The 60,948-nt window shown below is 48.2% G+C and overlaps 2 protein-coding genes across 3 annotated transcripts; one reads left to right on the forward strand and one right to left on the reverse strand.

The window, feature by feature from the left end:
- Positions 1-14,055: 14,055 nt before the first annotated feature.
- Positions 14,056-46,189, reverse strand: LOC140417989 (uncharacterized). The gene is made up of 4 exons (XM_072501419.1): positions 44,264-46,189; positions 40,805-41,699; positions 28,266-28,880; positions 14,056-18,410 (listed from the first exon to the last, which is right to left on the reverse strand). Exons 2-4 carry the CDS (start codon positions 41,333-41,335, stop codon positions 16,965-16,967), a joined length of 2,592 nt encoding a protein of 863 aa, XP_072357520.1. The 5' UTR covers positions 41,336-41,699; positions 44,264-46,189; the 3' UTR covers positions 14,056-16,964.
- A 450-nt stretch (positions 46,190-46,639) lies between these two features.
- LOC140420200 (uncharacterized) lies at positions 46,640-53,101 on the forward strand. 2 transcript variants are annotated; one of them, XM_072504227.1, is made up of 3 exons: positions 46,640-47,010; positions 49,912-50,335; positions 51,522-53,101. In XM_072504227.1, the coding sequence occupies exon 3, from the start codon at positions 51,569-51,571 to the stop codon at positions 52,841-52,843; it is 1,275 nt and encodes a 424-aa protein (XP_072360328.1). In that variant the 5' UTR covers positions 46,640-47,010; positions 49,912-50,335; positions 51,522-51,568; the 3' UTR covers positions 52,844-53,101. The 2 variants fall into 2 exon arrangements, with proteins under 2 accessions (XP_072360328.1, XP_072360327.1); XM_072504226.1 differs by having other exon boundaries at positions 46,641-47,010; positions 49,912-50,456.
- The last annotated feature ends 7,847 nt before the right edge of the window (positions 53,102-60,948 follow it).

Here is a 60,948-nt window from a genome sequence, read left to right on the forward strand (position 1 = left end):
GGAAAGCTGATAATGGGGGGAGACTTTAACACGGTGTTGGAACCAAGGCTGGATAGGTCGAAGTCCAGGACTGGTAGGAGGCCGGCAGCAGCCAAGGTGCTTAAGGATTTTATGGAGCAGATGGGAGGGGTGGACCCGTGGAGATTCAGTAGACCTAGGAGTAAGGAGTTCTCGTTTTTCTCCTATGTCCATAAAGTCTATTCACGCATAGACTTTTTTATGTTGGGTAGGGCATTGATCCCGAGGGTGAGGGGAACGGAATATACGGCTATAGCCATTTCGGATCATGCCCCACACTGGGTAGACTTGGAGATAGGGGAGGAAACAAGAGGGCGTCCACCCTGGAGAATGGACATGGGACTAATGGCGGATGAGGGGGTGCGCTTAAGGGTGAGGGGATGCATTGAAAAGTGCTTGGAACTCAATGACAATGGGGAGGTTCAGGTGGGAGTGGTCTGGGAGGCGTTGAAGGCGGTGGTTAGGGGGGAGCTGATATCAATAAGGACACATAAAGGGAAGCAGGAGAGTAAGGAACGGGAGCGGTTGTTGCAAGAACTTTTGAGGGTGGACAGACAGTATGCGGAAGCACCGGAGGAGGGACTGTAGAGGGAAAGGCAAAGGCTGCATGTGGAATTTGACTTGCTGACCACAGGCACTGCAGAGGCACAATGGAGGAAGGCGCAGGGTGTACAGTATGAATATGGAGAGAAGGCGAGCAGATTGCTGGCACACCAATTGAGGAAAAGGGGAGCAGCGAGGGAAATAGGGGGGGTGAGAGACGAAGATGGAGAGACGGAGCGGGGAGCGGAGAGAGTGAATGAAGTGTTTAAGACATTTTATAAAAAATTGTATGAAGCTCAACCCCCGGATGGGAGGGAGAGAATGATGGAGTTTTTGGATCAGCTGGAAATTCCCAAGGTGGAAGAGCAGGAAAGGATGGGATTGGGAGCACAGATCACGGTAGAAGAAGTGGTGAAAGGAATTAGGAACATGCAGACGGGAAAGGCTCCGGGACCGGACGGATTCCCAGTTGAATTTTACAGAAAATATTTGGACTTGCTCGCCCCGCTACTGACGAGGACCTTTAACGAGGCAAAGGAAAGGGGACAACTGCCCCCGACTATGTCAGAAGCAACGATATCGCTTCTTTTAAAGAAGGAAAAGGATCCGCTACAATGCGGGTCCTACAGACCAATCTCCCTCCTCAATGTAGATGCCAAGGTCTTGGCCAAGGTAATGGCAATGAGAATAGAGGAATGTGTCCCGGGGGTGGTTCATGAGGACCAAACTGGGTTTGTGAAGGGGAGACAGCTGAACACGAACATACGGAGGTTGTTAGGGGTAATGATGATGGCCCCACCAGAGGGTGAAACGGAGATAGTAGTGGCGATGGATGCCGAGAAAGCATTTGATAGAGTGGAGTGGGATTATCTGTGGGAGGTGTTGAGGAGATTTGGGTTCGGAGAGGGGTATGTTAGATGGGTGCAGCTGTTGTATAGGGCCCCAGTGGCGAGTGTGGTCACGAATGGACGGGGATCGGCATATTTTCGGCTCCATAGAGGGACAAGGCAGGGATGTCCTCTGTCCCCATTACTGTTTGCACTGGCGATTGAGCCCCTGGCGATAGCGCTGAGAGGTTCCAAGGGATGGAGGGGAATACTTAGGGGAGGAGAAGAACACCGGGTATCTTTACATGCGGATGATCTGCTACTATATGTGGCGGATCCAGCGGAGGGGATGCCAGAAATAATGCGGATACTTGGGGAGTTTGGGGATTTTTCAGGGTATAAATTGAACACGGGGAAGGGTGAGCTGTTTGTGGTGCATCCAGGGGAGCAGAGTAGGGAAATAGAAGACCTACCGTTGAGGAAGGTAACAAGAGACTTTCGTTACCTGGGGATCCAGATAGCTAAGAATTGGGGCACATTGCACAGGCTAAATTTGACGCGGTTGGTGGAACAGATGGAGGAAGATTTCAAGAGATGGGATATGGTAGCATTGTCAATGGCAGGGAGGGTGCAGGCGGTTAAGATGGTGGTCCTCCCGAGATTCCTCTTTGTGTTTCAGTGTCTCCCGGTGGTGATCACGAAGGCTTTTTTCAAAAGGATAGAAAAGAGTATCATGGGTTTTGTTTGGGCCGGGAAGACTCCGAGAGTGAGGAAGGGATTCTTACAGCGTAGTAGGGATAGGGGGGGGCTGGCACTACCGAGCCTAAGTGAGTATTATTGGGCCGCTAATATTTCAATGGTGAGTAAGTGGATGGGAGAGGAGGAAGGAGCGGCGTGGAAGAGATTAGAGAGGGCGTCCTGTAGGGGGACCAGCCTGCAGGCTATGGTGACAGCCCCATTGCCGTTCTCACCAAGGAACTATACCACGAGTCCGGTGGTGGTAGCTACATTGAAGATTTGGGGACAGTGGAGACGACATAGGGGAAAGACCGGAGCACTGGGGGGGTCCCCGATAAGAAACAACCATAGGTTTGCCCCGGGGGGAATGGATGGGGGATATGGAATGTGGCAAAGAGAAGGTACAACGCAATTGAAAGATCTATTTGTGGATGGGAAGTTTGCGAGTCTGGGAGCGCTGACCGAGAAATATGGGTTGCCCCAAGGGAATGCATTCAGGTACATGCAATTGAGGGCTTTTGCGAGGCAACAGGTGAGGGAATTCCCGCAGCTCCCGACACAAGAGGTGCAGGACAGAGTCATCTCAAAGAAATGGGTGGGGGACGGTAAGGTGTCGGATATATATAGGGAAATGAGAGACGAAGGGGAGACTATGATGGACGAACTAAAAGGGAAATGGGAAGAAGAGCTAGGGGAGGAGATTGAGGAGGGGATGTGGGCAGATGCCCTAAACAGGGTAAACTCGTCGTCCTCGTGCGCCAGGCTAAGCCTGATTCAGTTCAAGGTATTACACAGGGCACATATGACTGGAACACGGCTCAGTAAATTTTTTGGGGTGGAGGATAGGTGTGCGAGGTGCTCGAGAAGCCCAGCGAATCATACCCATATGTTTTGGTCATGCCCGGCACTACAGGGGTTTTGGATGGGGGTGACAAAGGTGCTTTCGAAAGTAGTAGGAGTCCGGGTCGAACCAAGCTGGGGGTTGGCTATATTTGGGGTTGTACAAGAGCCGGGAGTGCAGGAGGCGAAAGAGGCCGATGTTTTGGCCTTTGCGTCCCTAGTAGCCCGGCGCAGAATATTGCTAATGTGGAAAGAAGCCAAGCCCCCGGGGGTGGAGACCTGGATAAATGATATGGCGGGGTTCATAAAGTTGGAGCGGATTAAGTTCGTCCTAAGGGGGTCGGCTCAAGGGTTTACTAGGCGGTGGCAACCGTTCGTCGAATATCTTGCGGAAAGATAGATAGGGGAGAACAAAGAAGGCAGCAGCAGCGGCCCAGGACTTGGGGGGGGGGGGGGGGGGATGGGGGGGGTGTGGCCTGAGACAAGGCAGTTGCCAATTAGGGCTAGCTTTTCTTTTTTTTTTTTGTTATTTAATATTTATTTATTTGTTGTTGTTTTTGTTTAAATTTAAAAAGGTCATTATTATCTGTATTGTTACAATGTTGTGTAAAGGATGCACAATGTACTGTGTTGGTTGACCAAAAATTTTCAATAAAATATTATTTAAAAAAAAAAAAAAATGTTGGATTCTGGGAAATGAACTGAAAAATGAAGCTCCATCTACAACTGAGCCAGAAGAAGAGAGTTTAAATGTGGGATTGACCGGGACATTCCCTTTGGATTGACACAATGGGGAAACTACACACATGGAAGAAAAAGTTCAAAAGGTGAACTCTGAACAGACTTTTCAAAACTGAACTTGAAAGCTCACATCTGAGCAGCAACGAGGACTCTCCTCTCGCAGAAGGAACTTTGGACGATAATTATTGGAAGAAAACTTTCAGAAAACACAGCAAGAAGTAATGTTTCCATCTTCAGTGGACTGTGATTCCTGGACATGGAATTCAGCAGTGTGCTGTCAGCAAGATAGACTGGTGAATGTGAAGGGGACAATGGAGGGATTATTCTGTCTATTGCAGGTTATCAGATATTTAAACACAGGAACAGTTGCAGTGTTTAAATTAGCAGGAGTCGGCCATTTGGCCCTTTGAGCCTGCTCCACCATTCAATAAGAGCATGGCTGTTGTGAATATATACAGCACGTTGTAAGGTGGAATATTCTAAATAGGGTATTACGAGGGTGATACATTTTCATTTTTGCTGGGAAAATGTTGCAAATACCTTGTTTCATAATTCATGTTTCAGAAATATAACTTTTAGCTTGGGAATTAGATTTTTTTTAAAGGGAAGATAAATGGAAAATCTGGGTTGAGAATCTTGCAGAAACACTCTCGGGGAATTCACAATCTCAAAGTGTGGCCGATGTTGACTTGAAGTCAAAGCTGGAAGGGTAAGATCTGTAAAAGGGCAGCTGGGCTCTTTTAGCTGGAGACATCAGGTCTGACAATTACTGTCCTGTCTTTGTTCCAGAGGTGAATCCTTCATGCAGACCTCAGGGTCAGAAGGTTTGGTTTTGAAGCTGAAAGTCCATTAATTTCAGCATCTGTTGGACATAGAATCATAGAATTTAGAGTGCAGAAGGAGGCCATTCGGCCCATTGAGTCTGCACCGGCTCTTGGAAAGAGCACCCTATCCAAGCCCACACCTCCACCCGATCCCAGTAACCCCACTAAGGGCAATTTTGGACACTAAGGGCAATTTATCATGGCCAATCCACCTAACCTGCACATCCTTGGACTGTGGGAGGAAACCGGAGCACCCGGAGGAAACCCACGCACACACGGGGAGAACGTGCAGACTCCACACAGACAGTGACCCAAGCCGGGAATCAAACCTGGGACCCTGGAGCTGTGAAGCAATTGTGCTAACCACTATGCTACTGTGCTGTGTTACCATGGGGATAAGTGATTCAGGGTGGGGCCTTGGTTGGAATTCTGGGTGTTTCTCACAGAGTCTGCAGTTAACTTGGAAGCAGGCAGCTGTGGGAGCAGGAGCTGTGAACCAGCTGTGGGAGCAGGAGCTGTGAACCAGCTGTGGGAGCAGGAGCTGTGAACCAGCTGTGGGACGAGAAGCCGAGAGGAACCAGGGGTGTTTCTAATGTTTAAATCCCTCAGCAAGAAGGCAGTGAAGCTCACGCTTGGGACTAAGGAGTCCACAGTTTTGAGGTCTTGAAGGAAAGTTGGAGGGTTGTTCAGCCGAAAGCTAATGGAAGGATCCCCATCAATTCTTGGAGCTTGGGGAATAGCTGGAATACTGAGGAGAATTAAAGTGAATCCTGTGAAACTGAGGTTACAGCAGGAGTCTTTATAAACTACAGTGTGAAGGTCACAGTGCTGGTTTTTAATTTTTTTGTTTTGTATATGCTTTGAAGTTTATTTTTGTTTAAAAATATGAAATCCCGCGATGTAATTCTATCACTGGGAATTTGAAATTCTTGGAGATGTTACTGATTTTTACAGAGATCTTAACAGTTGTTTAGGACACCGGTTTCAGCTTCCTATTTCAGCCCTGTTTTTCTGTCTCTCTGTTTGCTCGTGTCAGTGACAGCCAGGCGACGGAGCTGGGGGCCTGTGCCCAAGTTGGAAAACTGCCATGTGCGTCCCACTAGAGACAGGAAGGTGCTGGAGGAGTGAATGGGAAATGAGCCGCCAACCAATCGGGGCCCAGGAGGAGAGACACCGGCGCTGATGGTGACATGACCCCCGGGGCTCAGTTTCCCTGTGTCCAAAGCGGGGAGGCACGGGAGCAGGGTGCAGAGGAGCAGCAGAGAAACCATTTCTGTCCAGAATATTGTGAACATCCTTTGACTCTGGTTGTCTTTGATTATCAAGTTATTTTCTGGTTTTTTAAAAACCATGTTGTTTCATAATAACATTTTATCAGTAAAAGTATTAGATTTTTCATGACTGATTAAAATTTTTTTTTTTTTTTTTCAAGAGTACCCAATTCTTTTTCCAATGAAGGGGCAATTTAGCGTGGCCAATTCACCTAATCTGTACACCTTTGGGTTGCGGGGGCGAGATCCATGCAGACATGGGGAGAATGTGCAAACTCCACACGGACGGTGACCCAGGGCCATGATTGAACCCTGGCCCTCAGTACCGTAGTCCCAGTGCTAACCACTGTGCGACCTTTTCATGTTACATTGATATACTTTAGGGAAAGTGGGGGAGGGGTGTTGACAGGCTCTTTAACAGAAAGTGAGTCCCTCTAAATTAATTGGCAAAGGAGCCAGAGGGGAGATGAGATTTTATTTTATTTCGCACAGCGAATTGTTCTGATCTGCTTGAAAGCAGATTCAATCGTATCTTTCCAAAGGAGAAATACTTGAATGGGAAGAATTTGCAGAGTTCTGGGGAAAGATCAGAGCAGTTGGATGAATGGGAGAGTCCTCTCAAAGAGATAGCAGGGGCACAATGGGCCAAATGGTCTCCTCCTGCAACCTGTGAATCTGAGCCTCCTGCTTTTGTGCAGGTTAAAAGGGACAGATTTCATTGCAGCCTCTTCCCTATATATATATATTTAAAGAGGCGGTTTCTCTTTAGCTCTGAGTGACCGATTGTTGAGAATCTTTAATTTGAAAGGATCTTAACCTGCCGAACTACGCCAAGTTGGGGGAAGCTTAGTTGATGAATCAAAGTCCTGGTGCACTACGACAAGTTGAAAGATCTAATAATATTTTTGGACTATGCCAAGTTGTTGGATTCCTAGTATTATTCGACTGTTGAAGGAATTTATATTATTTCTACTATTCGGTTACCAGTAGCACTTTGCGATTACTGGGACTCAGCAGAAATTTGCAGTTAAAACTTCTCAGGTGCCAAAAAGAATTGTTTTATTTGTAGTTGCTTGATTACAATTTGAAAGTCATTTAAAAGGCAATTCGTAGACAATTCGAAGCTTTCAGAGAATTTCAGACATTATCTTTTTGCTTAGGCAGACAGCTCGAAAGTAACTTTTAAAAGGTCAAAGTCTGGAAATGAAACATGAAGAGAGAGAGAGAGAGCTAATCTTCAGCTAAACTCAAACTCAAAGTCAAAAATACACTACATCACGACAAAGACAGACTGACTAAAACAGACTGACAAGACTCAGAGAATCAAAGACAGAACCCCCAAAAGAAAGACAGACTAACAAACTAACAGACAGACTAACAGAAAGACTGAAAAACTAACAGAAAGACTAAAATGGCAGGGAGAAACCTTTCAGTTATACACTTTCATATCTGTCTTAAGTCATCTAATCACACCCCAATATAATCCTAATTGGTTTGGGTTAGACTCAAACACATTTGATTTGATGGCAAGCCGTCCACCTTCAATGTGCAACATTAGCTTTTAATTGTTTCATGTCTGCATGTTATGGAATGTGATATTCTGCTAATCGTTACCAACAAAACTGGTCTTCTGCTGACTTAGCTGTTATCTGCATTGTGAACAATGGTGCCTTCATGTTGCTATGGTGCCTGCTTCGTCCTTGATCTGATTACTGGTACAGCTTGTGTTTTAATGTCACACTGACTTTGAAAATATGCATTTGCCAGAACAATGGACCTCAGTAAAAATGAATTATGCTGTATAAATGGGTATTTAAAACTGGGGCTTAATATTTATGCTTAAACAGCTATCTTTTACCTATATTATTTGTATTAGAAATACCTGGCTTCTACAGTCGGCCCTTTGATAAATCGAAAGATTATGTGAAATATATCACCATAAGATAAAATACATCATTAATGCGATAGGATAGGTAAAAGCGCAAAGAATAACTCATTCATATTGTCCTTGCAGTTTTAAAAAATAGAATGGACACTTAGCATTGCAACAGGCATTTTCAAAATAATAATTATAATTAATAAATTAATCAAATTTGATCCTACTGATTCAGTATTAATAAATTATACAATATGTTAATAATACAGTCAAATCGTTGATTGATCAGTAACATTTCAATAATAGTATTTCAGCTCAAGTTCATCAATTGGGGGTACAGTTGGGTTAGTTTGAATCATTCTGATAGTTGGTCCCCTGCTTTTAGCGAATTGTTTTTTAATGCACTTGGCACATTGGTATGTTATGTAAATGATGAATACAGCTACACAGGAGAATAGGATTATTCTTATTGTGGACATTCCAGTGTGTCCAAGCCACCCGCAAATTTTATCCCAGAGAGAGATAAATTGGGGTGGATCAAGTTTTTTGATTTCTTTTTGGATATGTAATGCCAAATCTTTAACTTCTTTAAAGTTATCGGGAATGAAAGTGCAACATTCTGCACCAATCGGTGCAGGTGCCACCTTTTTCAGCTAGCACATAGTCAAGTGCCATTCGATTTTGTACACAAAAGCTTGTTGAAAGGGTTAATTTTCTTGCAGAGACAAAAAAGGGGCGTATAGCTTGGAATGATGCCATTCGCATCTCTAAACATTTTTTTATTTATTTGTCACTCAAATGGACTGGGAGTAAAAATCGGATTGCTGCCAAATTCCCGTTATCAAATGTCTTTGAACGATCTGTTCTTTTGGAATATAGATTTGGTTTTGTTTTTTTAAAAACCAGCTTCCACATTGTTTGAAGTTTTAATATCCAGGCTAATTTTAAACATTTATTTTAAAATATCAAATACAATAACTTATTAAATATATAACTGAACCAATCTTGTGCTGTATCTTGATTTTCTGTAGATGAATTTGTCGATTCTGTTAAAGGAAACACAGCTAACAAGATATGTTAATTTCTTTAAATTAATAAAGCAACATTCAGAATAATGACAGTTTTCTTAAGTTGACAGTTCTTGGCAACTTTTTAGCGATACGTTCCGGTTTCTTTAGCTGCTTTGATGGCAGCTGTTCTGTTCTGAGAAAGTTCCCTTTTTCGCTTGGAAATTTTCTGTCCCAAGTAAACATCTTCTTTCTGGGCAATTTGTGCTTTGTGAAAGCTAGCTTTGTGACTATTAGTACTGAGGTGGTTCAAGACCACCCGTAAGTCTTTGTCATGATCATCTTTATTGATGGAGGTTATCAGAACATCATCTTCATATTGGATAATGGTGGAAGGCCGAACAGGCAGTTGCCTGTTGCTTAGTTGCTTAGCCAGCGGTACTGACCAGAAGCCATACTGGGTGTGTCTTGTTGGTACGTGTTACATGGTTGACCACGAGGTGGAAATGTATTGTAGTGAACATTGTCTACTTCATTATCATCTCTCGAATCCATCCGTTGTTTATGATCGCATTTTGCCATCCAGTGTCCTACTCTACCACAGAAAAGACATTGTGGTATTTTCTTACATGATTTTAATGGAGCAACGGTACATGTTTGCCCTGGCGCTGAAATTGTAGTTACTGCTGATATTCCTGCAGGTGCTGCAACAGCCGCCACTGGAGCAGCAGGTAACATAGGCTGGATTTGAGCAATAGGCTGCATTTGAGCAGCTGCAGTGTTAAAAGTTGCCTGATTGTGCAAACCACGATCTATCTGAATGCATCGGTCAACTATGTCTCAGTATGTGCCAGCTGTGGCCCAAGCTGGTAAAACCAAATTCAAGGCAGCAGAAACTTCAGGTTTAACACCGGCTATAAAAGCCGTTTTTAATGGACTTAAAGTGCTTGCATCCCATGTGTCATTTTCCTGGTCGAGTGTCATCCCTGAATATTCCATCCAAGTATGTAAAAATCTTTCCTCAAAATCCTGAATATCTTCATTATTTTTTTGAATGCAAGATGTGATCTTAGACCAATTGGTCCTCGGGGAGCAAAATTTTAATAGCCAACTCTTGACTGCTAGCCAACCAGCTTCTAAATTTTGCAAATCGTCTCCAAGGGCAATTTCTACTTAATTTCTAAGGGTTGAAATTACACGAGTACCAAGCATGATAGTCAGAATTTGTACTCCATCAAATGGGTGGAGACTGTAAATGGCTTGTAATCTGTGAATTCCATCCCATGTGGTCATACCACCTTTTTTAGGGTGTGGAAGATCTTTGGACCATTCATCGATTTTTGAAGGATCTATTTGTTCATTAATCCATTGGTGGTCAAATATGTTTCGAGTGATAGTTTCACCATCTTCTATTTTTTTGCTTCCAACTCTAACCCGTTTGCGTTTTAAAGGGGCTAGTCGAATTACTTTAGTATTTTGCATTGTAGGAACACTATCTTCGTCTGATTCATCTGACAAAGGAATTGATTTATTCTTGACAATTGATCTCTGCTGTACAATTGCCGATTGTGCCACTAGGTGGGGTGCTTGGGCTGCTTTCTAAGTTTGTGCTGTTTGTTCAAATTTCTGCACAGAAAGACTCAAAAATTTGCAGTGTTCAGTAACGTTGTTTATATCTCTTTCTAAAACATATCTTTCCTCGATTAACTTGCAAGTTCAATTTGCTCAGTTTTTAATTGCAACTGTCGGTATTTTGACTCCACTTCAAAAACTTGATTTTGGAATTCTACTTTTTGAAAAGATAACTGCTGGAGTTCAGAGGTTTTATTTTGCTAATCTGTTTTAATAATTTCATCATAATGCTCAAGTTTGGATTTTGCATCTCACAATTCTTCAACAACTGCAATTAGTTGGTCTTTAGTGGACCTATACTCATGATCAAATTTAGTTTTTGCAATTGCCTCTTGATGTTTTTGGAGCTGTGTCATTACTGCAAAAAACCATTTCATACGTCTTCCACCGTTTAACCGTGTGGTCTTACCCCATGCCTTCTTGAAGGGACCACTGTCCTTTGGGGATATCACATTTTGATTCAATTTTTGTGGCAACTTCAGACAGTCCAAATTGTCTACGAATTAAAGATCTAAAATCCCCCAACGTATCTTCAACAGAAACATCTGGTATTCCAGCACCCCCCTTGGATGTAGTGGGGAGTAATTTTCTGCCTGCTAAAGGCTCTGAATCTACACTTTGATTTGGATCAGCCATAAATTTTCCTTGATCGCTGACTGCCGTGACTATTTTTTCAGTCCCGTTTTATTTTAGTTTCAACGACCGGCACCTGATTGATTTAACACAGTCCATAAAAATGTTCTTTTCAAGGGTCAAAGTACTGATTGATGCGGCTTTAAGACTTTTAATGGGTGAAAAAGATATTTCTTATCCTCGTCTCGCCATGGATTCTGGCTGTCTTCTGGGCCTCCTCCGATTATCTCCGAAGCTTCCTGAAGCTTCCCGACCTCCTCCGATTATCTTTGAAGCTTTCTGTCGTCACCTGGGCCTCCTCCGAAGGTCGTTCTCAGTACTCCCCCCAGCTGCCGACTACGCCAAGTGTAGAGAATCTTTAATTTGATAGGATCTAAACTTGCCGAACTACGCCCCTGTAACCAGCCTCGCCACCCCCACCAGCCCCCGCCGAAGCCTCCTATGGCAGCAGAACAGCTCCCCCTCCCCCCCGTGACTGGCAGCGCTGGACTCAGTCCACCGCTGCCACACGAGGTCCCCTAACGGTGTGAGCACAGGCGAGCGACGCCATCGGGGGATCGGCCCATCAGGGGCGGAGTATCTGGGGAGGGTCTCAGGTGACCTCTTCGAGTTCGCCGTTTTTGAGTGGGCGGAGAATGGCAAAAATGCCGCCGCCCCCGATTCTGCCGTAAAAGTGGATTCTCCGGCCAATCGCCAAACGCGGCGATCGGAGAATCCAGCCCATTGACTTTTACAACTTCATGCGGGTGATCTTCTGTAGAAGCGTAACCCTCTCTGGCTCCTTCTTTGACAGTAATTCTTGTGGAATTCAGCCTCGGGAGTCTGGCTCCTTCGTTCACAGTAATTTCCTTGGAACTCAGCCTCGGGAGTCTTCAGTACTTGGCCAGCAAGGAAGACCTTCGGGACTTCCACTTTTATCCCCAAATTGACCGATACCTCACGTCAGAGTTGGGCCTGTTGTAACATGATAATTGGTCAATTTGGTCATTGGATTAATTTAATTTGATCCCCAATTACTGACACTACCTTCTCTCACTATCTTAGACAGGAATACAATAGAACTGTTTCATACTATCCCTTTATCTGATTCTATACAATCCCTTATTCAGACAGTTTCAAATTTTGAGGCGAATCAGAACTTGAAAGTCTCTCTTGCCAGTACATTTATCCTCATTGCACATTCTTTCCATACACAGCAATTAAGCTTTTACATTTTTACAGCAAATAAAACTCAAGCCGTGATCTAATGGCCATATTCAGCCAGGCGAGCCGGTTAGGCCGCTGGAGAGTCCAGAATTGGGATACACGCCAAGCGCTAATCGGTTTCCAACTTAACCGGCCCATTCCCGTTGGCGAGGTCGAGCTCCAATAAAGGCCAATCTCCATCCCATTAACGGAAGGTCCCTCTAATAGCCCCCGGTGATCTAACTAGCTCCCCAGCAAGCGGTCACGCGGGCGCCGAGTGTTACTGGTCCACACAGACATGGACCAGGCATCACGGCACCCGAGGGGCCTCCCGGGCCATTGGAGGCCCTTGAATGGTCAGGGTGGACCCTTGGCCTTCCCTGGAAACATGGGTACCTTGGCACTGAAAACATTGGTATATCACACTCTGCCCATTCATGAAGATTGAACGAGCTGTTGGGATTCACTGCCTGACAAAGGTGCAGGAAGGAAATTCAACTGTAACTTTCAAAAGAGAACTGCAGAGATTCTGTGGGAAAAGAAACTCGCCGGGCTATGGCCCGAATTAGATAGTTCACTTAAAGAGCTAACATGGGAACGATGGCCTCTTTGTGCTCACTGAGACTCGTTTGCATTTGAAGAAAGTGGGAAATACCTGGAAGTCACTTCCTACGATGCGGGTAGAAGCAGAGATGTTGGAATGTTTCCAAAGGGAAATTGGATGGGCATTTGAGGGAAATAAACTGACAGGGATACGGGGATAGAACAGGGCAATGGTTTGATCTACCGAGATCCACAAGTTGTGAATCTTTGGAATTCTCTACCCCAGAGGGCTGTGGGAGCTCAGTCATTGAGAGTGTTTAAAGCAGAGACTGACAGATTTCTAAATCCCAATAACGCAAAGGGATATGGGGATAGTGTGGGGAAAAAGGCATTGAAGTGGATGATCAGCCATGATCGTATTGAATGGTGGAGCAGGCTCGACGGGCTGAATGGCCAACTCCTGCTCCTATGTTCCAATGATACAAAGATAAGCAGGGAAGTAAGTTGTGAAGAGGACATAAGCAGCTTAAAAATATGAACATCAGGCACCTGCTGAACGTGATCATGACTCCATCCGTGGAGAGAAAACCTGAGGTGATCTTCTCCCTGGACAGAGAAAAGACCTTTGACAGAGTTGAGTGGAAGTACCTCATAGAGGTACTGGAGCGGTTCGGGCTTGGAACAGGGTTCACTGCCTGGATGAAACCCCTGTATAACACCCCCACCAGCTCTAAATACTTCCAGCCGCACAGAGGCACAAGGCAGGGATGACCGTTATCCCTGCTGCTGTTCACCCTGGCGATCAAACCACTCGAGATCGCGCTTAGAATGGCAAAGAACTGGAAAGATATCCGGAGCGGGGAGACCGAGCTTTGCTCTATACAGATTACCTCCTCTACATCTCGGACCTGCAAACCACATGGAAGGAATTAAGGGGCTTTTGAAAGAGTTTGGAACCTTTTTGGGCTACAAACTAAACCCGAGCAAAAGCGGGATCTTCCCGGTGAACCTGCAAGGGGGAGGAGCAGAGCTGGAGTGGCTGCCGATTAAACAGGCCCGGTACAAATTCCACTAGCTGGGGATCCAAATCGCTCATCACTGGACTGGGATGCACAAGTGGAATCTGACCAGCCTGGTGGAGGAAGTATAAAAGGACCTGCAGAAATGGGACACACTCCCACTCACCCTGGGGGGAGGGTGCAGATGATCAAAATGAATGTATTGCCCAGGTTCTTCTTCCTTTTTTTTTAATGAAAACATTTTATTGAAGCATTTGTAATTTTCAGTTTAACATTCTAAACAACCGAGTGGACGGACTCACGCAACAACATCACCATAAAATACCCAACTACCCCCCCCCCCCCCCCCGAGCTCCTAACTACCCATATATTAGATTCCCCGTCCTTATTTTACACTGCCAGGCCTCCCATTCCCCCCCCCCCCTCCTCCGTCTCTTACTGCTGACGGTCAGTTTTCCTTGAAGAAATCGATGAACAGTTGCCACCTCCGAGCGAACCCCTGAATTGAACCTCTCAAGGCGAACTTAATCTTTTCCAGCCTGAGAAACCGTGCCATGTCACTGATCCACACTCCTGACTTTGGAGGCTCCGAGTCCTTCCATCCCAACAAAACCTGACTCTGGGCCACCAGGGAGGCAAAGGCCAAAACGTCGGCTTCTCTTCCCCCCCCACCCCCCAGATCTTCCGATAGCCCAAATATTGCCATTTCTGGACTCGGAGTCACCCTCCCTTCCAGGACCTCTGACATGACGTCCACAAATCCCTGCCAGAATCCTCTCAACTTCGGACATGCCCAGAACATGTGTACGTGGTTCGCCGGGTTACCCCCAAACCGCCTTCACCTATCCTCCACTTCCTCAAAAAACCTACTCATCCGGGCCACAGTCATATGAGCCCCAGGAACCACCTTGAACTGGATCAGGCTAAGCCTGGCACACAACGAGGATGAATTGACTCTCATCAAGGCCCTTTCCCATAGTCCGACTTCCAACACACCTCCCAACTTTTCCTCCCACTTCCTCTTTACCTCCCCGTTTGGGACCCCTTCCCACTCCATCAATTCCTTGTATATTTCCGAGACCCTCCCCTCTCTAACCCCTGTTTTTGACATCACCATATCCTGTCATCCCCTTCGGGGGAGGCGGAGAAAACTTGGGACCTGTCTCTGGAGAAAGTCCCGTACCTGCAGGGAGCGAAACCCGTTCCCACCCGGCAACTAACTCCTCCTCCTCATGTCTCCAGGCTCGGGAAACCCTCCTCAATGAAGAGATCCCCAAATCCCTCGATCCCTGCCCGCTGCCATCTCCTAAAGCCCCCGACCAATCCTCCCAGAATAAAACGGTGATTGTCACAGATCGGTGACCACACCGACACCCCCTCCAGTCTCATGTGCTGCCTCCATTGCCCCCACACTCTCAGGGCTGCCACTACCACTGGGCTTGTGGAGTACCGCGCCGGCGAGAATGGCAGAGGCGCCGTTAGTAAAGCCTCCAAACTCGTACCCTTACAAGATGCTGCCTCCACTCGTTCCCACACCGACCCCCTCCCCCACTACCCACTTCCTAACTGTTATCGGGAGAGAATCTCAAAGAAATCACTCAACGCCCAGGGTTACTGGTTCTCGCACCAAACGGTTCATTTCGCCGGCGGGGAGATGGCGTCTGTTACAGTCCCAGACCACCTCTCCACTGAACAAAGGAAAACATCCATTCTTATATTTTTCAAAACAGCCGCACAGCCCATTCCAGCCGGACCTTGTCCAATAATACTGATTATAGATTACATACATTAGATATATATCCAATTAAATTTGACATTACGCAAAGTGGGTTGGTGTCTTACCAGCCCCTAACTTCATGAAGAAGTCACTCAAAACCAACTTAAAGTTCTGTCTCCTGCCTGCACCTGGAGACCTTGAGCTGGTGAGGATACATTCTGCTCTTTGTCCTGTGGAGCTGTTATCAGTGCTGGTAAAATCCTCCCTAAAAACTCCCATGTATGTTTCACATTCAATTCCTTGATATTAATCATTCCTGCCTCCCTGACTAACTCTGCTGTCTGTAATTAAATGATGTTTGCAAGTAACCCAGCTAATGGTTGTTCAGCAATGTGCCTAGCTCAGCTAACAGCCATTTTGTGTCCTTTCTGATATTAGTAATTCTTAGTGTATAAAATCACAAGCATTTTATCCACTATCTATTCCTACAAATTGCCTCTTGTACAGGCATCTAAGCCAGGGTACCTTTATCTAAAATCTTCTTTCTAAATCGGACTAACCATCGATATGTTGGCCGCCCAGTAATAGTTAATAAAATTCGGAAGGGTCAAGCAAAAGTTTTCCGAGGTCGGAAGGGGAATTCCACAAAACGTGGGAGCCATTCACTTGGTTGTTCCGAGATCTGTTTATAGCCAACAGCTTAGAAGACAAAGAACATTGAAGGCAGTCATGACACAGTAAGGAAGGGGGGGGGGGGGGGAATGAGAGAGGGGCAGGAAGACATGGAACCCAACCATGCCCAACAAAAGAAGCATGGGAAACAAGGGGGGGGGGGGCGCAAGAAAAGAGAAAAAGGGAGGGTGGGCCGGGGCAACAGCCGGAACAAAAATAAACAGTGGGGAACGAAAAACAGGAAACCACAACCACCACTGTGAATAATGCGAGAGAAAAAACAACCATGTCTGTACGTACACACTGATCCTTCTTCTGTATACCACAAAAATCTCAATAGAGAGAGAGCCCCTGGTAAATATGTAATCATTCCTTAAATATTAGCTATTCTACGTCTCCCATCAGTTTCCCAGTCCACCTCCGACAACTTGCCCCTCATACCCTGATGGCGTTCTTCTGTGAGCAGCACCCAGATAAATTAACCGAAAAAAAAACCCATGTAACCATCACGGCCCATCTTCATGGCAATGTGGCATGATTTTGGGGGATCCAAACAGAAATGCAAGCTGAATAACTTCTCTCTTGCGAAACATCCTTTTACTCTGTGATCCTTGTGAAATTTGAAACCAGGTATTCGCAACAAGACAAAGAGCATCAGCCCACTGGAGGCAAAGTCGTGAGACCAGCCAGTCCAGCAGAAAGAAACCCTCCGACCCTCCCCATTGACCAACTGACAGAATGAACAAAATGCTGTTCTGGGTGTAATTGAGAGTAGCAACAATAACAGCAGAATCCAACTCCTGTAATCACTGGTCAACTTATTGGTGTCTCAGCAGATGCAATGAATCATGCTTTCCCTTCCCACAGGTGAATGGCCTCTACCCAATGTGAACTCGCTGGTGACTCTGCAGGTTGGACGACTGAGTGAATCCCTTCCCACACCGAGAGCAGGTGAATGGCCTCTCCCCAGTGTGAATTCGCTGGTGTGTCTGCAGGTTGGATGAATCACTGAATCCCTTCCCACACTGAGAGCAGGTGAACGGCTTCTCCCCAGTGTGAACCCGCTGGTGTCTCTTCAGAATAGATAAGCGAGTGAATCCTTTCTCACACACAGAGCAGGTGAATGGTCTCTCCCCAGTGTGATCTCGCTGGTGTGTCTTAAGACTAGATAAGCGAGTGAATCGCATCCCACACTGAGAGCAGGTGAATGGCTTCTCCCCAGTATGAACCCGCTGGTGTGTCTTCAGGTCAGATAACCGAGTGAATCCTTTCCCACACACAGAGCAGATGAATGGCCTCTCCACTGTGTGATCGTGCTGGTGCGTCTTCAGACTAGATAAGTGAGTGAATCGCGTCCCACACTGAGAGCAGGTGAACGGCTTCTCCCCAGTGTGAACTCGCTGATGTGTCTTCAGGTTAGATAACCGAGTGAATCCTTTCTCACACACAGAGCAGGTGAATGGCCTCTCCCCAGTGTGAACCCGCTGGTGTGTCTTCAGGTTAGATAACCGAGTGAATCCTTTCTCACACACAGAGCAAGTGAATGGCCTCTCCCCAGTGTGATCTCGCTGGTGTGTCTTCAGACTAGATAAGTGAATGAATCGCATCCCACACTGCGAACAGGTGAACGGCCTCTCCCCAGTGTGAACTTGCTGGTGTGTCCGTAGGTGGGTTAACCGATTGAATCCTTTCCCACACTGAGAGCATGTGAATAGCTTCTCCCCAGTGTGAACTCGCTGGTGTTTCCGCAGGTTGGATGAATATCTGAATCCCTTCCCACACTGAGAGCAGGTGAACGGCCTCTCCCCAGTGTGAACTCGCTGGTGTTTCTTCAGGCTGGATAAATGTTTAAATCTTTTCCCACACTGAGAGCAGGTGAATGGCCTCTCCCCAGTGTGAACTCGCTGATGTATCCGCAGCGTGGACAACTGACTGAATCCCTTCCCACACTGAGAGCAGGTGAATGGCCTCTCCCCAGTGTGAACTCGCTGGTGTAACTTCAGGCTGGATAACTGTCTAAATCTCTTCCCACACTGTAAGCAGATGAACAGCTTCTTCCCAGTGTGAACTCGCTGGTGTATCCGCAGGGTGGATAACAGACTGAATCCCTTCCCATACTGAGGGCCGTTCAACGGCCTCTCCCCAGTGTGAACTCGCTGGTGTGACTGCTGGTGGGATAACTGACTGAATCCCTTCCCACACACAGAGCAGGTGAAGGGCCTCTGCCCAGTGTGACTGCGTCGATGAGTTTCCAGTGCAGATGGGACTCTGAATCCCTTCCCACAGTCTCCACATTTCCACGGTTTCTCCATGTTTTGGGTCTCCTAGTGTTTCTCCAGGTCGGACAACCAGTTGAAGCCTCGTCCACACACAGAACACGTGTACGGTCTCTCCCCACTGTGAATGGTGTGTTTTTTTTCTGGCTGTGTAACTGGTTAAAGCTCTTTCCACAGTCAGTGCTCTGGAACACTCTCACTCGGGTCTCTGTGTCTCGGTGCTTTTCCAGCCACACTGATGGTTTAAATGTTTTGATGCCGACAGATTGGGTATACATTAATTCTTCTGGATTCAAAGGCCGATGATATTCAGATGCTAACGAATCAAGTGGCTCTTTCAGATCGAGACGTGACGTTTGAGTCTTCTGTGTGTAATTCCTCCTCTTGTAATATCCTGCAGGAGGAGTTTACAAAGTCAACTCAGTATCGGATAACAATTCAGAATAAACAATTCTAGTTTCTGCATAACATTCTTTCCTCTCTCATTCCCCCATACCTAGTCTCCAGGAAGGAATGGAGTATTGGAGCAGTAAGTATAACAACCGTACCTTGGGATTCACAGCCTAGTCTCCAGGGACGGGACTCGGAGGGGCAGAGAATCTGAGCTAAGAGTATAAAAACCTTTGCACATTCTCCCCCTGTCTGTCTGGGTCTCACCCCCACAACCTAAAAAGATGTGCAGGGTAGGTCAATTGGCCACGCTAAATTGCCCCTTAATTGGGGAAAAAAGAATTGGGTTACTCTAAATATATTTGAAAAAAGATTTAATTATGAGTAATAACCTTAATTTAGTTGGTAGCCTAACTGCGCAAACATTTATCAAATAGTGATCACAACATGATTGAATTCACTGTAGTGTTTGAAAGTGAAAAGCACGTTACAGACAGTAGAATTTTAGAATTGGGTAAGGCTGACTTTAACGGGATGAGACAGAGACTGTCCACGGTAAACTGGGGAGATCGGTTACTGGGTCAAACAACTGAAGATCAGTGGAGAATATTTAAAGAAACATTTAACGAGATAGAGAGCAAGTATATCCCCGAGAGGAAAAGGCTCCGCTTCACAAATAAAAACAGCCACGGACGAATAAGAGGTTAGGGACAGCTTAAAACTAAAAGAAAGGGCGCACAAAAATACAAGACACAGGACAGATCCATTTCAAGTTGACTATGTTGTTAGTCAGTTCCCCAATACTTTGGGGTGTGTGAGCTGCATTGTTATCCTCCTGTTTTTATAGAATCTAACCCTCTTTCCCCACTCACTATGTGAACATGTTGACTGGTTGTTGAATTGCTGACATTTGATCTGGAGGCTGTGCTCCCTCAGATATCCTGTTCCGAATGAATTCTCGATGTCTGGTTGTATTTCTGCGGCAATATCTCTTGTTCTCTGGGCCCATTTCCCGCCAGTTTTTCTGCTGCTTTCATTGTTTGAAAAATGGTGAAAAGAAAAGTAATAAAAATATTTACATTTGCGGGTGTCTGGCGGGAGGTGCGCGGCTTCCCTTCCGACAGGGAGTCAGGGAGCCGCTTCAGCTCTTTCCGTGCAGCCTGGTCAAGCTGCCGAGAGCCTCGGGACTCACTGCTCGGTGTCGCCGGTCGGTGCTGCGGGTCTGACGCGGGGACAACCCAATCAGTGACCTTCCCCTCCCCCGGCCCGGGACTGCGCATGTGCGGGGAAGAAGGGAAGCCGCGTCCGTGGGGCGGAGCGGCCACCCCTGACCTTACTGGTGACATTTGGACCAATAGGAAGTATTGGAGGACCGGAAGGACTCTGGTCCCCCAGCCAATCAGAGCTCCGCTTTGTGTGAACGAAGTTTGAGCTTCACACAGACGGAAACCTCCTCCTGTCTCCAACATCTGGGAGTAAAACACTTTCTTTTCTCCCCCTTTCCATTTCTTTTCTCATTCTGACTTTCAATTGGTCACTTGCAGCAACTGAAGGGAAAGGAAGTGAATACAGGGAGGGTGCAGACTCTGGAAAGCTTGGCCCAGATCTTTCTCTCTCTCTCTGAAAGACATTGACATCCTTTGCTCCCTCAGCTTGACACGGGGAGAACGTGCAGACGCCGCACAGACGGTGGGACCAGGTTTTTGGACTGAACCCCTGGGTGGTTCCGATGTGCTTGGCCCGGCGGTCGCCTGAAGGGTCTCCTGTCCACGACCCACACTTGGGCTGAAGTGTTTTTGTCACAAAGGCCCCTGGGTGAAGGGTGTAGCTCTGCCCGCCTCATCCAGGTAGGTGGTACTCGGGTGAGGCCTAAGGGAATCTGAGGTTGCAGATTCCTTGGTCTCCTGTAGGGTTGCAACACAGGGAAAATGGTGCTGAGGTAGAGGGGCCAATTATCTATCGAATGGTTGAGCAGGCTTGATGGGCCAAATGCAGCTCCTATTTATTCTGTGTTGAAACGCATGATAGCACAGTGATTAGCACTATTGCTTCACAGCTCCAGGGTCCCAGGTTTGATTCCCGGCTTGGGTCACCGTCTGTGCAGAGTCTGCACGTTCTCCCCGTGTCTGCGTTGGTTTCCTCCGGGTGCTCCGGTTTCCTCCCACAAGTCTCCAAAGACTTGCTGTTCGGTGAAATGAAAAATGAAATGAAAATCACTTATTGTCACAAGTAGGCTTCAAATGAAGTTACTGTGAAAAGCCCCTAGTCGCCACATTCCAGCACCTGTTCGGAGAGGCTGGTACAGGAATTGAACCCGTACTGCTGGCCTTGTTGTTTTACAAGCCAGCTTTTTAGCCCTGTGCTAAACCAGTCCCTCAGTGATTTGGACATTCTGAATTTTCCCTCTGTGTACACGAACAGGCGACGGAATGTGGCGATGCGGGGTTTTTCACAGTAACTTCACTGCAATGTTAATGTAAGCCTACTTGTGACAATAAAGATTATTATTATAAAGCAGTGAGCATGGATCTGTCAAACAGCCTGAATCAGCACCTTCAGGAAAATTGAGAGGTTGATATTAAAAACAGCAGAATGAGAATGGAGGGAGAGTGTGTGGGATGGAGATTTACAACTTTTCGGAACATAGGAACTGGAGCAGGCCATTCAGCCCCTGGAGCCTGTCCCGCTATTCAATGAGATTATGGCTTATCTGTGACCTAACTCCATATACCTGCATTTGGCCCATATCCCTTAACCTCTTTGATTTACAAAAATCTATCTATTTCATTTAAAATAAACAATTGATCTAACTTCAACTGCAGTTTGTGGGAGAGAGTTCCAAACTTCTACAACTCTTTGAGTGAAGAAGTTCTTCCTAACATCTCTCTTGAACGGTCCAGCCCTAATTTTATTTTTTAATAAACATTTTATTGAGGTATTTTGGATTGGATTGGATTTGTTTATTGTCACATGTACCGAGGTACAGTGAAAAGTATTTTTCTGCGAGCAGCTCAACAGATCATTAAATACATGGGAAGAAAAGGGAATAAAAGAAAATACATAACAGGGCAACACAACATACACAATGTAACTACATAAGCACTGGCATCGGATGAAGCATACAGGGTGTAGTGTTAATGAGGTCAGTCCATAAGAGGGTCATTTAGGAGTCTGGTGACAGTGGGGAAGAAGCTGTTTTTGAGTCTGTTCGTGCGCATGTAGAAACAATAACAAAATAGAAAAGATACATGAAACCATAAACATCGTGCAAAAACCGTTTACCTTTGGTACAGGTCTCACCCTTATTGACCCCCGACTCTAACCTAACCTACTCTCCCCCCCCCCCCACCCCACCCCCGTCTGCTGACAATTAATTTTCCGCATGGGAGTCGCCGAACGGTTGCCACCTCCGGGTGAACCCGAATAGTGAACCTCTCAAGGCAAACTAAATTTTCTCCATACAGAGAAAGCTAGCCACGTCTGATAACCAGGTCTCCGACTTCGGGGACTCTGGGTCCCCCCATGCCAAAAGTATCCGTCTCCGGGCTACCAGGGAAGCAAAGGTCAGAACATCCGCCTCTCTCTCCTCCTGGATTCCCAGAACTTCCGCCACCCTGAGAATCACCACCTCTGGACCTAGCGCCACCCTTGTTTTTAACACCGTGGACATGATGTACACAAACCCCTGCCAGAATCCCCGAAGCTTTGAACATGTCTAAAACATGTGGACATGGTGCACCTGTCCTCCACCTAAAAGAATCTGATCATCCGGGCCACTGTCATGTGAGCCCGGTGCACAACCTTAAATTGTATCAGGCTGAGCCTGGCACACGTTGCAGACGTGTTGACTCTAAACGCGTCTGCCCATAAACCATCCTCTATCTCACCTCGCAGCTCCTCCTCCCACTTACGCTTCAGCTCGTCGGTCTGCATCTCCTCCGACCCCATAAGCTCCTTATAGATGTCTGAGACGCTCCCCTCCCCTACCCACCCTGGAAATTACCCTGTCCTGAATCCCCCTCAGCGGTAGGAGCGGGTAGGTTGACGCCTGTTTACGAAGGAAGTCCCACACCTGCAGATACCTGAATTTGTTTCCCCTCGCCAGCCCAAACTTTTCCTCCAGCACCCTCATACTCGGGAAACTCCCCTCTATGAACCCATCCCCCATCCTCTCAATCCCCGCTCTCCGCCATACCCGGAACACCCCATCCATACTCACCGGGGCAAACCGGTGGTTAGCACAAATTGGGGCCCAGACCGATGCTCCCATTGCTCCCACATGCCACGTCCACTGGCCCCAAACTCTCAGGGCCGCCACCACCACTGGACTGGAAGAGTACCGTGCCAGCGGGAATGGGAGAGATGCAGTTACCAACGCCCCAGACTGGTGCCCTTACAAGAAGTCGCCTCCTTACGCACCCACGCTGACCCCTCCCCCACCACCCACTTCCTGATCATGGCTATGTTAGCTGCCCAGTAATAATTGCTAAAATTTGGCAGCGCCAGCCCGCCCTCTCCCTGGGTCCGCTCGAGCGTTACCTTCCTTAGCCGTGGGGTCTTGCCCGCCCAGACGAAGCCCGTGATCACCGTGTTGACCCACTTAAAAAAGGAACGCGGAATAAAAATGGGGAGACATTGAAATACAAATAGGAACCTCGGGAGGACCGTCATTTTCACCTATTGCACCCTCCTGGCCAGAGACAACGGGAGCGCGTCCCATCTCCGAAAATCGTCATTCATTTGGTCCACTAGCCGGGCCAGATTCAAGTTATGCAGCCGGTCCCATTCCCGTGCCACTTGGATGCCAGGTACCTAAAACGACTCCCTACCGACCTGATCGGCAGCTCCCCAGTCGCCCCTCCTGTCCCCTCGCCTGAACCACAAACATCTCACTCTTATCCATGTTTAGCTTATACCCCGAAAACCGGCCGAATTCCCCAAAAATCTTCATGATTTCCTCCATCCCCTCTACTGGGTCCGAAACGTTCAGAAGCAGATCATCCGCATAGAGCAAAACCCTGTGCTCCACCCCACCCCCAACCAGTCCAGCTCCTTGAAGCTCTCAGAGCAATTGCCAGTGGCTCTATAGCCAGCAAAAACAGCAGTGGGGAGAGGGGGCATCCCTGTCTCGTCCCCCGGTGCAGTCCAAAATAGTCCGAAGTTGTCTATTCGTCCACACACTTGCCACAGGAGCCTGATACAGTAACCTGACTCAGTCAATAAAGCCCCGCCCAAATCCAAACTGTCCCAGTACCTCCCACAGATAATCCCATTCTACCCCATCAAAAGCCTTTTCTGCATTCATTGCGATCACTACCTCAATCTCCCTACCTTCCGGGGACATCATGATCACATTTAGCAGCCTTCTTACATTGGCCATCAACTGCCTATCCTTAACAAACCCCTTCTGGTCCTCCCCAATAACGTCCGGAACACAATCCTCAATCCTGGAGAACAAGATTTTGGCCAGCAACTTGGCATCCACATTCAGCAGGGAGATCAGCCTGTAGGACCCACACAACTCCGGGTTCTTGTCCCGCTTGAGAATCAGCGAAATCATTACCTGTGACATCGTCGGGCGCAGCACCCCTCTCTCCCTTGCCTCATTGAACATCCGCAACAACACTGGCCCCAATATCCCCGAGAACTTTTTATAGAACTTTACTGGGTACCGGTCCGGACCCGGGACCGTACCCGCCTGCATGGCCTTCAAGCCGTCCACTATCTCTTCCAGCCCAATTGGGGCCCCCAGCCCTTCTACCCGCTCCACGTCCACCATTGGGAAATTCAGCCCCTCCAAGAAGTGCCTCATCCCCTCCGGCCCCGCAGGGGTTTCCGACCTGTACAGCCTGCTGTAAAAATCTCTGAACACCTTATTCACCCCTACCGAATCACCAACCAGGTTCCTATCTCAGTCCTTTACTTTCCCTATCTCCCTAGCTGCCTCCCTCTTCCTAAGCCGCTGTGCGAGCATTCTACTGGCCTTCTCCCCATGTTCATAAATCGCCCCCTTCACCTTTCTCAGCTGCTCCACCTGTGGTCAGCAAACTAAACCCCGCCTGCAACCTCCGTCGTTCCCTTAATAGCCCTGCCTCTGGGGGTCTCCGCATACCTCCTATCAATCTGTAGTATCTCCTTTACCAGTCTGTCCGTCTCTGCCCTGTCAACCTTCTCCCCATGAGCCCGGATCGAGATCGGCTCCCCCCTTACCACCGCCTTCAGTGCTTCCCAAACCACTGCTGCCGAAGTTTCCCCCGTGTCATTGACCTGCAGGTAGTTCTGAATGCATTTCCTCAGCCACTCGCTCACCCCTTCATCTGCCAAAAGTCCCACCTCCAGTGCGGGCGCTGGTTACTGTCTTTGCTAACCTGCAGGTCATCCCAGTGTGGAGCATGGTCTGAGATTGTAGTCGCCGAATACCCCGTGTCCACTACCCCAGTCAGAAAGACCCTGCTCAAAATAAAGAAACCAATCCGGGAATACACTTTATGCACGTGAGAGAAGGAGAACTCCTTCACCCTCGGTTGCCTAAATATCCATGGATCCACCCCGCCCATCAGCTCCATGAACCCTCTTAGTTCCTTTGCCATTGCTGGAACCCTGCCCGTTTTTGAGCTTGACCGGTCTAAGCCAGGGTCCATAACTGTATTGAAGTCCCCTCCCATGACCAACCTGTGCGAGTCCAGGTCCGGTATCTTTCCCAGCATCCTCCTAATAAACTCCACATTGTCCCAATTTGGCGCATATACATTTACTAATACCACCTGCACCCCCTCCAGTTTCCCACTGACCATAATGTACCGACCTCCCACGTCCGAGACTGTTCTACCCGCCTCAAACACCACCTGTTTATTGATCAGGATCGTGACCCCTCTAGTCTTTCAATCTAGTCCCGAGTGAAACACCTGGCTGACCCAGCCATTCCCCAATCTAACCTGGTCCGTTATCTTAAGGTGCGTCTCCTGCAACATTATCACGTCCACCTTCAATCTCCTAAGTTGCGCGAGCACACGTGCCCTTTTAACCGGTCCATTTAACCCTCGAACATTACAGGTGATCAGCCTAGTTGGGGGGCTCATTGCCCCCCACCCTCCGCTGCTCAGCCACCCCCTTTTTTAGGCCCACCTCCAGCCCGTGTTCCGCGCCTCCACCGGTCCGCCCACAGGCAGCCCCCGACCTCCTCTCTGTCCCTCAGCCCAAGTCCCTCCCTTGTCAGCAGAACATTCACCCCCCCCCCAGCAACAACACCCTGTAACCCAACCCCTTTCCTAAACCAAACATATGCACCCCCCCCCACTGCACTTCCGAGAGCTAGCTCACCGAGCTAGCTTGGCGGCCCCCATCCCCGGCGGCAGATAGTCTTCCACCTATTGTTCTCTCCCCGCCCTCCCCTGCACCCCCCCCCCCCTCCTCCCCACTCATACAAACAAACTCCAGCATCAAACAATCCCCACACAATTGCCCAACAGAAAAAACACCAAGATCAAAACGAGCACACCTCCATCCCCCAACAGTGCAAATGAAAACCTTAACTCACTCAGCTCTACTCCTGGTTCCAAATCAATGCAAACGGCACCTCAAACCCATCTTCCATAAAACGCAGAACGAGAAACTTTTTACAAAAACAGAGGAACAAAACAGAGAAACAAAAACATGAACATTGCAGCCAAGTTCAAAAGTTCTCAGTCCTTCGCCAGCCCTTTCTTTCTTGCAAAGTCCAACGTGTCCTCAGGCGACTCGAAGTAAAAGTGTTGATCCTCATGCGTGACCCAGAGACGGGCTGGGTATAACAGTCCAAACTTCACCTTTTTCTTGAAAAGGATCGTCCTGATCTGATTGAAGCCTGCCCTCCTCCTGGCCACCTCCACACTCAGGTCTTGGTAAACCCGCAGGATGCTATTGTCCCATTTATAGCTCCGTGTCTGCTTGGCTCACTGCAGAATATACTCCTTATCCGAGAACCTGTGGAATCTCACCACCATAGCCCTCAGGAGGCCTCCCATCCGCGGCTTCCTCGCGAGTGCTCTGTGAGTCCTAACCACCTCCAAGGGCCGGGAGAATGCCCCATCCCCCAGCAGCTTCTCAAACATGCCTGCGACGTATGTCCCAGCGCCGTTCCTTCAGACCCCTCCGGGAGCCCGACAATTCTTAGGTTCTATTCTCTAGGTCCTCCACCTTCTCTAGAAGCGTCTTATGCTGGTCCCTCAGCATCCCCACCTCCAGCTCCACCGCAGTCTGATGCTCCTCCTGCTCAGCCAGCGCCTTCTCCACCTTCTGGATCGCCCGATCCTGGGCGTCCAATCTGAGCTCCAACCACTCAATCGATGCTTTTATTGGGTCCAAGCAGTCCCGTTTCTGTGTCGCAAAGCCCTCCTGAATGACTTGCCTCAGCTGCTCCATAGACTGCTGGGTCGACAAGCCAGAGGTTCGCCTCTCCGCCATGTTGTCTCCTGTTGCAACTACAGCCCAAGTCTTTTCTGTCTTTTTGTTTCTGCCCTTACGAACACTTCTAGTCCTTTTCTCCATGCACCGAAATGGGAATTCAGTAGAGAATTGCCACAAACATCCGTTCTACAATTCAACTCCGTTAAAAAATAGTGGGAAAAGGTCCAAAAGTCCGACCAGAGCGGGAGCCACCAAATGTGCGACTTACTCCTTCATAGCCGCCACCGGAAGTCCTCCGGGGCGAGAACTGGCCACACACCAGGCCGGGGGTTGCAATATAACTTGGGGGCTCAGGTCCCTGATCTTTGGAATGGCAGACGGCGATGATTGGGTTACAGTATAAATTAAAAAGACACACCAGGTTTGTAGTGGTATAAGGACGGCTCTGGAGGCTGCTGAGAGTTTTTTCAGGCGGATGACCTGTCTTTGGTTTCTTGAAAAGGGTTTCAAAACGGCAAACTGGTGAATTGGCAGGTGAATGAAATTAGAGGTGCCAGCTAAAGCTAGGAAGGCAGAGATATGTGATGTATTGGTTGAATATGTGGGTCTGTTAGAAACACAGGAGAGCCCACATGGTTCTGAGACTCAGAGGGATCTGGGTGTCCAAGAGCATGAATCACAAATGGCGAGTATACAGGTGCAGCAAGTAATTAGGAAAGCTAATAGAATGTTATTGTTTATTGTGAGGGGAATTGAATACAAAAGTAGGGAGGTTATGCTTCAATTATACAGTGATGTGGAGGTGCTGGCGTTGGACTGGGGTGAGCACAGTAAGAAGTCTGTAAGAATGTCAATTATACAGGACATTGGTGAGACCACATCTGGAGCACTGTGTACAGTATTGCTCATTTACCATCAGACCAGCAGAACAAAACCCTCCGACCCTCCCCATTGATGAACTGTCAGAATGAACAAAATGCCATCCTGGATGTAATTGAAGCAGAAACAATAACAGCAAAATCCAACCCCTTGTAATCACTTGTGAACTTGGTGTCTCAGCAGGCGCCATGAATCATGGATTCCCTTCCCAGACTGGGAGCAGGTGAAGGTCCTCTACTCAGTGTGAACTCGCTGGTGTGACTGCAGGCTGGATAACTGAGCGAATTCCTTCTCACACTGAGAGCAGCTGAACGGCCTCTCCCCAGTGTGAACTCGCTGATGTTTCCGCAGGTTGGATAACTGAGTGAATCCTTTCCCACACTGAGAGCAGGTGAACGGCCTTGCCCCAGTGTGAACTCGCTGATGTTTCCGCAGGTTAGATAACTGAGCAAATTCCTTCTCACACTGAGAGCAGCTGAACGGCCTCTCCCCAGTGTGAACTCGCTGGTGACTTCGCAGGATGGATAAATTAGTGAATCCCTTATCACACTGAGAGCAGATGAATGGCCTCTCCCCAGTGTGAACACGCTGGTGTGTCTGCAGGGTGCATAACACAGTGAATCCCTTCCCACACACAGAGCAGGTGAATGGCCTCTCCCCAGTGTGAACTCGCTGGTGTGTCTGCAGGGTGTATAATTGAGTGAATCCCTTCCCACACACAGAGCAGGTGAATGGCCTCTCCCCAGTGTGACTGCGTCGATGAACGTCCAGCTGAGATGGGACTCTGAATCCCTTCCCACAGTCCCCACATTTCCATGGTTTCTCCATGTTTTGGGTCTCCTCGTGTCTCTCCAGGTTTGACGATCAGTTGAAGCCTCGTCCACACACAGAACACGTGTACGGACTCTCCCCGCTGTGAATGGAGTGATGTTTTTTCAGGCTGTGTAACTGGTTAAAGCTCTTTCCACAGTCAGTGCTCTGGAACACTCTCACTCGGGTGTGTGTGTCTCGGTGCTTTTCCAGTCACACTGATGTTTAAAATGTTTTAACGCTGACAGAACAGACAAACATTTCTCCTTCTAGATTCAAAGTCCGGTGATATTCAGTTCCAAGGAATTGAAAGACTCAGTCAGATTGAGACGTGACGTTTGAGATTTCTGTCTGTAATTCCTCCTCATCTAATATCCTGTAAAAACAATTTACAAAATACATCACTGTCAGTACAGGATAGAAATTCAGAACAGACAATTCTAGTTCCTCTGGAACATTCTTTCCACTCATTCCCCAAATGCTGTAAATCTCCATCCCACTCTCCCTCCATTCTCACTCTGCTGTATTTAATATTCACCCTCACAATTCTCCTGAAGGTGCTGATTCAGACTGATTGGCAGATCCATGCTAACTGCTTCCTGTCCTGGAAACAGAGACCATTACAAATAGGAGCTGCAGTTGGCCATTCGGCCCATCGAGCCTGCTCGTCTATTCTGTGGGATCATTGGTCGATCTATGTCAGCGACATTCTCCGTGTTATTGACCAGAGGCTGAGTGAGCTGACTCAATATCTGTGAGCTCATGAGGCCGAGCTGTAAAACACCATGAAGAGGCTCAATGATCCGGAGGAGAGAATCCTGAACGTTGAGCCTCGGCGGAGGCAAGAATTCAATCCTTGGAAAACTGTCTGAGTGGTGTGGTGGACTCCTGGAGAACTTGGAGAACCGAGGGTCAGAGAAAGAACATCCGAGTCGTCAGCCTGCCAGAAGGTGTGGAGGGTAAGGCCCCCATTAGGTTCTTCGAGGACCGGCTGCCACGTTTTCTCAAGCGGGATGTGAAGCCTTGGCGTTTCAAATTAGAAAGGGCATCGGATCCTGTCTTTGAGGCCGAGGGATAGTTTTCATCCCAGGCCCGTAATCATTCCCTTCCACAACTTGAAAGATCACCAGAGGGTCCTGGAGACGGGTAAGGTGAGGTGGGACCTGGCTCCCATCTCACCTTACAGTGAATTATGTCACTTTATCCTGTGACCCTGAAAATTGTATCCGACAACTCCGTCAAGTCTTTCAATAATCCTAATACTGCCTTGGTCTTCGCTAAATCCTTGAAGGGCAAGGATTGGAGCGCTGATTTGCAGCTCAGACTAACTCAGGCTCTAATCTGAACTCTTTCCCTATCATGGATTTGTTGTCTGAATTTGTTATCTTTTATCCTGTTGAAGGGAGTTGTTATTCTTCTCCTCGAGTGTTCCAGGGACTCGTGTTACCTTATCTCAGTTATGGTAGATGTGCCGTGTGCTTATTATCCATCGTCTTTCTTCTATTATCCAAGTGTTAATCATGGCAGAACTGAGTGCTGCCATTGCTGAAGGGTGGTTCCACTGTGCTAAAGTGGATTGGTCACACTAAATTGCCCCTTAGTGTCCAAGATGTTCAGGTTAGGTGGCTTGACCATGATCAATGCACCGGGTTAAGAGAATAGGATGCGGAGTGGGCTTCAGTGAACTGTTCTTTCCAAGACTCACGGCAGACTTGAGAGGTGAATGGCCATCTGCATTCTTGCAGTTCTCTGTCATTCATTTTGTGTTATTCACTTTCATTTATATATCCGGTTAGTCTGTTTTGTCATATTTTACAAACTGAATTGTTATCCTCTGTTTTTAGAAACTCTTACCCTCTTTCCCCACTCACCATTTTAACCTGTTAACTGGTTGTTCAATTGATCTGGCATTTCATCTCGAGGCTCTGGTCCCTCAAATATCCTGCTCCAAATTAATTCTGCAATGTGTTGCTTGGATTTATGTTAGCAATATCTCTTGTTCCGCTTTGTGCCCATTTTCCACCATTTTTTCTGTTACGCTGTTGCACTCATTGTTTAAAAAATGATTTTAAAAAATAACAATTTATTAAAAATCTGTCCACCTCATCCGTGAATATATTCAATGACCCCCACACCCCACTGGTCCCTGTGGAAGGGGCTGGTTTAGCACACTGGGCTAAATCGCTGGCTTTTAAAGCAGACCAAGGCAGGCCAGCAGCACGGTTCAATTCCCATACCAGCCTCCCCGAACAGGCGCTGGAATGTGGCGACTAGGGGCTTTTCACAGAAACTTCATTTGAAGCCTACTTGTGACAATAAGCGATTTTCATTTCATTCATTTTCATTTTATTTTCAAGAGAAATCCAGAGACTAATAACCCTCTTGAGGGAAGAGATGACTGGAAATATATAACGTAGCTACAGCACAATATTACACAACTGGAAATAATAATCAATGAACTTTATAACAGAACCATAAATAATATATCTAATCTGTACCATATAACAACACAAGACATATCTCTGTCCGATATTAATTTACTGTCCCCTTAAATGTCAGCCATCTCCTGGGGAAAGCAGCCCTTTAATTGTGAACATTGGGAAAGAGATCATCCTTTTAGCCAAACAAATAAATGTGTCAAGCTGAGGGAGCAAAGGATGTCAATGTGTTTAAGAGAGAGAGACCTGGGCCAAGCTTTCCAGCGTCTGCACCCTCCCTCGATTCACATCCTTTCCCTCCAGAATGAGAAAATAAGGTGTTTTACTCACAGATGTTTGAGAAAGGAGGGAGGTTTCAGTCTGTGTGAGGCCCCAGTTTTGCTCATTGTCCAGCTTCCGCATTCAGACAACGGGGGAGCTGATTGGATGGTGGAAGACAGTCCTTCCGGTTCACCAACTCTTCCCATTGGTCAACAACCTGCCGGTGCATGCAGAGGAATGCACGGTGACGTCTCAGGGTTCCAGTGCGCATGATCGGCGCACAGACACAGCAGCTCCGCCCCACTCATTGTTCCCCCTCCTCGAGACAAGGTTTCCAGGCAACTGGCTGACAGCTCTTGCCAGAGCGAGAAGCCTCTCGGTGATTTTCCCTCCCCGGCCCGGGACTGCGCATGTGCAAGAGAGAGGAGAGGCTGCGCATGTGCGAGGGAAAACCCACTCCCTGACCGTCATGGTGAGGTATCGACCAATGGGAATCGTTAGGACCGGAAGGACTCTAGTCCTCCATCCATTCAGCGCGGGCTTTCTGCGAATTGAGATTGAGCTTCACATCGACTGAAACTTCCTCCTGTCTCCAACATCTGGGAGTAAAACACTTTCTTTTCTCCCCCTTTCCATTTCTTTTCTCATTCTGACCTTCAATTGGTCACTTACAGCAACTGAAGGGAAAGGAAGTGAACCCAGGGAGGGTGGAGACTCTGGAAAGGTTGGCCCAGATCTCTCTCTGTAACATAAGAATTAGGAACAGGAGTAGGCCATCTGGCCCCTCGAGCCTGCTCCGCCATTCAATGAGATCATGGCTGATCCTTGGACTCAGCTCCACTCTCCGGCCCGTACACCATATCCCCAAATCCCTTTATTCTTTAGAAAGGCATCTTATCTTTTTCTTAAAAACCTTTAAATAAGGAGCCTCAACTGCTTCACTGGGCAAGGAATTCCAGAGATTCACAACCCTTTGGGTGAAGAAGTTCCTCCTACACTCCATCCTAAATCTACCTCCCCTTATTTTGAGGCTATGCCCCCTAGTTCTGCTTTCCCCGACCAGTGGAAACAACCTGCCCGCATCTATCCTATCTATTCCCTTCATAATTTTATATGTCTCATAAGATCCCCCCGCATCCTTCTAAACTCCAATGAGTACAGTCCCAGTCTACTCAACCTCTCGTCATAATCTAATCCCCTCAACTCTGGGATCAACCTAGTGAATCTCCTCTGCACTCCCTCCAGTGCCAATATGTCCTTTCTCAGGTAAGGAGACCAAAACTGAACACAATACTCCAGATGCGGCCTCACCAACACCCTTTACAATTGCAGCATAACCTCACTAGTCTTGAACTCCATCCCTCTAGCAATGAAAGACAAAACTCAATTAGCCTTCTTAATCACCTGTTGCACCTGCACACCAACTTTTTGCGACTCATGCACCAGCACACCCAGGTCCCTCTGCACAGCAGCATGTTTTAACATCTTACCGTTTAAATAATAATCCATTCTGCTGTTATTCCTTCCAAAATGGATAGCCTCACACTTGGCAACATTGAATTCCATCTGCCAGACCCTAGCCCATTCACCTAACCTATCCAAATCCTTCTGCAGACTTCCGGTATCCTCTGCACTTTTTGCTTTACCACTCATCTTAGTGTCGTCTGCAAACTTTGACACATTGCACTTGATCCCCAACTCCAAATTGTCTATGTAAATTGTGAACAACTGCGGGCCCAACACTGATCCTTGAGGGACCCCACTAGTTACAGGTTGCCAACCAGAGAAACACCCATTTATCCCCACTCTCTGCTTTCTGTTAGTTAACCAATCCTCTACCCATGCTACCACTTTACCCTCAATGCCATGCATCTTTAGTTTATGCAGCAACCTTTTGTGTGGCACCTTGTCAAAAGCTTTCTGGAAATCCAGATATACCACATCTATTGGCTCCCCGTTATGTACTGCACTGGTAACGGCTTCAAAAAATTCTACCAAATTAGTCAGACACGACCTACCCTTTGTGAACCCATGCTGCGTCTGCCCAATGGGACAATTTCCCTCCAGGTGCCCCGCTATTTCCTCCTTAATGATAGATTCCAGCATTTTCCCTACAACCGAAGTTAAGCTTACCGGCCTATAATTACCCGCTTTCTGCCGACCTCCTTTTTTAAACAGTGGTGTCACGTTTGCTACTTTCCAATCCTCTGGGACCACCCCAGAGTCTAGTGAATTTTGATAAATTATCACTAGTGCGTTTACAATTTCCCTAGCCATCTCTTTTAACACTCTGGGATGCATCCCATCAGGGCCAGGAGACTTGTCTACCTTTAGCCCCATTAGCTTGCCCAATACTGCCTCCTTAGTGATTACAATCATCTCAAGGTCCTCACCTATCATATCCTTATTTCCATCAGTCACTGGCATGTTATTTGTGTCCTCCACTGTGAAGACTGACCCAAAAAACCTGTTCAGCTCCTCAGCCATTTCCCCGTCTCCTATTATTAAATCTCCCTTCTCATCTTCCAAAGGACCAATATTTACCTTAGCCACTCTTTTTTGTCTTATATATTTGTAGAAGCTTTTACTATCTGCTTTTATGTTCTGAGCCAGTTTACTTTCATAGTCTACCTTACTCTTCTTTATGGCTTTTTTAGTAGCTTTCTGTTGTCCCCTAAAGACTGCCCAGTCCTCTAGTCTCCCACTAATTTTTGCCACTTTGTATGTTTTTTCCCTCAATTTGATACTCTCCCTCACCTCCTTAGACATCCATGGTCGATTTTTCCCCTTTCTACCGTCTTTCTTTTTTGTCGGTATGAACCTTTTCTGAACACTGTGAAAGATCGCTCGGAAGGTTCTCCACTGTTCCTCAACTGCTTCACCATGAAGTCTTTGCTCCCAGTCTACCTTAGCTAGTTCTTCTCTCATCCCATTGTAATCGCCTTTGTTTAAGCACAAAACACTAGCGTTTGATTTTACCTTGTCATCCTCCAACTGTATTTTAAATTCCACCATATTGTGGTCACTCCTTCCAAGAGGATCCCGAACTATGAGATCATTAATCAATCCTGCCTCATTACACAGGACCAGATCTAGGACCGCTTGTTCCCTTGTAGGTTCCATTACATACTGTTCCAGGAAATTATCCCGGGCACATTCTATAAACACCTCCTCAAGGCTGCCTTTACCAACCTGGTTAAACCAATCGATATGCAGATTAAAATGTCCCATGATAACCGCTGTACCATTTCTACATGCATCCGTTATTTCTTTGCTTATTGCCTGCCCTACCATCCTCTTACTATTTGGTGGCCTATAGACTACTCCTATCAGTTACCTTTTCGCCTTACTATTCCTAACACATTGACACCCTTTGCTCCATCAGCTTGTCACATTTATTTGTCTGGCTAAAAGAATGGTCTCTTTTATAATGTCCACTATCCCCTGACGTTCTCAGTCCATCGCCAACGGTTCTTTTGCCAGGACAAACAGCAGCAGGAGAGTGAGCCCCGCCTCCTCCCCCAGTGCAGCCTGAAATAATCTGAACTCACCGGTTCGTCCGTAAAATGCCACCGCTGCCTAGTATAACAACCAGACCGAGTCCACAAAACCTGCCCAAATCCAAACCGCCCCAGGACCTCCGACAAATAGTCCCACTCCACTCGATCAAAGGTTTTCTCTGCATCCATTGCGACCACCACCTCTACCTCTCGTCCCTCTGGAGGTATCATGATCACTAGCCTCCTGATGTGGACCGCCAGATGTCTTCCCTTCACAAACCTGTCTCGTCCTCCCCTATCACCCCGGGACACAATCCTCTATTCTCGAGGCCAAGATTTTAGCCAACATTTAGCAGGGAGATCGGTCTATGTTCCAGGGACAGGATCTCTAAAGGGACAGGATCTCTGTTCTGTTCCAGGGACAGGGTCTCTCTGATTAAAGGGACAGGATCTCTGTTCTGTTCCAGGGACTGGGTCTCTCTCTGATTAAAGGGACAGGATCTCTGTTCTGTTCCAGCAACAGGGTCTCGCTCTGATTAAAGGGACAGGATCTCTGTTCTGGTGATGGTATGGCCAGGGGGGGCTACAGACCCGGCTATGTATTTCGTGGAGGCCGGGAGCTTTTTGTGGCGTGGCTGCCAACCCCTCACCGGTCGCAGCATCGGTGAGGGGGCTGCACCGATTGTTTCCATGTAAAATGCCACAGATCCTCCGCACTTAGCCTCGAAATTGGAGAATTTGGCCCAGGATCTCTCACTGATTAAAGAGACAGGGGCCGGGATTCTCTGCTTGCCGACAGCGATTTTGTAATCAGCGATCAGGCAGAGAATTCCTTTTTCCGACTGAATCGGGGGTGGCGGCGGTTTTTGGACGCTCCGCCCCCTCCAAAACGGCAACATCGAGGAGTAGCCGCATGCCATTGGGACGGCCTCAGGATGTTAGCTGAAGGCCCTCCCCTGATGCTCCGCCCCCGATGGGCCGAGTGCCCGACCACGCAGTTGACGTGTGGGCCCAGCCGTGCGACAACCTGCGTGGCGGCTGCGCACTGTGTCCAGCAGCTCCACAGTCAGCAGGGGTGGGGGGGTGGGGGCTTGCTGCTGGCCGGGGGGAGGGGGGGGGCGCTTTGGCGAGGGGAGGTCCAGGGGGGCACTATCTGGCAGATCAGGTCCACGCGTAGCCGACATGTTGTACAGCGCGACTGCTGCAGGTCGTCGCCATGCGCATGTGCGGCCACGAACCCGGCAATTCATTTTGTGGAGGCCGTGCGTTTTACGTGGCGCGGCTGCGAGCCCCTCACCGGTCAGAGGATCGGTGCTGGGACCTCGCCCATTTTCCAACGTAAAACGCCAGATTCTCCAGACAGGCCCAAAATCGGAGTATGTTTCAATTCTCTGAATAACTTGCACAGAAAAAGGTAAGATGAAATAAAGAGGTTGGTTTATTTTTACACACACGGGGGTGAGAGGGGTTTCCCAACACCCACCCACTTTTGCATTCGTACAATAAATGGGGGATATGGAAAAAGGAAGAGGGTTCCGGGAATGACCACAATAAAATCCAAGTCATGGTTTTCCATGTGTCCAGAATCCGAAGTCTAATGGAAAGTTCCTTCAGAGGGAGGTTTACTGTTACGGGAGATCCGTCTTTCCAGCAGTGAGACTTCCACGATGGGGGAAGACACGGAGAGTGAGTCGGTCTGGGAGGAACAAGAGCCAATGTTTCTGCCATTTGCAGGTTTTTTAATTTATATTTTTATTGATGTTTTTCCCTTTTAACAAATATCCAACAAAAGCTCAGGATTGGTGCAGCACAGCAGAAATGTCTCAGCAATACAGAAGTACAGGAGAGGACAGGAGGACGACAATACAGATGGATCAGTATAATCATTAAGCTTGGTGCATCCGTGTGTACCAATGGATATCCTGGAGAACAAGGGAGAAGAAGAAAAAGCCATGAAAACATGGTGAAACGGTGCACACCTTCTCACGTAGCGAGTGCTCGCATCGCCCACCAGAATCCAGGATAAGATCACCGTGCCAGGTTCAGGCGGGTGTCAGAACACATCTCCCCCAGCTCCAGTCACACCAGAGGCATCAATAACACATCCTTATGTCCCCTTCTCGGGTACAAGACCTGTCTATACCTTTGCAGGAACCAGTCAACGATTTTTTTTGTACCCCAAAATAACAGACATAAATTTCAGGAAAAAATCAACAAGGACACTCAGACCCACAGAACAATCATCATTCAACACAATTACACAGAGAAGACCAGCAAATATTCATACAATTGGTTGAAATTCTAATTGATGCAGCTTCCAAGAGACTAACAATAACAGGATTAAAAAAAGTACTACCAAAAGCAGAGGATCTCAGGATAACAGGGACCAAGATACAGCCCTGAGCACACGGTCCCCTGACGTACGCCCCTCACCACAAGCCTCATTCGAAACCTCACTCAGCTTCTCAGGACACCCCAGCCAAGAAGGAACCTCCCAAGCAAAAGGGGGCAACAGGAAAGTGACCACAGTACAAGACCTGGCCCGGCCCTGTACACCCTCGTACACAGGAGTCAGGCAAGCAAGGATGGTCACACTGTGCCAGGACTCACTACACACCCAACCTCACTCCTCTCTCACCACATCCGAGGGCAGCGCACACAAGAAGATTCACATCGTCCTCCACCAAGGAGGTTCCACCCACAAGGAGAGGAAAATTCGTCAAGACCATTATTTTCAACTGTATTAATCTTAGACATTTTAGTAATTCAGTAGTGTAGTGTTAGTAATAAATAACTATGTTTATGAAACAAAGTCTAATGTTCTTTATTCACACTACAATATCAAGATTCAACATCAGCCCAATGAAAGAACATTGCACCGTCACAAAAAGGATACTCGGGGCAGAGCTGCGTAGCCTCATTGGCGTCAAAACACTGCCTCCCCACGGGAGACCCTGCTTCAACAAGGAGGGCATTCAGGAAGTCACTATATAATCCCATTTGGAGCAGGGTGCCTACCTCCCCTCAGCCTCATCCTCAGACCCAATGAGGGCTCAAACATCAATGATCCACAACACTCAAACTCTCACTCAAACCCTCCAACCCACAGGTTACTACCTCCCCAGTGGAACCTATCCCGAGAGGATTGATTGATGATTTGATTGATTTGTTTTATTGTTACGTGCACTGAGGTACAGGGACAAGTATTGTTCTGTGTACAGTTCATACAAATCGTTCCATACATGAAAAACAAAACATAGGACATAGATAAATACACAATGTAAATACATAGACACAGGCATCGGGTGAAGCATACGGAGCGCAGTACTACTCAGTGGAGAAGGTGTGTGAAGAGATCAGTTCAGTCCAGAAGAGAGTTATTCAGGAGTCTGGTGACAGCGGGGAAGAAGCTGTTTTTGATCTGTTAGTGCGTGTTCTCAGACTTTTGTATCTCACTGCCCAATAGAAGAGGTTGGAAAAGAGAATAACCCGGGTGGGAGAGGTCTTTGATTATGCTGCCCGCTTTCCCAAGGCAGCGGGAGGTGTAGACAGAGTCAATGGATGGGAGGCGGGTTCGCGTGATGGACTGGGGTGTGTTCACGACTCTCTCTAGTTTCTAATGGTCTTACCCCGAGCAGTTGCCATACCAGGCTGTGGAGGAGCAGCAGAGGAGGAGCAGACCAGGGGCCTCCAAAGGGGACAATTCAGGAAGGGAAACTCACTCCACCACCCAACAGACCCTCTGCCCAAGCCAATAAACAGAGTTACTCCTGCCCTGCCCGATCAAGTGACCACCGCCACTCCCAGGCAGCCAAGAGAGTATTGAAGAAGACAAGTGGAACAAGGATTAACTGACCACACCCAGTTCTTCGTGCTCACTAGTCCCCTTGGTTCTCTCGTGTTTTTGGGACGATTTCTGTATCTTCCTCCGTGAAGACAGATACACATGGTTTAGTTTCTCTGACATTTCCTTACTCCCCATTATAAACACTCCTGTCTCTGCCTGGAATGGACCCACATTGGTCTTTGCTAATCTTTTTCTTTTCACGTTCTCAAAGGAGCTTTTCAAGTCGGCATTTACGTTACTCGTCAGTTTGATCCTATATTCTATTTTCTCTTTATCAGTTTCTTGGTCCTCCTTTGCTGAATTCTAAATCAATCACCAATCCACAGGCGTACGGTTATTTTGGCCTCTTTATGAGCCTCTTCCTTTGATCTAATGGAATCTTTAAATTTTCTCGTTAGCCACAGTTGCATCACTTTTCCTGTGGCTGTTTGTTCCTTAAAGGAGTCTACATTTGATGTCAACATGTAATAATACTTTTAAAATTAGTGATTGCCTGTCTATTGTCATACCTTTTGTTGTAATGTCCCAATCTACCACAGCACAACTTGCCTTTCAAATCTCGACAGTTTTCTTTGTGAAAAACACGTGGATAAATTAAACAAAGGAACCATGTAACCACCATAGCCCATCTTCATGGCAACGTGGCATGCTTTCAGAGGTTCCAAACAGAAATGGGAACTAAATATCTTCCAACCACTGTTGCTATATTTACTTGCTATAAATATGGCAGCTAATAAGGTTGCCCTTCTTAATCTAGATATGAATAGGATATGCTTTCAGAGTCGCCAGGTATCAAATGATACCGCCACAAGGTTCAACCGGATATCGATCAACGACCCAAACAACCAGTTAGTTCGTTCAAGATCAATAATACTTTATTTACACACAAGATTAACTTACACATGCAACATAAACACAAGCTAAATTACACCTATCACTATGACAACCTGTACTTAACTTCAGGCACCCGGCTTAGGTCAGAGGAACAGTGGCCTTTGTTCGAATCTGGATCTGCTGGGTCTGGAGAAGTAACTGTGGTTCAGCTCGGCTCATCTGTCTGGTAGCGAGCATTGAACTTGAACTTGCTTCTGGTCGAGGTGCTGCAGATGGAGTCAGACGTTGCCGGAGCGCCAGGTCCAAAAGAGACCGAACACATGGCAGTGTCTCTCTTTATCCTGGGGGGGTTTCGCACTCTTTTGGGCGGTCCTTAGGTTTGGACCCAATAATTCGGCAGACTTCGATCACTGTATTCGATTGGAGCCAATAAAGGGGCGGGTGCCTTGATTGCTGGGCGTGTCCTCAGCAGTCATTGACCGTGGCTGTTTATGCTTCCTGAGTAAAGGGAGTGGCGCCGATGTGTCTGGAATTGTATCGGATACCCGAGTACCAGTTCCTTTGTCTTAGGGAAATGGGTCATTAGCATGCAAATCGGCTGGGGGTTTCGATCCTGTCTGGTTCTGTTCACAAATATACATTTAGGCTCTGAGCCTGCCTGAATCTTACATTGGCTATATTTCCCTTGAGGCTTTGCAAATGTCCATGTTTCTTTGTAAATGGCCATCCCAGATGGCTACACCACCAAACACCCTTTCGCTCTGTGATCCTCGTGAAAGTTGAAGCCAGGAATTCACAACATGGCTCAATGATCATCAGCCCACTGGAGGCAAATTTGTGAGACCAACCAGTCCAGCAGGAAGAAACCCTCCGCCCATCCCTATTGATCAACTGACAGAATTAACAAAATGCAGTCCTGGATGCAATTGAGAGCAGAACAGCGGAATCCAACCCCCGTAATCAGTTGTGAACTTGGTGTGTGAGCATGTGCGATGAAACACAAAATCCTCCCACGCTGAGGGCAGGTGAACGGCCTCTCCCCAGTGAGAACTCGGCGGTGTCTCCATAGTTGGGATGGATCACTGAATATCTCACCTACTCAGAGCAGGTGAACGGCCTCTCCCCAGTGTGAACTCGCTGGTGTGTCCGCAGGGTGGGTAACCGAGAGAATCCCTTCCCACACTGAGAGCAGGTGAATGGCCTCTCCCCAGTGTGAACTCGCTGGTGGCTCCGCAGGTGGGATAACTGAGTGAAGCCCTTCCCACACTGAGAGCAGGTGAACGGCTTCTCCCCAGTGTGAACTCGCTCATGTCTCTGCAGGCTGGATAACTGAGTGAATCCCTTCCCACACTGAGAGCAGGTGAACGGCCTCTCCCCAGTGTGAACGCGCTGGTGAGTCTGCAGAATGGATAACCAAGTGAATCTCTTCCCACACTGAGAGCAGATGAACGGCCTCTCCCCAGTGTGAACTCGCTGGTGTCTCTGCAGGTCAGAGAATTGAGTGAATCCTTTTCCACACTGAGAGCAGGTGAATGGCCTTTCCCCAGTGTGAATGCGCCGATGAATTTCCATCACAGATGGTGCTGTGAATCCCTTCCCACAGTCCTCACATTTCCACGGTTTCTCCATGTTTTGGGTCCCCTTGTGTCTGTCCAGTTCGGACAATCAGTTGAGGCGTCGTCCACACACAGAACACGTGTACGGTCTCTTCCCGCTGTGGATTGTGCAATGTTTTTTCAGGCTGTGTAACTGGTTAAAGCTCTTTCCACAGTCAGTGCTCTGGAACACTCTCACTCGTGTGTTTTTCCAGTCTCTTGGAAAAATGTTTGCCTCATCTGTCAACTTCAAAATGTTTTGAAGTTGACAGATGAGGCAAACATTTCTCCTTTAGATTCGAAGGCCAATGATATTCAGGTTCCAAGGAATTGAGGGACTGTCAGATCCAGACGACATGTATTAGGTTTCTGTCTGTAATTTGTCCTCTTCGAATCTCCTGTTAAAACAATTTACAAAAGACATCACTGTCAGTACAGGATAGAAATTCAGAACAAACAATTCTAGTTTCTCTGGAACTTTCTTTTCTCTTGCATTCCACAACATCTGTAAATATCCATCCCACACACTCTCCCTCAATTCACTGTATCTAATATTCACCCACCCAATTCTCCTGAAGGTGCTGATTCAGGCTGATTGACAGATCCATGCTCACTGCTTCCTGTCCTGGACACAGGGACCATAACACATCGGAGCTGCAGTCAGCCATTCGAACCTGCTCAACCATTCAATGAGAGCATTGTCCGATCTACCTCAGCACCATTTTCCAACACTATTCCCCATATCCCTCGATAACTTCACCCCCTTGAAACGTTAGCAATCTCAGTCTTGAAAATACTTGATGACCGAGGTTCCACAGTCCTCTGGGGTAGAGAATTCCAAATGCTGACAGGGGGAGTGAGGGGAAGCTGTGTTTGGTGGTGGAATCATGCTGGAGTTGGCAGAACTGGCGGAGGATGATTTCTTCAATGCGGAGGCTGGTGGGGTGAAAAGTGAGGATAGTGGGGATTCTATCCTGGTTCTGGGAGAGAGGAGTGAGGGGGAGGGCAGAGGTGTGGGAGATGGGTCGGACACGGTTGAGAGCCCCTTCGACCACAGTGGGTGGGAAGCCACGGTTAAGGAAGAATGAAGACATGTCAGCAGCACCGTTTTGGAAAGTGGCATCATCGGAACAGATGTGACGGAGGTGAAGGTACTGAGAGAATGGGATGGAGTCCTTACAGGACGTGGGGTGTGAAGTGCTGGAGTCGACGTAGCCGTGGGAGTCGGTAGGTTTGTAATGGATATTAGTGCACAGTCTATCTCAGAAATTGAAATAGAAAGGTCAAGGAAGGAAAGGGAAGTGTTGGAGACAGACCATGTGGAGGTGATAGAGGGGTGCAAACCGAAGCAAAATGAATATATTTTTCCAGGCTTTGCAGAACACCTCCAGTCCATCCGCAAGCAGTTCCCAGACCTTCCTGCCGCTTGCCATTTCAACTCACTGCCCTGCTCTCAATCCACATGTCCGTCCTTGGCCTGCTGCAATGTTCAGGTGAAGCCCAGCGCAAACTGGAGGAACAGCACCTCATCTTCTGATTAGGCATGTTACACCCTTCTGGACTTAACATTGAGTTCAACAACCTCAGACTCTCCACCACCTTTACCCCATTTTTATCTATCAATTTATTTTTGTTTTTATTTCTTCCATTGATCGTTTTTTCCCTCCCCATTATTCTCCTCCCCTCCCCCATTCAAATTATTTCAAGTTGCCCTTTACACACTGCTCACCTTTATTCTGCCATTCACACATTCTAACCTTTTTATGTACCACTATCAGCCCTTCTTAGCCTTAATTACCACCCTTTGCATTCCTTTTATCTTCTGTTCTCGACATCTTTGTCTGTATCTCCACCTATTGCTGGCCCTGTTCCAGCCCCACCGCTCCATTCCACCCCTCCCCCACTACAGTACAAATCTGACCCCATTTCCAGTTCTCTCGAACTGTCACAAAGAGTCATCCAGACTCAAAACATTAGTTCCCTTTTCTCTCCACAGATGCTGTCAAACCTTCTGAGATTGTCGAGTATTTTCTGTTTTTGTTTAAGATTCCAGCATCCACAGTAATTTGTTTTCATAATAATATATCTAAACTGTGCCATGTAAAACCACTAGACATATCTCTGTCCGACATTTATTTACTGTTCCTTTAAATTTTAGCCAACTCTAATAATAATAATCTTTATTGTCACAAGTAGGCTTACATTAACACTGCAATGAAATTATTGTGAAAAGCCCTGAGTCGCCACATTCCGGCGTCTGTTATAGAATTTACAGTGCAGAAGGAGGCCATTCGGCCCATCGAGTCTGCACCGGCTCTTGGAAAGAGCACCCTACCCAAGGCCACACCTCCACCCTATCCCCATAACCCAGTAACCCCACCCAACACTAAGGGCAATTTTGGACACGAAGGACAATTTAGCATTACCAATCCACCTAACTTGCGGATTGTGGGAGGAAACCGGAGCACCCGGAGGAAACCAATGCATACATGGGAGAACGTGCAGACTCTGCACAGACAGTGACCCAAGCCGGGAATCGAACCTGGGACCCTGGAGCTGTGAAGCAATTGTGCCAACCACTATGCTACCATGCTGTTCGGGTACACAGAGGGAAAATTCAGAATGTCCAAATTACTAGACAGTACGTCTTTCGGGACTTGTGGGAGGAAACCGGAGCACCTGCAGGAAACCCGCATTGACACAGGGAGAACTTTGGGGAAACCAACGCTTTTAATTGTTAACATTAGGAAAGAAACCACCCTTTTAGCCAAACAAATAAATGTGTCAAGCTGAGGGAGCAAAAGATGTCAATGTCTTTGAGAGAGAGACCTGGGCCAAGCTTTGCAGAGTCTGCACCCTCCCCGGATTCACTTCCTTTCCCTTCTGTTGCTGCAAGTGACCAATTGAAGGTCAGAATGAGAAAAGAAATGGAAAGGGGGAGAAAAGAAAGTGTTTTACTCACAGATGTTGGAGACAGGAAGAGGTTTCAGCCCGTGTCATGGTCAATCATCATTAACACAACATCTGCCTTCTGATTGGCTGGAAGACCATAGTCCTTCCGGTCCTCCCACTTTCCCATTGGACAACACCTTAGCAGGAAGGTCAGAGGGCGGGCTTTCCTCCACACATGCGCAGCTTCCCCTCACCCTTGGACATGCGCAGTACCTGATCACCCGCCCGTGCGGCGGATAGAGCGGGTTCCCCAGCGCGGGGGATTGTGGGAGCTACGGCCGACACTGTCCAAACTCCTGGGATGACAAGTGGAGGAGGCTTGGGTGGTTGTGTGCGAGCTTGGTGTCCGCCGCCGGGCCGATTCGAAAGGCAGGCCGCCTCTGGGAGCTTCCTGGATGGGGTGGAACAGCAACTACCCGGTGCCCATCGCTCCTGGTCCCCGAGGGAAGGGGAGAATACCGGTTTCGGAGTACTGCGACCAGTCGTGTTTCAAGTCAGCGGTCGAGCTGCGGAGACGCTGCTTCGGACTGCGAGGTTTGCTGTCGGCGGTTTTGAGTTTGCCCAATGGAGGACGAAGGAATGGAGGAAGGATGGCAGCTGGATAGGCTGCTGGAAGCGGCGGGTCGGGACCGGGAGTGGATGCCCGACGGGCGGCCCGCGGCCTGCAGCCCGGGGTGGGTTGCTGCCGTTTCTGGGGTCTCAGAGGGTTCGGTCCCCTTGGACGCCCTGTGGGCGGTTGGGACTTTCTCTGGGACTTTCTTCCCCATTGTCGACTGTTGCCAACATTGGAGCGACTCTGGCCGCTGCCATTGGAGGACTTTGAGGACATGTTGTTCCTTGTGAAATTTCGGCTGGGGCGCCGGGGTCATGATGTGGAACGTGTAAATTGATGGATTTTTTTTTATGGACTTTTCTATGTGTACTGAGGGATTTGTTTTCTTGTTTTCTTTGTTTTTCGTTTTCTTTGTCAGCCTAGGACATACAACTCATTTTGGTTTACTCTGAAATGTTATTTAGTATTGGTGGTGGAATGCTAATTGGTGGGAAACTGCTCTCCCTCCGAATGGTCCCGTGCCTACGGGCGGGGTCCAGGAGGGGGGAACCCTCTCTCCTCCGCCGCGCCCGGGTCTGGCTCTCCGGTGGTCTGTGCTCTTCGCGAGGAGGGGCCTTTCCTCCGGGGTGTCGGCTGCAGGGCAGGGTGGACGGGGGTGGGTGAGCGGGAATTAGTGTTCGGTGATTGATTCTATCCTGTTAAATATTTTCTGGGGTGAATTGAGACCTGGTGCCTGGTGATTGGGTTTGATATGATACTGTTAAAATGTATCGAGGCCCTGTGGGTAATATTTGTTTCCGAAGCGGCCGTATTGTATCGGGGCCTTGTGCCTCGCGACTGCTTGTCTTGTGTGTTTAGAGGTCGTCACCTTGAAATGTACTTGTGTTTTGTGGATTTTATTTTTGGTTTTTGTTTCATCTCTTTTGGAGTGGTCGTATGGTTCCGAGGCCTTGTGCCTCGCGACTGCTTGTTTTATGTGTTTAGAGGCCGTTACCTCGAAATGTACTTGTGTCTTGTGGTTTTTTGTTCCTTTTTTCTTTGGAATGGTCGTTGGGTTTCGAGGCCTTGTGCCTCACGACTGTTTGTGTTTTGTGAATGTTCGATTGTTACTTGAACTATGTGTAGGGCCTGTGCCTTGCGGCTGGCTGTGATAAGTGACTGGCTAATTGGTATTTGGAAACGTATTTCGGCCCTGTGCCTTGCAGCTGTTTGTGTTCAATGACTGTTACAACGTTACTGTGAAATGTAATTGGGCCTTGTGCCCTGCAGCTGTTTTGTGTTCAGTGACTGTTTAATCGTCAATTTGAAGTGTGTTTAATCGTCAATTTGAAGTGTAATGAGGCCTGGAGCCTTGTAAATTGGTTTCTGTAATAATTGTGACGACAATAAAAGAGTTACTCACAGATGTTGGAGACTGGAGGAGGTTTTACCTTCACTTCCCCTGTGACATCACAATGGAGCCCTCCCTGAATCAGCCAATAGGAATTACTCTATTCCGCGGAGTCGTCACTGGGTTCCAGTGCGCGGACGCGGGAGCCCCGCCCGTTCGACCCCCTCCCTCCACACCTCCTCGAGACAAGTTTCCAGGCAACCGGCTGACGGCTCCGACCAGAGCTGGAAGCCGCTCGGTGATCTCCCCCCTGCCTGAGACTGCGCATGTCTAAAGGAGAGTGGAAGCTGCGCATGTACAGAGGAGCTCACCTCCTGACCTTCCTGCTGAGGCATTGACCAATGGGAAGAGTTGCACTACCGGAAGGAGTCTGGTCCTCCAGCCAATCAGAGCGCGGGGTTTGTATGACTGAGCTTCACTCCGGCGGAAACTTCCTCCTGGGCCTTCATCAAACAAACCTCCAGACGCTGCTGGTTCTCCAGCATTCTGCACCTTTCATCAGCAGTGACACAAATGATCACCCCCCCCCGCCCCGGCATGAGCTTTACACGTCTGGAGGGGGAAATACCAGGGGCCGAGTTAACGGAAGAGCTCAAACTCTTCCTTATAATGTGCAGTGAATGAAGTATCTCTGATCAGGGAGGCATCAAACCTCCACTTTCTCGTCCTGGGGGTGAGCCCTCGAGCAGAACCTCCTGAAAAGCGGGTGGGCCGCATTTATGATGTTCCCTGTGGTGCAAGCGGACACCAGGTCGTTCTCGGCACGAAGAAGTCGGCGATTCTAGTCTGACATTGCTGTGGGACTGGAAAAAAGGTAAAATCTCCGCCCCTCGGGTGCAAAGTTCCCCAAATATCCACATAACCCACCTCCTCACGAGCCGAGACCAACGCCCTAGCTTGCAGCGTGAGGGGTTCCTGGTAACCGGGAGCTTATCTACCAGAGGATATTTGTGGCCGTTGAAGTCACCAACCACAAAAGAGTTAGTCGAAGCTAACAGCAAAGTCCACAAACGCCTTCGAGTTGAACTCCGGGGAGTCATTCGGGCATCCATAAACATTCATTATTGAAACAGCATCTCCATGCACCAACCCTCTGATGATCACATATCTATCTCCTTTGTCCTTGGTGCAGGTTTCAACCTTAAAAGGGATATTTTTATTAATAAGGATTGCTACACCCCTGCTACTTGATGACAAAGAGGCAAAGAAAATCCTTCCCAACCAATCCAGCCTCAATTTAAATTGTTCCTCATCATCGAATCCCTACAGTGCAGAAGGATGCCTTTCAGCCCACCAATTCTGCATCTGCCTTTGAAAGAGCACCCTACCTAGGCCCAAGCCTCCACCCGATCACCCAGTAACCCTAGCTAACCTATTTGAACACTGAGGGGCTTTTTTGCATGGCCAATTCACCTAACCTGCACATCTTTGCCCTGTGTGAGGAAACCGGAGAACCCAGAGAAAACCCACCTAGACACGAGGAGAAGGTGCAAACGCCACCCATGCAGTCACTCGAGGCCTGAATTGAACTTGTGTCCCTGGCGCTGTAAGGCACCTGCGCTCACCACTGTGCCACATTGCCGCACCAAATGAGTTTAAGCGAGATGAGTTTCCTACAATAAAGCTATGCTCCCCGAACAGGTGCCGGAATGTGGCGACTAGGGGCTTTTCACAGTAACTTCATTTGAAGCCTACTTGTGACAATAAGCGATTTTCATTCATTCATGTCGACTTTCTCCTTACGAAAGGAGAGGATCTTTTTCCTTCTGATAGGGTGATGGATGCCCCCTGTACTTTCCCTGAGAAAATTTGAAGATTAACTGTCGCCATTAGTTAGGCGACAGAGAGAACAGGAACAGATCTTCATACCACAATCAGGCATATGCCATTACCCCCTCGTCCAACTCACTTTACACCAGAGGAACCAAAGTATCCCCAAACTGCTCCTTTCACAGATAAAAGCCCCGTCTGTACCAGAGTAGGATAAAGTCAACAACATATCAACCCTCCCATAATAACAAAAATACAAAAGAATCACGACCACAATAGATCCAAGGGGACTTTCCTCAATATGACTGAGGACCTGGAGGGTTAACCCCACTGCCAGACTATCGTTACCCTCGGGATACATCTACCATAACTGAGATAAGATAATATGAGTCCCTGTAACACTCGAGGGAGGAGAAGAAGACATTCAATTGGCCCTCACAGAATAACAACTCCCTTCAACAGGATAAAAGATAGCAAATTCAGACAACAACACCATGATAGGGAAAGAGTCCGGATTAGAGCCTGAGTTAGTCCGAGCTGCAAACCATCCCTCCAAATCCTTGCCCTTCATGGATTTAATGAAGGCCAAGGCAGTAGTCGGATTATCAAAAGACTTGACCCGAGTTGTCAGACTCAATTTTCAGGGTCTCAGGATAAAGCGACATAATTCACTCCCGCAGCCTTGCGTTCCCTTCAAACTTCATCGAAGCCTCGATGCTTCGTTTGTGTGGCTGCCGAAAAGTCCTGGAAGAAGGAAATCCTCACTCCCTCATGGAGCTGGGTCCCACCTCACCTTACCCGTCTTCAGGACCTTCTGCCAATCTTTCAAGCTGTGGAAGTGAAAGTTTACAGGCCTGGGATGAAAACTATCCCTCGGTCTCAAAGACAGGATCCAATGCCCTTTCTAATTTGAAACACCCAGGCTTCACATCCAGCTTGAGAAAATGTGGCAGCCGGTCCTCGAAGAGCCTAATCGGAACCTTACCCTCCACACCTTCTGGCAGGCCAACGACTCGGATGTTTTTTCTCTGACCCTCGGTTCTCCAAGACCTCCAGGGGAAGCACGGTAGCATAGTGGTTAGCACAATTGCTTCACAGCTCCAGGATCCCAAGTTCGATTCCCGGCTTGAGTCACTGTCTGTGCGGAGTCTGCACGTTCTCCCCTTGTGTGCGTGGGTTTCCTCCGGGTGCTCCGGTTTCCTCCCACAGTCCAAAGATGCGCAGGTTAGGTGGATTGGCCATGCTAAATTGCCTTTAGTGTCCAAAATTGCCCTTTGTGTCGGATGGGGTTACTGGGTTATGGGGCTTGGGTGGAGGTGTGGGCTTGGATAGGGTGCTCTTTCCAAGAGCTGGTGCAGACTTGATGGGCCGAATGGCCTCGTTCTGCACTGTAAATTCAATGATCTATGACCTTCCCCACTCCACTCAGCCGGTTCTCCAAGGATTTAAATCTTGCCTCCCCCGAGGAGGCATCTTGCTCAACATTCAGGAATCTCTCCTTGGGATCGTCGATCCTTTCCTTGGTGTTTTACAGCTTGGCCTCATAAGGTCACAGATATTGAGTCAGCACATTCAGCCTCTGGTCAGTAACACGGATAAATTTGCTGACATAGATCGGCCAATGATCCAACAAAATAGACAAGCAGGCTCGATGGGCCGAATGGGTGACTACAGGTCCGATTAGTTATGATCTCTGTGACCAGGACAGGAAGCAGTGAGCATGGATCTGTCAATCAGCCTGAACCAGCACCTTCAGGAGAATTGGGAGGGTGAATATTAGATAATGTTAGAATATTAGAGTGAGAATGGAGGGAGAGTGTGTGGGATGGAGATTTACAGCTTTTGGGGAATGAGAGAGGAAAGAATGTTCTCTAGGAACTAGAATTGTCTGTTCTGAATTTCTATTCTGTACTGACAATGATGTCTTTTGTAAATTGTTTTGCAGGATATTAGAAGAGGAGGAACTACAGACAGAACTCTCAAACTTTACGTCTCAATCTGACTGAGTCTTTCAATTCGTTGGAACTGAGTTTCACCGGAGTTTAAATCTAGAAGGAGAAATATTTGTCTGTTCTGTCGGCTTCAAATTATTTTAAACATCAGTGTGACTGGAAAAGCACCAAGACACACACACCCGAGTGAGAGTGTTCCAGGGCACTGACTGGAAAGAGCTTTAACCAGTTACACAGCCAGAAAAAACATCACACCATTCACAGCGGGGAGAGACCGTACACATGTTCTGTGTGGACGAGGCTTGAAGTAAAAGACTCACCACTATTCTTAGAATTCCCCCTATACCAAAAAGGGACAATAAGACATTCTAAATGGTGAACAGGGATTCTCACTCCCTGACTCCTATGCAGACTTAGGTGGGTGCTATTCAGGTCAAACTGTATTTTCAAGTTATCCCCCGGTATAACCCATATCTTCATTGGAGAATTTTATCTACTTACCACTTTGTAGCATCGATCCTGGATCCCGCGTTGCTAAGTAAGTAAAGTAGACTTTGTAATAACCACTGTTTCAGGTTAACACTTTTCAGTTATTTTATATATTTTTTCTTTTAAAAGATGCAATCACTGTATTTACAGAAAAGTAAAAAGATCTTGCTTCTGGATTCTCCTGGTTGGTTGAAAAGACCTTCAGGTCCACCTTGACAATCTCTCTTCCTCAGATGGATTAGCTGTTCCGCTCGGTTGCTATGCTCTATCCTTCCCATGGCCGAGCTATGAGAGCTGATTCTCTCTTCTTTAGCTGTTGGTCTTCCTCAGATGGATTCGCTGTTCTGCTCGGTTGCTATGTTCTATTCTTTCCATGACCGAGCTATGAGAGCTGGCTCTGCTGGCTATCCCCTTTTTTAGGGTTTATATTCTCTTCCAGCAGTTATTAAGTTGATATGACATTATCATAAAGTAACTTTATTTTACTTGTGATTGAACAAGGTACCTTTAATCTGAATTATTTCTAACATGACTATGTATTCATATTCAGCATGACTTCAGCTCATCGAACTCTGATTCCATTGTTTCCTTTGTGATGTTCAAAAGTACTTTGATCCCAGAGGGGTGTTACATCTAGTTTCTGTCATTTCTAAAGGTGCTTTTTGCCCCCAGCTCAGAACTCTGACTCCAATTTGGGGCTAACCTGTGTTCCCGTGGACACGTTGGGTCCAGCTTCCCATATTCACCTGGCGTCAGCAGAATTTCACACCTAAACATTTGTCACCCAATTCAACTGAAAATCCTAGCAATTCTTTTTTTGCTGCTTACTAAAATAATTAACTTCAAAGAAGGTGCGAAATATTGCTTTTTTCCATATAACTAAAAGTTCAATCTGCTGTGACTTAAAAGACATACATCAGTTTTGCAGCTTGAATAGTCACAAGCTGTTTTCTTAACGCCTGTTTGATAAAGGCTATCTGCATTTCAAAACTTTCTTTTGCAGCAGCTGTTAACCCTTCATGGAATTTTTCCCTACATTCTCTCATGTACCTTATCCAGGTATTGCCAGACTTCCATGTTTCAAATGACATATTTTCCCATTTTTCTTTTACAGGCTTCAACTGATCGTCAAACCTGGGGAGACACGAAGAGACCCAAAACATGGAGAAACGGTGGAAATGTAGGGACTGTGGGAAGGGATTTATGGCGCCATCTCAGCTGGACATTCATCGTCGCATTCACACTGGAGAGAGGCCATTTACCTGCTCTGTGTGTGGGAAGGGATTCACTGTGTTGTGCACCCTGCAGAGACACCAGCGAGTTCACGCTGCGGAGAGGCCGTTCACCTGCTCTCATTGTGAGAAGGGATTCACTACTTCATCCGACCTGCAGAAACACCAGCGAGTCCACACTGGGGAGAAGCCGTTCACCTGCTCTCAGTGTGAGGAGGGATTCGCTCAGTTATCCGCCCTGCAGTCACACCGGCGAGTTCACACTGGAGAGAGGTCATTCACCTGCTCTCAGTGTGAGAAGGGATTCTGTAAGTTATCCTATCTGCAGAGACATCAGCGAGTTCACACTGGGGAGAGGCCGTTCACCTGCTCTCAGTGTGGGAAGGGATTCACTCGGTTATCCAGCCTGCAGATACATCAGCGAGTTCACACTGGGGAGAAGCCATTCACCTGCTCTCAGTGTAAGAAGGGATTCGCTGTGTTACCCCAACTCCAGAGACACCAGCGTGTTCACACTGTGGAGAGGCCATTCACCTGCTCTCAGTGTGAGAAGGGATTCACTGTGTTATCCAGCCTGCAGACACACCAGCAAATTCACACTGGGGTGAAGCCATTCATTTGCTCTCAGTGTGGGAAGGGATTCACTCAGTTTTCCAACCTGCGGATACATCAGCGACTTCACACTGGGGAGAAGCTGTTCACCTGCTCTCAGTGTGAGAAGGGATTCGCTACTTCATCGAACCTGCGGACACACCAGCAAGTTCACATTGAGGAGAGGCCGTTCACCTGCTCACAGTGTAAGAAGGGATTCAGTACTTTACTGAGCCTGCGGACACACCAGCGACTTCACACTGGGGATAGGCCATTCACCTGCTCTCAGTGTGAGAAGGGATTCACGACTTCATCTAATCTGCAGATACACCAGCGAGTTCACACCGGGGAGAAGCCGTTCACCTGCTCTCAGTGTGAGAAGGGATTCACTCAATCATCCGTCCTGCGGATACATCAGCGAGTTCACACTGGGGAGAAGCCATTCATTTGCTCTCAGTGTGAGAAGGGATTCACTACTTCATTGAACCTGCGGACACACCAGCGAATTCACACTGGGGAGAGGCACTTTACTTGCTCTCAGTGTGGGAAGGGATTCGCTCGGTTATCCCACCTGCAGACACACCAGCGAGTTCACACAGGGGGAAGGCGTTAACCTGCTCTTAGTGAGAGAAGGGATTCAGATATCCATACACCCTGTAGGAACACGAGCAAGCTCACACCTGGAAGAGGCAATTCACCTACTCTGAGCAGGGGAGACATTCAATGAACCGTCCCAACTACGGAGACACCAGCGAGTTAATTCTGGGGAGAGACCATTCATCTGCTGTCAATGTGGGGAGGGGTTTTGTGATTCATCACACCTGTTGTGATTCCAACAAGTTCACAATAAATTACAGATGTTGGCTCTGTTGTTATTGTTTCTGCTCTCACTGACATCCAGGACTGCATTTTGTTCATTCTGACATCTGGTGAATGGTGATGATTGGAGGGTTTCTTTCTGCTGGACTGGCCGGTCTAACACCTCTGCCTCCGGTGGGCTGACCATTTTTGAGCCTCATTGTGATGATCTGATTCCAAGTTTGACGAGGAGCACAGAATGAAAAGGTGTTTGCAGGTTGGAAGATATTTAGTTCCCAAAGCAGCCACGTTGCCATGAAGATGGGCTATGGTGGTTACAGGGTTCTTTTGTCTAATGTATCTGGGTGTTTCTCGCAGAAGGAAACTGTCATGGTCTGAGGGGCAAGTTGTCTGTGGTAGATTTGGAAATTACAGTAAACATATCACAAAGTGGCAACGCAGGTGGATAAGGTAGCTAAGAAGGCAGACGGCATGTTTGTCTTCATTGGTCGGGGCATTGAGTATAAAAATTGGCAAGTCATGCTGCAGCTGTACAGAACCTTAGTTAGGCCACACGTGGAATATTGCCGACAATTCTGGTCACCATATTACCAAAAGGATATGGAGGCTTTGGAGAGAGTACAGAGGAGGTTTACCAGGATGTTGCCTGGCCTGGAGGGTATTAGCTATGAGGAGAGGTTGGATAAACTCGGATTGTTTTCACTCCAGCGACGGAGCTTGAGGGACGACCTGATAAAAGTTTACAAAATTGAGTGGCATGGACAGAGTGGATAGTCAGAAGCTTTTACCCAGGTTGGAAAAGTCAATTACCAGGTAACAGGTTTAAGGTGCGAGGGGCAAAGTTTAGAGGAGATGTGCGAGGACATTTTTTTACACAGAGGGTGGTGAGTGCCTGGAACTCGCTGCCGGAGGAGGTGGTGGAAGCAGGTACGATAGTGACGTTTAAGAGGCACCTTGACGAATACATGAATAGGATGGGAATAGACGGATACAGACCCTGGAAGCACAGAAGGTTTTAGTTTAGACAGACATCATGATCCGAGTAGGCTTGGTGGGCCGAAGGGCCTGTTCCTGTGCTGTACTGTCCTTTGTTCTTTGTTGTTCTTTGTATGACGATAGACAATAGACAGGCAACCACTCGCATTTTATTTACATAAAATATAGATTCCTTTCAGAAGCAAAAATGAAGCTACTGTGGCTAACAAGAAAAGTTAAAGATTCCAGTAGATAAATGGAGGAGACTCATAAAGTGGCCAAAATAGTAGTGAGTCTGAGGATTGGGAACTTGTTTTAGAATTCAGCAAAGGAGGACCAAGAAACCGATAAAGAGAAAATAGAATATGAGAGCAAACTGGGGAGAACTGGAAAAGCTCCTATAGGAATGTGAAAAGGAAAAGATTAGCAAAGACCAATGTGGGTCCATTCCAGGCAGAGACAGGAGAGTTTATAATGGGGAATAAGGAAATGGCAGAGAAACTAAACAATGTGTGTCTGTCTTCACAGAGGAAGATACAGAAATCGTCCCAAAAACACGAGAGCACCAAGGGACCTGTGAGCACGAGGAACTGTATTAGTGAAAAAGTAGTATTGGAGTAAATAATGGGAGTGAAAGTTAATAAATCCCCAAAAGCTGATGCTCCACATCCCAGAGTGTTGAAAGAGGCGGCTGTAGAGATAGTGGATACATTGGTGATCATCTTTCACAATTCTATAGATTCTGGAATGGTTTCTGCAGATTGGAAGGTGGTAAATGTAACCCCACTATTTAAGGAGGGAGAGAAAACAGGGAACCACAGACCCATTAGCCTGACATCAGTCGGAGGGAAAATGCTACAATCTATTGTAAAGGATGTGATAACATACGAATTAGGAGCAGGAGTAGGCCACTCGGCCCCTCGAGCCTGCTCCACCATTCAATACGTTCCCGGCTGATCTGATTGACACATCAACTCCACAGGCCCCTCAGAAAATAGATCTGAGGAGATAGTAATAATATTCTTTATTATTATAATCTTTATTATTGTTACAAATAGGCTTACATTAACACGACAATGAAGTTACTGTGAAAATCCGCCAGTCGCCACACTCCGGCACCTTTTCGGGTACACAGAGGGAGAATTCAGAATGTCCAATTCACCTAACAAGCACATCTTTTGGGACTTGTGGGAGGAAACCGGAGCACCCGGAGGAAACCCACGCAGTTTTGGGGAGAACATGGAGACTCCGTACAGACAGTGACCCAAGCCGGGAATTGAACCTGGGTCCCTGGAGCTGTGAAGCAACAGTGCTAACCACCATGTGCCTCCATGTCACTGTGTCAGTTATGGGGAACAAGGAAGTGGCAGAGGTGTTAAACAGATTTTTTTGCATCAGTCTTTATGGTGGAAGATACTTTGACTATCCCATTAATACAAAAGAATACGGACCTCCGGTGACAGCTATGAGGGAGTAGGTCGCACATTTGGTGGCTCCCGTTTCGGTCGGATGTTTGGACCTTTTCTCCTGACTTTTTTGCGCTTTTGAGCGCGGAACTGGAAAGCAATAGTACTCAGGCACTGGACCCATACAGAATTGTATGGACTTAAGAAGCCGGAGGGACCGTAAACAGCAGAAGAAGTGGTCGAGTAAGGGCACAGTGGAGGCTGTGAGAGAGACTAGCATGGCTGGTGTTCAGAGCAAGGAGCCGACAGCCCAGCCCACAATGGAGCAGCTGCTGCAGACTATGCAGGAGGGCTTTTTGGCTCTGAAGCGTGACAACTTGGAGCCACTTCAGAAGTCGATTGATCGGATGGGAAAAAGGCTGGATGAACAGGCTGAGAAGCTCCAGCAGTTGGAGAAGTCAGTGGAGGAGCAGGCTGACTTTCAAACGGTGGCGGATGTGGAAATTCAGAGGCTGAGGGACCAGCAAAAAGTGCTTCTGGAAAGGCTGGAGGACCTGGACAACAGATCTCGCCGGCAGAACGTGAGAATCGTGGGCCTCCCGGAGGGGCTAGAAGCTGCCGCATATGTAGAGGGTATGTTTCAGAAGTTGCTGGGGAACGAGGTGTTCCCGCGCTTGACTTCGTTAAGAAGCAAGGGCTGGCCCTGAGCTGAGGGCGTTTGGACTCATGTTAGAGCTTTTAAGTATATGTGGTGTCTCTCCTGTTTTGGGATGTATCTTTTTTTTTGTTGTGGTTTTTTGCGTGGTTTACCTCAATGTTTCCTGTTTGGGCTCTTTGCTTAGTTGGAGTCTGGCTGGAGGGGAATTAAAGAAAACAGTTTAAAAGGGTTGGGTTAAAATGGATGCTTCAGGGGAACTTTGTGCAATTTTTTTTTCTGTGTCTGTATGAGAGTGCCTGTTATTTCTTATCTCTTTTTTTCTTGTTTAACTTGAATTGTGCTATTGCGGGGGTTGTTTATGACTTGTATAGAGCGTTTGCTTCAGTCGGGCTGATCTGGGGAAGTGATGTGGAGGGGTCGGGGTGACTGGGAACAATCGGTGGGAGACGGGCTGGAGCCTAGGCTGGGAGCCCCAGGCTAGCTGAGTGCAGCTGGTCAACGGGAGCCGAGGTGGGGGGTGTCCATATAGTTCGATTAGGGCAAAGGTTAGGTGATAGGATGGTGTTGCTGGGGGCGGGGGGGGGGGGGGGGGGGGGAGTTGTTCTGCTGGGGGGGATAAGAACTGGGCATGGTAACCGAGAGGAGGTCATGGGTGGAGCCGACCAGGAGGTGGGCCTGAGAAAGCGCGACACATGTCTGGGGAGCTGGCCAAGGAAAGGGGATGGCTGATTGGCAAAGGGGGGGGGGGGGAATGCAGTGCCCCCCCAACCAGGCTGATCACCTGGAACGTTAGAGGGTTAAACGGGCCGGTGAAGAGGGCGCGTGTGTTTGCGCACCTGCGGGTTCTGAAGGCGGACATCATCTTGTTGCAGGAGACGCACCTGAAAGTGGCAGGTTAGGTTAAGGAAGGGCTGGGTCAGTCAGGTCTTTCATTCGGGGCTTGATTCTAAGACGAGGGGGGTTGCGATCCTGATTAATAAAAGGGTACAATTTGAGGCGGAGGGCACAGTTGTGGATGGGGGTGGCAGGTTCGTTATGGTGAGGGGTAAGCTCGAAGGGGTGAGAGTAGTCCTGGTCAGTGTGTATGCCCCTAATTGGGACGATGTGGATTTTATTAGGAGGATGCTCGGGATGATCCCCGACTTGGACTCGCGTAAGCTGATCATGGGTGGAGACTTTAATACAGGCCTGGACCCGAGCCTGGACCGGTCATGCTCAAGAACGGGCAGGTTACCAGCGATGGCAAAGGAACTGAGAGGGTTCATGGAGCAAATGGGGGGAGCAGATCTGTGGAGATTTAGCCGGCCGATGGCAAGGGAGTTCTCGTACTACTCCCATGTCCACAAGGTGTATTCTCGAATTGACTACTTTGTTGTGAGTAGGGACCTGCTGGCCGGAATGGTGGGGGCAGAATATTCGGCAATTGCCATATTGGACCATGCTCCGCACTGGGTAGACCTGCAGTTTTGTAAGGCCAGCTTTCAGCACCCACCATGGAGGCTGGAAGTTGGACTAATCGCGGACGAGGCGGTGTGCGAGGGGCTGAGGAAATGCATGCAGAATTACCTGCAGGTGAATGATACTGGAGAAGTCTCGGCAGCGGTGCTCTGGGAGGAACTGAAGGCAGTGGTGAGATGGGAGCTGGTTTCAATCCGGGCGTACAGGGACAGGACAGGTAGGGCAGAGACGGACCGACTGATTAAGGAAATTCTACAGACAGACAGGAGTTACGCGGAATCCCCAAGGCCACAGTTACTCAGGAAACGACAGAGGCTGCCGGCCGAATTTGGGGTGCTGACTACAGGCAAGGCTGTAGAGCAGCTTAGAAAGGTAAAAGGCACGATTTATAAGCATGGGGAGAAGGCCAGTAGAATGCTTGCGCAGCAGCTGAAGAAGAGGGAAGCGGCTAGGGAAATAGGGAGGGTAGTGGATGGGGAAGGTAATCTAGTGGGTGATCCAACAGGGCTGAACAAGGTTTTTAGGGACTTTTATAGGGAGCTGTACACTTTGGAACCGACCGGGGCCGGGGGGGGGGGGGGGGGATGAGGCGATTCTTGGATGGACTGACATTCCCAAGAGTGGGGAGGGTGTTGGTGGACGGACTGGGGGCCCTGGTCAGGATCAAAGAGGTGTTGGGGAGTCTGAAGGTAATGCAGTCGGGTAAAGCCCCGGGGCCGGACGGGTATCCGGTGGAGTTTTACAAACAATTTGCCAGGATAGTGGGGCCGGTGCTGGTCAGGGTCTTCAATGAGGCAAGAGACAGAGGGAGTTTACCCCCGACCATGTTGCAGGCCACCATCTCGCTCATTCTGAAACGGGATAAGGACCAGGAGGCCTGTGGGTCATTCAGGCCGATCTCGTTGATTAACGTAGATGCCAAGTTACTGGCCATGATTTTGGCGACCAGAGTTCAGGACTGTGTACCGGCTGTAATTGTGGAGGACCAAACCGGGTTTGTAAAGGGGAGGCAGCTGGTGGCCAACATAAGAAGGCTGTTCAACGTGATTATGATGCCCCCGGAGAGTAGGGAGGTAGAGATAGTGGTAGCCATGGATGCTGAAAAGACTTTGACCGGGTCGAGTGGGATTATCTGTGGGAGGTACAAGGACGGTTCGGGGGGGGGGGGGGGGGGCGGGGTGTTCATCGACTGGGTTAGGCTATTGTATCAGGCCCCGAAGGCGAGTGTAAGGACGAACAGGATGACATCGGACTACTTTAGACTGCACTGTGGGACAAGACAGGACTGCCCTCTCTCCCCACTGCTGTTTGTGCTGGCCATCGAGCTGCTGGCAATTGCGCTGAGCTTCTGGGGACTGGAAAGGGCTGGTCCGGGGGGAGTGGAACATTGAGTCTCGTTATACGCGGATGATCTGCTGTTATATGTATCGGACCCAATGGTGGGGATAGACGGTATTATGGCAACCCTGAGGGAATTTGGCCGATTCTCCAGATACAAACTGAACACGGCTAAGAGTGAGTTTTTTGTAATTCAGGCGAGGGGGCAGGAGAGTAGGCTGAAGGGGTTGCCGTTCAAGCTAGTGGGGGAGAGTTTTCGATATTTGGGGATTCAGGTGGCATGGGACTGCGGCAGGTTGCACAAACTCAACCTGTCCCGACTGGTGGAACGAGTGAGGGAGGAGGTCCGGAGGTGGGATGCGCTCCCGCTGTCATTGGCGGGGAGGGTGCAGACTGTTAAGATGACGATTCTCCTGCGGTTCTTGTTTGTTTTTCAGTGTCTCCCCATCTTTATCCCACGGTCCTTCTTTATCATCATAGAATTTACAGTGCAGAAGGAGGCCATTCGGCCCATCGAGTCTGCACCGGCTCTTGGAAAGAGCACCCTACCCAAGGTCAACACCTCCATCCTATCCCCATAACCCAGGAACCCTACCCAACACTAAGGCCAATTTTGGACACGAAGGGCAATTTATCATGACCAATCCACCTAACCTGTACATCTTTGGACTGTGGGAGGAAACCGGAGCACCCGGAGGAAACCCATGCACACACGGGGAGGATGTGCAGACTCCGCACAGACAGTGATCCAAGCCGGAATCGAACCTGGGACCCTGGAGCTGTGAAGCAATTGTGCTATCCACAATGCTACCGTGCTGCCCTAGAGGTTTAAGAGGCTGAATAAATTTATTCTGGGATTTGTATGGGCTGGGAAGTCCCCGCAGATGAAGAGGGCGATGCTTGAAAGGAACAGAGGAGAAGAGGGGCTGGCGTTGCCGAACTTCAGCAACTATTACTGGGCAGCCAACACAGTGATGATAAGGAAATGGATGGTGGGTGCGGGGTCGGTTTGGGAGTGGATGGAGGCTGCTTCGTGCAGGGGCACTAGCTTAGCAGCCCTGGTCACGATGCCTCTGCCACTTTCGCCGGCACGGTACTCCACCAGCCCGAAAGTGGTGGCGGCTCTTCGGATCTGGCGCCAGTGGAGGTGGCATGTAGGGGAGGTAAGAGTATCGGTGTGGACCCCAATCTGCGGCAACCACCAATTTGCCCTGGGGAACATGGATGGGGGGGGTATCGACTGTGGAGGAGGGCGGGGATTGTGAGGATGGGGGGTCTGTTCCTGGAAGGGAGATTTCCGAGCATGAGGGCGCTGGAGGAGAAGTTTGGGCTGACGAGAGGGAACGACTTTAGATACTTGCAGGTGAGGCATTTTGTATGCAGACTGGTGCCGTCTTTCCCACGCCTCCCGCTGAAAGGGTGGTAGGACAGGATAGTTTCATGGGGAGAGGGTAGAGTTTCGGACGTCTACAAGAAGCTAATGAGAGCTGAGGATGCGCAGACCGAGGACGTGAAGCTTAAGTGGGAGGGGGGGGGGGGGGGCTGGAGGACGGTATTTGGGAAGAAGCCCTGAGCAGAGTAAACACGACCGCAACATGCGCCAGGCTCAGCCTGATCCAGTTTAAGGTCGTGCACCGGGCCCACATGACGGTGGCCCGGATGAGTAAATTCTTCAAGCTGGAGGACAAGTGTGCTAGATGAGCTGGAGGTCCGGCTAAACATGTACACATGTTTCTGGTCGTGCCTTAAACTCGGGGGTATTGGCAGGGATTCGCAGAGGTCATGTCCCGGGTGTTGAAAACTGGGGTGGTAATGAGCCCGGAGGTGGCAATCTTTGGGGTTTCGGAGGACCCGGGAATCCAGGAAGAAAGGGAGGCCGATGTACTGGCCTTTGCTTCCCTGGTAGCCCGGCGACGAATACTGTCAGCATGGAGGGACTCAAAGCCCCTGAGGGCTGAGGTATGGCTATCGGGCATGGCAAGCTTTCTTGGCCTACAGAAAGTCAAGTTCGCCTTAAGAGGTTCGCTACTAGGGTTCACCCTCAGGTGGCAGCCATTTATAAGC

The sequence above is a fragment of the Scyliorhinus torazame genome, chromosome 5 (genome assembly GCF_047496885.1).
Source record: "Scyliorhinus torazame isolate Kashiwa2021f chromosome 5, sScyTor2.1, whole genome shotgun sequence".
Lineage (NCBI taxonomy): Eukaryota > Metazoa > Chordata > Chondrichthyes > Carcharhiniformes > Scyliorhinidae > Scyliorhinus > Scyliorhinus torazame.

Coding starts and splice junctions, on each gene's coding strand:
- LOC140417989 (XM_072501419.1), bottom strand. CDS start 41,335: ATGGAGAAACCGTGGAAATGTGAGGACTGTGGGAAGGGATTCACAGCA. Junction 28,881..40,804: donor GGCCGTTCACCTGCTCTGAG/TAGGTGAGATAT, acceptor GGCTTCAACTGA/TCGTCAAACCTGGAGAGACA. Junction 18,411..28,265: donor GCCTGCAGTCACACCAGCGA/GTTCACACTGAG, acceptor GAGAAACACTAG/GAGACCCAAAACATGGAGAA.
- LOC140420200 (XM_072504227.1), top strand. CDS start 51,569: ATGGAGAAACGGTGGAAATGTAGGGACTGTGGGAAGGGATTTATGGCG.